This window comes from Morus notabilis, unplaced genomic scaffold, assembly GCF_000414095.1.
Source record: "Morus notabilis unplaced genomic scaffold, ASM41409v2 Scaffold137, whole genome shotgun sequence".
Taxonomy (NCBI): Eukaryota; Viridiplantae; Streptophyta; class Magnoliopsida; order Rosales; family Moraceae; genus Morus; species Morus notabilis.
This window is the reverse complement of record NW_010358172.1, coordinates 369,962-437,704: the sequence shown is the minus strand read 5'-3', so window position 1 is coordinate 437,704 and position 67,743 is coordinate 369,962. Positions and strand designations below refer to the sequence as shown.

Sequence of the window (67,743 nt, the reverse complement as noted above, 5' to 3'; positions counted from 1 at the left end):
AAAAAAAAAAAAAAAAAAAAAAGAGAGATTTCAAATGGGGAAAAACAACAACGACAATAAAACCTCATCGAAGTCATTAGACGTGTGTGAAAAGCTCTTCAGAGCTTTCAAAGTCTCCCCTCCTTTCCAAACCATTCGCCGAATCTCTTACCGTCCGAGCAGGGACCCCACACCGACCGACGGCCGTGGTCATCGCAGAACCATCGAGATCAAAAGCAATTCTGCTCCGTCTGATCACCATCATCAACAACAGAAAACTGGGAAAACAGCAGATCATGTTCAAACAGTTCCTATCAAGTTCGTCAGTACCGGTACTATTTCTACTACTACTTCTCAGAATAGTAATACTAATAACAATGCTGAGGCCGTTGAGAAGGATTTTTCCAAGAAAAACGACGTCGTTTCATTGCATGACGAAAGAAAGCCTGATGATCATGATCCGATCAACGCTACGTTCACGGATTATATCAACCGTGTGGGGTCCAAGATCAGGACGATGCCGAAATCAGACGGTGGGGATCAACAGAAGAAATCATCAGGCCCGGATCACGGTGGGATGATTAAGAAGAAAGGAAGCTTTAAAGACCATTTTTCTGATTATATTCACCGCACAAAGGTCAAGATCGCATCTCCGGCTAAGTCGGCTCCAAATAATAGTACGGGAAAGAGCGTCTCCTTTAAAAAGGAGTAGAAGATGAATCTTGATATATATATATATATATATATATATATATGTATGTATATATGTGTGTGCGGGATTACAATTAAAACTGCAGCTTGGTTTAATGGTTAATGTGATTTTTAATTTTGAATAAGTGTGGAAGTGTTGTGTTAACTTTGTTTAGTGCAAGTTTCTGGTTTTATTCTGGTCCCTGTGTTTGGCATTTATATATGATTAATGGGAAGATTTGTCTGAGATTATGATCTTGCTTTATCATCTTTAGTCTTTACCAATTAGTTAATCATTATACAATATTTTATATTATTTTATACTTTTATGTAATTCGGATTCTAGTGCTTCATTTAAAAGATGAATTTATGGTGTATGTTATCCAATTCGTAATACTATTTTAAATGCTATGTACATATAGCTTTTATTACAAAATTTTGAACTTTAAATTTCACAAGTGGAAAATTTTTAATTTTTAAAACTTCAGAAATGATTATTATAATTAATAAATAGAAACCAAAACATTATTATTAATCAATAAACGACTAAAATGTTGAGTTTGTCAATTGAAATATGCTATACTTTATGCAAAACTTAACAACTAATATAAAATGTGTCAAATTTAGCATCAAATATGACATTAGATTAACTAGAAATGGCAATATTCTCAACGGGACGGGCCCTGTCCTAAACGAAGCGGGAATGGAGGACAATTCTCGGGGATGGAGATGGAAACAAAATCTAGTCTCCGATTCATGGCGGGTGGAGACGGGAGAAGTACTCCCCACCCGCCTCCGCCCCCATATTAATGTGCAACTATGCAATAAAAATTGAAGCTATTAGTAATAAACAATAAAGGATAATTACGTGTATATTTTTATTTTTTTAACTTTTTCACTTATATGTTAGTTATTACTTTTGTATTCAGTTTGCAATATGTTAAGAATTTGGTTTTTATTATGAAATATTTGATTTTGATCTAAATTTATAATAAAATTCTACTTTATTTTTATTTTAAACTGCTATAATTTTAAAATTCATAATCCTATATGATTGGTAGGGCTGTAAGAAATCACCCCGAACCCAACAAACCCGGCCGAGCCGAGCCGACCCTACTCAAAAATCACGGGTTTCTAATTTTTTATTTAATTTTCAGTTTTAATTATGTCTAACCCGTACTGCGCGGGTAGGGGCGCGGGGTGGGTTACATGAACCCGAGGTAACCCTACCCGGCCGAACATGTTCAAAGTAGGTAAAACAATGTCCAACACTTCAAATTCTTACTTTGATAAGTTTATGGACTTTATGCTTTTAAGCTGTTAACTTATTTATGTTTTGGATTCATAATTTGTATTAAAAATGCTTGTATGTCATAGTTGTTGAATTAGGACATTCTTTATTTATTTGGAAGTGTTTGATTTCAAAGTGAGTGTTTTAATTGTTCACATTGCATTTAGACCCCCTCTTGAAGGAAAGATATGTTCTGTTTGATAATGATTTCTTCTGTAACAAGCACAGATTAATTGACTAAAAATTGATTAAAATTGATGAAGTCATAGATTAAAATTGATTTTCACCAACCCGAGTAACCCGACCCTACCCGAAGTCACCCGAAAGGTTGCGAGTTTGTAGACTTAAGAGAATGTCACGGCCTAAAATTTTCTCAACCCGCACTGGTCGGGTAGGCTCAATTTTTTGGCTCAACCCTACCCTACCCGGCCAATTTACACCCCTAATGATTGGGAATGGGACGGGTATAAAGAAAGCTCCTCTAATGAGAAATCTCTGACACCGATCTTGTCCATCCTTAAACGAGAATGGGAACGGGGATGGAAATAGATTAGGATAACGGAGATGGGGATGGGAAATCGATCTTCTGCCCCATTGCCATCCCTAAGATTAACCAAAAATAAAATGTCATTGAATGATGCGCTTAAGTTCCCACCCCAATATACAATATCAATTTCTACATTGAGGTTGCAAAATCAAAGCTTTTTCCTAGTGCTTGATATGCCTTATAAAAATTACCTAAATTAACGAGAAGAAATCAATGAGTTTATCAATATTTGTTTGATCCGCTAAGTATCTTCGAGAAAATTAATCATCTTGCAATACATTCAAAGAAGAAACGAGAAGAAAAAAGAGTACAATGTGGAAATAATAATAGGTATATTTTATGAGCTATTCGTAAATGTATCTAATGCACAAGCGCTTGTTCCTTGTTGGGCCCATATTAAACCAAACCCAAGACTATATAGGTATGATTCAGCAGGCCCATTTGGGTCAGATATGGGCTAACTATAGCCCATAGGAAATCGAAGGCCCACTAGTTGATCATATTCCTAGAAACGGTGAATTAGTGGAAATGGTTTTGTCGTCTTTTTGAAGTGTCATTATCAAAACGACTTCTCGAAACTTCAAAGCCTCCATTTATCTGACCCATTTATTGCATTCAACCGCGATCACTTCAAATATCTATATTGTCGTTTCTTATTTTCATTCATAGTACATTTCTGACCAACGTGATCTATCTAATTTTTCAAACTCTACGATTCTTATTTCAAAAAAAAAAATAAAATAAAAATTCTACGATTCTAGATTATAGATTTGAGCCGTTTTTCATTTTGATTCTCTTTTTGCTAACGGTTTGAGTTCAACTTTGCTTCTTCATTTAGCTGCTCATTTATGAAGTTTCTCTGAAACTTCTTTTGCCTCAGCATGCACACGTATTATTGGATTAGAAACTATAAAGACGAGGTACAATTTTGGACTGTAGACGTACCAACATAAATTTACATTCCAAACTAAAATATAGTTAAATAAAGAAAACTTGATGGTGGTTAGTACATATTGGCCGTGTTTAGAATTGATCCCGTTTTTATTTTTTACGTTTTTCGAGAAAAAAAAATAAAAACGTTTTTAAAACGGCGTTTGGCGTAATAAAGATAAAAAAATGAAAATGAAAATAATTTTTTAGTTTAGTGTAAAATGAGAGAGAAATGAAAAACGACTTTTAGTCGTTTTTTATTTTTTATTTTCGTTTTCTCCTCTCTCGAGTAGAGAGAAAGAGAGAGAGATATTAATGATTTTTTTTATACTGAAAATAATCTCTTGATAAAATTACCAAACGCATTTTCAAAAATGATTTCTGTGTGAGATTAAAAACGTTTTCATTTTCATTTCATACAAAAAATAAAATCATGTTGGAACGAATTCTAAACGCACCTATTATATCTAATTTAATAGAAAATGTTGTTGTAGGGTATGAAAAATGCCCATAGTTTTTCACATTTTGAACCGATAGATTGTACTATAATCATGTCAAATTTTTTTAAAAAAATATATATATATATATAATATTTTAACGAATTTTAAGTAAAATCTGATAATTTAGACGTACCTATACGCGGGATATTTTTCATAGCATGCAACCAAATTCTCCTTTTATATAATACTCATACCTAACTAATAACGTTTTTTTTTTTTTTTTTGTCATAATTGACTTCTAAAAGGGGGAATAAAATAACACATGAAATTTTTTCTAAAAGGACAGGAGCTTCTAAAAGGGAAATAAAATAACACATGAAAAATTTTCAAAAAGGAAAAGATAAAAAACTTTGTTAAAAAAATAAAATGTAACCCATTTTTCTCCTGGAGTTTGGACAATATTTTACTGGTCCAATCCCAATACATGATTATTAGGGAAAAAGTAGTGCAGGGCCAAAACGAAGAAAAGGACATTATTTTATTGCTGAATATATAAACATGACCTACAACTTTACATAGCTCGTGAAAAATATAATTTCTGATATTTCGCTACAACTAATTGCCAAGAGATATTGCACGCCTCAAATAAAAAACATATTAAACTAAATTATGAGAGAAGGAGGGAAATAGGCCAATATAAGGGGAATTAAAATTAATAGGTTAAAGTTTCAGAAAAGTTAGTAAACAGGTCAATTTGTGGTAAATCTGGATTTACAACCACATGAATTTTAAAAAATACCCTTAGATGAGAATGGCTCAGTCAAAATCCCACTCTCTGTCATACTCGTCTCTCTCTCTTCGATGATCTCTTTATGTGGCAAACTCATAATTTACACGGTAAATTCAAGAATTACCAACATAACTTCACTTAAAGCCTTATAATGAAAATGTTGTAAATTGTGATGCTCAGGATTTACGTAGTAAATTTAAGATTTCCCAAGATAACTTCACGTGTAACCTTATAAGGAAATGTTTTCAACTTTGATGGTAAATCTAGGATTTTACGTGGTAAATTTACACTACAAGAAAAAGGGGTTTTTGCGACGACAAAAAGTCGTCGCAAAAACCCGAATGTCGTCGCAAATAAACTTTTTTACGACGACAAGTCGTCACAAATTTGTAGGCGCAAAAAATTGGTCGCAAAAACGTTTTTTACGACGACATAGTGTCGTCGCAAATACATTTGCGACGACACTCTGTATTTGCGACGACAGGCGTCGCTAATACGTCGTTGCAAAATTCTCGTCATATGATCATTTTTTGCGATGACATTTCAAATTGTCGTCGCAAATACTCTTATTTTTTAGCGACGACAAGTCTAAAAAAGTCGTCGCAAAAAACCGAAATTAATTTTTTTTTTAATTTTTAAAAATGCGCATGCGCCCCTGCCCACCCGCACGCGCCAGTGCCCCCCGCGCGCACGTCAATGAGCCCCTGCGTGCGCACCCGTGGCCCCAAGCGCGCGCACCAAAGTTTCAGAAAAGTTAGTAAACAGGTCAATTTGTGGTAAATCTGGATTTACAACCACATGAATTTTAAAAAATACCCTTAGATGAGAATGGCTCAGTCAAAATCCCACTCTCTGTCATACTCGTCTCTCTCTCTTCGCTGATCTCTTTATGTGGCAAACTCATAATTTACGCGGTAAATTCAGGAATTACCAACATAACTTCACTTAAAGCCTTATAATGAAAATGCTGTAAATTGTGATGCTCAGGATTTACGTGGTAAATTTAGGATTTACCAAGATAACTTCACGTGTAACCTTATAAGGAAATGGTTATCAATTTTGATGGTAAATCTAGGATTTTATGTGGTAAATTTACACTACAAGAAAAAGGGGTTTTTGCGACGACAAAAAGTCGTCGCAAAAATCCGAATGTCGTCGCAAATAAACTTTTTTGCGACGACTTGTTGTAGGTGCAAAAAATTGGTCGCAAAAACATTTTTTGCAACGACATAGTGTCGTCGCAAATACATTTGTGACGACACTCTGTATTTGCAACGACATGCGTCGCTAATACGTCGTTGCAAAATTCTCGTCATATGATCATTTTTTGCGACGATATTTCAAATTGTCGTCGCAAATACTCTTATTTTTTAGCGACGACAAGTCTAAAAAAGTCGTCGCAAAAAACTGAAATTTTTTTTTTTTTATAATTTTTAAAAAATGCCTGCCGCGCCGCGCGCGCCAATGCCCCCCCCACGCGCACCAGTGCCACCCTACGATGCCCCAGCTCCTGCACAAATTTTCCATAATTTTTAGAAACAACAAAGAAATTATATTTAAAATCGATAGGAATAAAAACAAACCAGAGAGATACCTCACTAAAGGAAGAGAGAGAGAGAATAGGAGAGAGGAGTGGCGGGGGCAGGGCGGCGGCGGCGGTCGGAGAGGGGAAGAAAAGAGAGAGAAGGGGGCCGGTGGCGACGGGCAGCGGCGGCGGCGAGGGGAAGAAGAGGCAGAGAGAGAGACTTAGCAGGAGAGAGATAGAAAGCGGCGAGAGAAAATGAAGAGGAAGAAGATATGGTATATTAGATCAGACTTATTTGCGACGACATTATCGTCGCAAATAAGTTTAAATGTCGTCGCAAATAATCATTAATTCCCGCGCTTGGTTTTTGGTGAAATCTTGAAAAGATTATTTGTGACGACAAAGAGAAAAAGTCGTCGCAAATAAGATAAAATTATTTGCGACGACTTTGTCATTACAAATAAATGGAAAATGTCGTCGCAAATAATCATTTTTCCCGCGTTTAGTTTTTTGGTGAAATCTTGAAAAGATTATTTGCGACGACAAAGAGAAAAAGTCGTCGTAAATAAGATAAAATTATTTGCGACGACAAAGTAGTCGCAAATAAATAGAAAATGTCATCGCAAATAATCATTAATTCCCGCGTTTAGTTTTTTGGTGAAATCTTAAAAAGATTATTTGCGACGACAAAGAGAAAAAGTCATCGCAAATAAGATAAAATTATTTGCGACGACTTTGTCGTCGCAAATAAATGGAAAATGTCGTCGCAAATAATCATTAATTCCCGCACTTGGTTTTTGGTGAAATCTTGAAAAGATTATTTGCGATGACAAAGAGAAAAAGTCGTCGCAAATAAGATAAAATTATTTATCGTCGCAAATAATGAATTACCTTGGCGGTAAAAATCCGCGCCATTAAAATTTACGCTCTAAAATTATTTGCGACGACATTTAGGTTATTAGCGACGACATGGTTATTTTTTTAAATGGGGAGTAATTGCGACGACATGTCATCGCAAATATTTTATTATTTGCGACGAAAAATGTCGTCGCAAAAAATGTCGTCGTAAATGGCCTTTTTTGTTGTAGTGTTAGGATTTACCAAGATAAATTCACTTGAAACCTTATAATGAAAAGGTTGTTAGCTTTAATGGTAAACCCAAAATTTACGTGGTAAATCTAGGATTTACCAAGGTAACTTCACTTGGAACTTTATAAGGAAAAGGTTATCAACTTTAATGGTAAACTCATGATATACGTGGTAAATTCATGATTTACCAAAATAACTTCACTTGGAACCTTACAAGGAAAATGTTATCAACTTTAATAGTAAACCCAGTATTTACATGGTAAATTCAGAATTTACCAAGATAACTTCACTTAGAACCTTAAAAGAAAAAGATTATCAACTTTAATGATAAACTGTGGTAAATCTAGGATTCACTAAGATAACTTTAATTGGAACCTTATAAGGAAAAGGTTATCAACTTTAATGGTAAACTCATGATTTACCAATATAACTTTACTTGGAACCTTATAAGAAAAAGGTTATCAACTTTAATGGTAAACTCATGATTTACATGGTAAATCTAGGATTTATCAAGATAACTTCACTTAGAACCTTATAATGAAAAGGCTGTAAATTGTGATGGTAAACCCAAGATTTACAAAATTAAAAGTAGAAGAAAAGGATACATTAAAAAAATGATAAATTAAAAACATAAAATGGCCTATTAATTTCTATAAGCTGGTAAATTGACTATTTAGTTCCATAACTTTTAAATCTTGCCCTATTTCCTATAATTTTCCGTATATTATTTATCTATATGGTTAGAAAAAGGAAAAATAATAACAAAATAATAAATGTCGCTAAGGAAAAGACAATAATAAACCTTTGGGGCTTTCAAGGAGCAAAAAAAAAAAAATGTTAAATGTATTATGTCCTAATATTACTAATGATCTTGTGATATAAACATCATTGTTAAATTGAAATATTGAATTAGTAAATTAAAAATCATCAGAGCTTCAGTCTCAAGCACACCTGAAATATTAAAATGTATAGGGACAAAAAAAAAAAAAAAGTAAACGGGATGATGCTGGGGAGCATGCCAACAAAGATTTTAAAATTAAACGGTTCCGTGTGGAAGTTCTAGAAAAAAAAATATATATTACTGAAAAGAATAGAAAATTGTCCCTTTCACGAAAAAATAAAATAGATTAAAGCAGTTCCATACTTCCATTGTCTAATCCAATACTTGTCTCGGGATATAAAAAAAAAAAAAATGCAACAAATTTCTTCTTACATAAATATGATACACATCCATGTCAAGCACCGGTTTCTTATGTCATAGTTCTCTTTTTGATTCCCCATATTCTTTCCCGTGATGTGATGATGTGGTCACTACTAAACTGAAATTTATATATATATATATATACATATACATATAGGCCACTAGGATTTGCATGGTAACGGAAAGCGCATACAATATTTAATTACAAGTAAAATAAAAATCTCATGGTGGACTTTGGATTTACTCTGAAAATATATAGAGTTTAAAAATAGCTTTCTCTTGGATGGAATGTGTACATATAAATGTACAAGTTTAGACTATGATCTGTTACATATACCATCACTAATTAATATTATGGCTATAATTCAACAAGTAATATATTACATATTTAGAATTACATATTTAGAATAACGTAGGTCAAGCCGTCCAAAAAATAATATGAAATTAATGCGTGTTTGTTTCACGCATGCAGGCTCTGCTGTAAATGAAACGACAGTTTAAATTAGAAGGCTTTAATTATAAATCAATGTGGATGCCTAAAAACTATATATTTATATATATATATATATATATATATAGGGTTCACCTAAAGATATCGATCTTGCATTTATTAGGGAATTGACTTTGATAAATTCATCACAATAAGAAATAATAATTGAGATCGGGAGGTGGTTTAGTAAACGGCACCCTTTTTTAAGTGTGCAATCTACTGACAGATTTAGCACAAACAGTAACAGACAAAGTGTGATCATATAAAAAAGTAAATAAGTGTTCGGAGGCTGATAGTTTTTGATGTAACAAACTATTTTTTTGTTTTAAATTAATGGGCAAGCTTTGTCGTGTTAGAAACTAATATTTATTGCAAATCATGTTGCTTTCAGAGATCCCCCTATCCCATTTTCTAAAGAAAGGAAAAAATGAGCAATTACCTATTAAATGTGCCAATGGAAAGTCTATTTCTTGTGACGTTAATAGAGGAAACTTTAAGGCTATAATGCTTGAGAGAGAGAGAGAGAGAGAGAGAGAGAGAGAGAGAGAGTATTAATTGAAGAGTTTGAATTTCTCTATTAAGAGTGGTCCGACGTAGAAAAAAAACATTGGTCCGACGTAGAAAAAAACGTAGAAAAAAACATTCACAAGTGCTAACTTTGATTTGCAATCCAACAGCCCATAACATGCTCTCTTCTTGTCCACTAAAGGCCGGTATAGAACGCATTTCTACTCTAATAAGAGTATGTTTGGTAGGAAAGAAAAGTAGAAGGAAGAAAGAAGGTGGAGAGATTTTGGGAGGAAAAATGAAAATGTAGGTTGTTTGGTAGGAGAGAAAAGAGAAATGAAGAGAAAATAGAGTGGAAAATAATATATATGGGCCCTACTATTTTTTTTCTTTCCACAAGTGGGCAGAAAATGGAATGAAAAATTGAGACAACTCATTAAAGTGAGCAAAGTTACTAAACTACCATTTTTTCCATCAACATCTACGCAAAAAATTTAAGGGTATAAAAGTAATTTACGAGTAAGATTTTTTTTTTCCTCCCAATTTAACTTCCAATATCAAACAAGTGAATGTAAGCTCATTTTCTTTCAATCTTCTCATACCAAATAACATAAAAGAAAATCAATTTTCTTTTTTATCATTGTTATTTTTCATCACTTCTATATTTTCTTTCTATCTTATTTTCTTTCTTTCTTACCAAACATAGCATAAAAGTCACACACCAAAAAAAGAAAAAAAGGACCATAACTTTTTTTAACTAAAAAAAAAAAAAGAAAGAAAGAAAAACCAAAGAAAACCAACATCCTCGTAGTCTGAATATCGAATCAAAACATGGATTGTTACATTACCAATTCAAGAACCTCACTATTAATCAGTTTACATCTAACCTGACCAAATACCAAAAAGAATCTATTTTTTCCATCATTGTTTCTTTCTTCTTTTCCCCTACTCAACGGCCGGCTGTGATGAATCCACGTGGCACGTTTAAGGCGGGAAAATTTAATGCTCTGCCATGAATGGGGCCAAGGGAACAACTAACTTGCTATTTTTGGATGGTCCATACTCCATAGTGTTCGGTGTCTGAGTTGTCTCGTGGTTATCTACCGTCCAAAATTCACATAAAGTTGGCCAAGGAGAGAGAGAGAGAGAGAGAGAGAGAGAGAGAGAGAGAGAGAGAGAGAGAGAGAGAGAGAGAGAGAGAGAGAGAGAGAGAGAGAGAGAGAGAGAGGAACAAAGAAAAGAGTTTTCTTTTCCTTTGGATGAAAAGAGATGAGCATCTTATCGGTTCGGTTTCTAATATTTTTAAAGTACCTTCCTAATTAGATGTACATTTTTTTTGGCGAAATAACAATATTCGTATTTTGGGATAATTTTTCCTTTTATGCTTTCATATCCGTATCATCTTGAAGATGGAACTTGAAAGGCATAATAAAAGAGTGGATTGGTCCAAATTTCTCAGCATTTACAATAATTGAAGGAGATCATTAGCACAAATAATGCACCCCAAAATTCTCATCCTTCAAGGGCATCAAAAATGGATTCCTAATAAGAATATGCCAATTTCATTTTTTGTGGTCATCTTTGATGCGGATTGGTGTACAAACACGTAAAGTTTTAATTGGTGGCTTAACACGGGAAATTTAGCTTTGAAATGGAATTTGACTCTCTACGAGGCTGTTTTTTATGGGTGTTGTTGCGTTGGTGGGTACAAGTCATGGACGGTCTCCATCCAATTGGCACACTTTTTGGGGCTTTGGAGACTCATCTTTTAACACGGACCTCTCATTTGCCACCTTGACTTTGAGCTAAAAAAAAGGGCAATGGAATCGGACCCCTTTTTTTATGGGTCCTTTTTTTTTTATTTTGTATTTTTTTAAAATTTTTAATCTCAGCTTGGCTTGCTCTCAAATTAAGCCACATATTGGTTGTTTTTTGCTTTCTTGTGATTTTCCTTGTCTCTAAGAGAACCTTAGAAAAAAAAACTCCTTTTTTTTTTTGAAAGCTTGGGAAAAGTTAATGCAAGGAAGGGTCACGTATTTAGGAAAAAGAAAAGGACAGGTTACGTAGCCCACTAAAAAAGGTTGATTCTTTTACGTACCTCTTCTCTTATTCGAGTTTAAAATTTGAGTTTTGTTACAGTAAAAAGTTCTCATAAATAGTCATGTATAATTTGTTTGCTACAGTAAAAAATTTTCACACAATATCACATATCAACTCGAATTAGCGAATCGAATGGGAAGCAAATTTTACACTCTGTGATTGAAGGGGCGGGGAGTAGTAAGAACGGAGAGACGAAGAGTAGAAAATGGCGGAGAAAATTATAGGTTGTGTTTAGAATTGATTTCGTTTTTATTTTTTATATTTTTTGAGAAAGAAAAAATAAAAACGTTTTTTAAACGGCGTTTGACGTAATAAATATAAAAAACAGAAATGAAAACGATTTTTTAGTTTAGTGTAAAATGAAAGAGAAATAAATACTGACTTTTAGTCATTTTTTATTTTTTATTTTTCGTTTTTTCTTCTCTCGAGTATAAAGAGAGAGAGAGAGACATTAATGAGTTTTTTATACTGAAAACAATCTCTTGATAAAACTATAAATTACATTTTTAAAAATAATTTATGTCTAAAATTGAAAACGTTTTCATTTTCATTTTCATACAAAAAATAAAATCATTTTAGAACGAGTTCCAAACGCGCCCATAATAATTCTTCATGATGTTTAGTATGATAGAACGAGATTTAAAAAAATAAATGATAATTTTTATTAAATTATTATTGTTCTATTTAAATTATTTGTTAATAATTTATTTAAACGGTAAAATAGTCTTTTTAAAACTTAAAAATGATAGATTGTTTGAATTCTTCTCTTGATAGAAAGATCTAATTTTGTAGGCTATGAATGAGACCACATCTTTCCACTTCTCTCTTCAACCTTCTTCTTTCATTCATCTCTCCCGCCTACCAAACAAAACGTTACTGATTTCTTATTTTCCATTTTTTTTTAAAAGAAGTGTTTTTTTTTTTTTTGCATCATAAAAGTGTATTTTACAATTAAAACGCTATTAAAATCAGAAATATCATCCCTATGTATTTCACTTTCATGTTCCAATTTAAAATTAATTAAAAGAATCCAAAACAGCCTTATCATGATAAAATATTTTAAAGTAAATCGTTGGTTTCAATTGAATAGGAAAGAACATAAATGCCAGGGGTCACTTTGGATACGAATAATGAATCAAAAGTACACTACACACACACATATATATATATATATATATCATTTTACGTTAATTCACGAAAAATAATCATATATCTTAAAGTTTAAGCTTCCAATACTAAAACATAGTTATCACACCCAAGGAGTATCTGTACTTTTGTTTTTGGCTATTGAGGAAGCTTCTTCAACTTTTGCGCCAAAAACAAAAGGAATCGAACATTTTTAAATAGATTGCCTACTAGATTGACAGCAAAGCCCTTTTACACTTCCTCTTTAATGGGAAGGTTAAAAAAGTTTTTTTTTTTTTTTCTTTTAAAGGAAAAAAAAAAGGTTCTCTAATTATTTATCAAAAAAGAAAAAAAGGCAAAAATGAGCCGAGTCGAGCCGAGCCGAGCCGAAAAGGAAAGTAGCCGGCTAGGAGTAGGCGTTGAGAATGGTAGTGGTAGTGAACTAAAGAGGGTATGGTGTGGTATCTTCCGCATGTGTGCAGTGCACATCGGTGGTGCTTAGTGCAAGACAACCCAATCAACGTCTGCCATATGGCCTTTCAGTTTGTAGGACCCACACACGCTTCGCTTCCTCGTCTGCAAGGCAACAATAGCACGCTGCCAGGTGGACCCACACACGTTTCGCTTCCTCGTCTACAAGCCAACAATAGTGCGCTGCCAAGTGGCTTCCTCGTCTGCAAGCCAAAGAAGTCACTTATTTTTTTAAGCCTACATTTCAACATTTGAATTTAAAATTTATTATAATAAAAAATTTTATAAATAATTACCTCTAATTTTTTTATAATAAAAAATTTTCAAATAAAATTATATTTTAATTTAAATTAAAGTTTTAAATTAAAAAATTAGACGGACACTTAGGAGTTGTTTAGTTGGGGGATTCGTACCCCGATTCGAATTATAGTTCATGATTCGCTATAATATTTTTTCTCACAAAAAATACACATAAATTAAAAATAATTCTAATTTTATAATTCTAATCCATAAACTAAACGTCTCTTTAATATTTTTTTTATTATAGCATATTATTCTATTGGTTACCCCACACCACATGGCGTCATCTGGGTATCCCATGTCACTAATATTTGCCTGCGTATCTGGTCTTGTCAAAATTGCGAATATACCTTTCTTTTTACCTAATTTCCCTTTTCTTCGTATTCTAAAGGGATTTTTTCGCACTACTTCCTTGGGAAAAAAAAAAAAAACCCTTTCAATAACTTCTCAAATACACAAATATGTCATAAAAAATATTTTATTGCTCAATTGTTCTTTAATGGAAAATTATATATATCTTCAATCATGTAAGTAATATTCTATTACATAATTGTTCAATAAGATATTTTCCATCATACGACAGTGTATACTTTATTATGTTTTTTTTGTCTTTTTCTTTATATCTCTCAACAATTTTAAAATGCAGAAAAAAACAATTTTGAAATATCACTAACACAAAGTGAATCCTACTCAAAATTAAGCATCAAAATGATATTTTAAAAAAGGGTTTTCAAGTCATGTTTCCAACACTATGGTCTCGTTTATTTCACCAATTCGAGTTTAGAATTCGAGTTTTGTTACAGTAAAAAGCTCACAGAAACAGTCACATTTAACTTTTTTACTACAGTAATAAGCTTTCACATAAAGTCACATCTCAATTCAAATTTAAAACTCGAATCTGCGAACTAAACGGGCCCTATATATGCATATATACAATACTCAATAATGGATTAAGGAAATAGGAAAGTCATTTACATTTTAATTAACGTAAACTGTCCAATAATACAGTAGATGTTTATATTTGTAGCATATATACATGTTTTAGACGAATACAACATAATCCATAAGGTGATCTCCAATTCACAACTCCTTTTGAACTATAAATTAATAACTTATATGGTTTCAATACTCGAGTCCCAATGAATTTTGATGCATTGTTCTTTAAAGACATGACAGTGAAACATGTACCTTTATAAATTCGACATATGTATACATTAATTGAAAAAACTCTCCCCTAGAGTTGAAGTAAAACTCGTAACACCATACATAATAATATAATAATATGAAAAAAAAGGTTTTTCAAAAAAAAAATGAAAAAATTAGTAAAACTACCAATTATCATAATATTGACCTAAACATTTTGAATCACTCTCCAGATCACGGGACACGGGGTAGTACCAACTCAAGAAAATAACCGCAATATATATATATATATATATATATATATCACTAAAAAAAGATTTTTCTTAACTTTTTTTTTTTTTTTGTCTCATTTTGCATGAAAAAGCCCGCCAGGAGAATTCTCCACGTGCCAGATAAAACAATCATTTATTATAATACACTGGACCAAACTCCTAAGTTTGACGACAAGACTATTTCGGTCATTTCCGCCGACCATCCCCCTTCAGCCTTCGCCACCTTCTCCTCCGCTTCTTCCAAGTCTAACCAACCACCTTCTACTCCTACTATGAACTAACTTGAGATTTAAAAAAAAAAAAAAAAAACAGAGAAAAAAAAAAAGAAAAAAAGAGAAAAGAAAAGGCCTTCACTTTCTTGTTGCCACGTAGACCTCCTCCTCAGATTGCCACGTCACCACAGTGCACCCCATAAAATGTACGGACGTGCCGCTGAATATATAAGCCCCGCCTCAAGAAAGCCCCTCCCATGTGAAAACCCAAAGCCTTCATTCATTTCTCTCTCTTTCTCTTCTATTTGCCGAAAGAACTTTCAGCCGAAAAAAAAATCAATATTTCCCGATACAATCTGATACATGGTGATGGCCGCAGCAACCGATCGAGCTACTCATGCTGCTTTGGTGGGGCCATCGCCGGCGACAATGGTGTCGGTGCCGATGACGATGCCGACTCCGGTGACGGTGATGCCGGATGCTTTCGCCAAGGAGGCGATGCTCGCTTGGTATCGCGGAGAGTTCGCGGCTTCCAACGCGATCATTGACGCTCTCTGCGGCCACCTGAGGCAATTCCCCGGCGGCAATGAAATCTACAAGGGCGTCTTCGAGGCGATACACCGGCGTAGGGTGAACTGGATTCCGGTCCTCCAGATGCAGAAATACCACACCATTGCTGACGTCACTATGGAGCTTTGTCGTGTTGCGCCGGCGAGGGTGTCGGAAGAGGAGCGTGTAGAACAGAAGTGTGGTGGTTATAAGGTCGCCGGTGAAGCAGAGAAAAAGAGCAACAAGGGAGTGAATCTGTGTTTGGAGGAAGAGAAAGTTGTGGAAAGTGATGAAAATGGATATCCAGATAACGAGGAGGCTGTGGAAGAAAACGATTCGCTGAACAGTGAGATCACTGATACAGGTAAGTATGGATTTTATTTCTTTTTTTTTTTCAAGATATTCTGAAATTTGATTGAAAAAGGCCTGATCTTGATATGGTGAAATTTAATTGTGGGAATAGGATCGTTGACTGTAATTAGTTTGGAAGTTTCCGATTTTCTTTTTTCTTTTCTCTTCTGGTTTGATTGAATGTTTCTCTGCAGTTTGTAAATTTCCGACTATGATCAATGTGAACTGTGAAGTGATGTGATTATAGCAGAAAAATTACTTAAATTTTTATTTATCAGTTCTGATTCAGAAACATTGAAAGGAAAGCAAAGGTCTTTAGACTCTGGTTTGGTTTAAAAGCTTTTTTCTGTTTGGTTCCCGAGAATTTTCAGTTAGAAATTAATTTTGTTTTAGTTCTCCCAAACAATAAACAGTAAATGAAGATATCTTTTCAAATACCAGATCCAAGATTCAACTCCCCATTTTCCAATCTTCTTCCACTTTGAATTCAACATTAGATCATAACCTGTATTTTTTCCTTAATTAAAAAAATCTTAACCATGAGTTTTCAGTTGATATTATATATTTTCCCGAGATTCAAAAAGTGATATGAGAGGAGGCTTTGAAAAGTTCGATGCAAGCGGAGGAAAGGCTTCGCTGCAGCCGGCATTACAGTTAGTTTCGGGAGAAGCAAATACCCCAATTGCCATCAGCATGATGCAATGCTTTGCTAAGTCGTCAAGTCGCTTTCCTTATAGGCGGCGCTCAATCAGAGCCGTCCATCAACAACCCACGTCACATGGGGCTCGATCAGGCGTGGGGCGTTTTGTAGGCCGTAGGGTGCTAATAACAATGCTTTTAGCTTTATATTTATTTTTTATTATATAATAATATTTGTGACCGGAGGAGAAACGGGCTCGTCTGACCCGGTGACCGAGTTACCGGGTCAACTCCCTAGTCCTTTGGTGGATGGGGGATCCAATGAAGATGGACAAAAAAAAAAAGGTTTATTATTATTATTTTGATATTTCTACAATACATCTGAAAAATACAGCAAATAGTCTTAGAAGACGTTTGATTCATGTATTAGAATTATATAATTAAAATTATTTTTAATTTATGTGTATTTTTTGTGAGAGAAAACACTGTAACGAACTATGAATCATGATTCAAATTCTAATTTGAATCCTCCAACTAAACATCTCATAATTATGTTTTCTAATTGTCTATTATAAATTATTTGTTCTTTAAATTTTTACTTTGAATAGGATGTATGATTTGATTTAACAATTAGACATGTGGTATGAGATACTTATTTATTTTTTTATTTTTTTGTATTTTAAATAAATTATTTTAATGAACATTTAATTTATAAATTTAAAATTATATTTAAAATTATTTTAAATTTACGTATATTTTTTATACTAAACACAGATGATGAGATTGTACGCAGTTGGGTAGAGAAATGGGCTTTTGTTTGTTTTTTCGGTTTTGGCGTCGTTCCTTTTCGGTCGGGCAGTTTGGGTTTTTTCCCGTGTGGTGGTGGTCAGTGGGCAGTGACAGCTTTGCTTTGTTGAAGATGGACACCACACATGCTTCCTGCTTGTCCCCACACTAGTGGACTTACATTTCGAAACAAGAAGTTAAAAAAATATATATAAAATAGGAATTCCCAATGCTTGAATTTCAATGTTGTGAATTTGACACATCAAAATTAATCAAATGCATAATTAAATTAATCAATTGACAGTTATTTTTGTTTTGTTTTGTTTTTTGTTTTTTTTTGGTTTGTTTGGTGGGCAGGTTCTCAGGAAGTGCAGGCTAAATCGGAAAATGATGAGATATGCTCCAATCATAAAGAGTGCGAGGCACGTCCGGACCTGATCAAACTGACGAAAGGCTTCTCAACAAAAGAGAACGTCAAAGGGCATATGGCGAGTTTTTTATTTTATTTTTTATTTTTTTTTGTCATTTAAATTAATTTTATATGGCGCGTGGAAGAAATGAGGTTCTGTTCACTTCACCAATTCGAATTTTGCTACAGTAAAAAATTTTCAGAAACAATCACATTTAACTTTTTTACTATAGTAAAAAACTATCACGTAAAATCTAATCTTAACTCGAATTAGCGAACTAAACGGGCTCACGCTACTTGAGTACTTGTTATTGACACTTCGTTTTTTTTTTTTTTTTCAGGTGAATGTTGTGAAAGGAATGAAGTTGTTTGAGAATATCTTCACGGAGTCGGAGCTTTGCAAATTGATTGACTTCGTTAATGAATTCAGAACTGCTGGCCAGAATGGAGAATTGTCAGGTGAATTTGTTGGCTACATGTAAATTTTTTTCTTCTTTTTTGTTTTTGTTTTGTTTATCAAAGTACAGCTTCCATATGCTGCATTGCATAATGTAACATCATGAAATCTTAAATTGTTTTACCAATTTTATGCCTTGTAAGTGCAAGTTGCTAGTTTTTTTTTTTTTTTTTAATCACTATCTAATCAAACATAATTGAACAAATACAGGGGATACGTTTATATTATTCAATCAGCAGATGAAGGGAAACAAGAGAGAGCTGCTTCAGTTTGGGATTCCAATTTTTGGACAGATTAAAGAGGAAGGTGACAATCAAACAAGTAAGACTCATTTTCTAATATCTAGAGATAAGATCAAGAGGACTTTTTCATATTGGAAATTCTTTTGTTTTAGCAATGTAGTAGCCACTTTTTTATTTGACTTGTGTATTTGTAGGCAACATAGAACCAATTCCAGCCCTTCTTGAAAATGTCATTAACCACCTTATATTGTGGAAACTCATTCCGGAGTACAAAAGGCCGAATGGTTGCATCATCAACTTTTTCGATGAGGTATTCTACATTTTTGGTTTGTGTCAATGTTCACTGATCTGATCTTTTAGCTTTTTCATTAATTTGTACTGTTGTACAGAAATGAAAGTGAAATTACTTTTGTTGTTTTCATTTTTTTTTTTAAGGATGAACATTCGCATCCATTCCAAAAACCACCCCATTTGGAGCAACCCATCTCTACTTTGCTCCTCTCTGAATCAACTATGGCTATTGGGCGTAGCCTTGTGAGTGATAATGATGGAAACTACAAGGGCCCTCTTATGCTCTCACTTAAGGGGGGGTATGCTCTCCAATTTTTTTAAAGTTCTAACAACATTTGTCTTTTCCAAAATCTGATTCTTATTTCAGAAATTCTTTGTTGCATAACCAACTTCTCATGATTTTTTACAGGTCCCTTTTAGTCATGAGGGGTCACAGCTGTGACATTGCTAGGCATGTCATGTGTGCGTCTCCTAACAAAAGGGTCAGCATTTCGTTCTTCAAAGTTCGACTAGAATCAAACCAATGCCAAGCACCAACGAGTCCTACCTCGGCTAGTGCCATGACGGTATGGCAACCAAGCGCATATGGAATGCCAAATGGTGTTGGCTTCGAGTCCTCCATGGATCTGATGCCCGAGTGGGGAGTCCTCCGTGCTCCGGTTGTCATGCTGGCCCCGGTGCGCCCAATGGTGTTGAGTCCTCACAAAAATCCTTGCAATGGAAATGGAACTGGAGTTTTCTTACCTTGGAATATGGGTTCACGGAAACCACAAAAACATCTTCCACCACGGGCACAGAGAGGACGACTTCTTTCATTGCCATCCTCGCCCGAGGCTCACGGGGATGATAAGTCGACTACTTCCGAAAAAATCAATAATGTCGATGGAAAGTCGGTGTGAAGAAACGGTTGGTGGCGGCCCTGGGTCCAATACAATTATGTGATCAGCAGAGGCATCATTTAGTACTTATTCTCGAAGAGTTAGTGTTGTACAAACAAAGAGAGCCCAGGTGCTATTTAAGAGTCCTTTTGTTTATTTTTTTTGCTTGTTTGTTTGTTTTTTTCTCCTTAAGCAAGTTTAGTTCTAGTGATGGTCATTACACCTTTTGTTGGATGTCTATCACTGTAGGGCTTCGAAAGTTGTCGACTCTTGAGCTTCAAGTTTGGGAAATGTAAATTATATAGCTCAATTGTAGTAGGGAAGAATTTTGTCTTTGGTTTCATATTAATCTTTTTCCATAAGACAGTTTTTTTTTCTTTTTTCTTTTTTCCTGGACATGATAATTTTCCTAGTTTTGCCCAGCGTATCTGAATATTCATTAGTAAATCGGCCACACCCTCAACTGATTTGAATTCTAGATGTACTTTTCTGTATCGTAAGAGCAAAACACATCAACGAAAAGGAAATCAGGCTTGTTGTGAGAATCTAATCTTTTTCATATTGTATTTACATTGTAGTGAGAGAAAATGTTAAGTGGGTAGAAAGTGCTTGCTGTAAATTGATTGCAGACATTCATGAATGTGATCTACAAATCAGAAAACACTCGAATCAATGGACAACGGCGGTATCAATGACGAAAGGCAGGTCTAGGATATTTTGTTCTCTTCGCATTTAATATGCATCAGAGTTATCTGTTACATGCCTATCTTGATTTTGAAATAATGCACCCAAAAAAAAAAAAAAAAAAACAAAGGACAATTAATCTGCATGACAATGCTATGCTCTACATTTGGATGTATTTACATTTTTACAAGAAGACTATGAAACAGAGACAAAAACATTGATTATTGAATAAAATTCTGAATGCTGTAGTAAAGAATGGTATTATGGTATTGAGTTGTTCAGGTTTTATTCTAAACAAAATGATGAAATAATTGGACAACAATCTAAGAAAACCAAGACTATCACATACTGAAACTTGCAAGTAATGAATTATTAATATGCATAGAAGGACAGGGATAATTTATCCTCTTTGAGAATTTTCTTCTACACTTGGATACATCTATATTCCTTGAAGAAGGCCATCAAACGGAAATATATCTTTGAATAATTACGAAACCTTTGACAAACATTGGAATCATGCTTTTGGGTAGTTGAAGTTTTAATTCAACTGAAATGATCTCAATTCCAAGCATGAAAACTTACCCCACCACAGGTTGAAACTTGCAAGTACTGAATTATCAACGGTTGCAAATAATATAATCCTAGTCAAAAGAAAAAAATTGACACGAAACTTTGGTAACCCTTTGACTGTTCTTCGTCTTGTGTGTCCAAAAAAAAAATGAAGAAGATGAAGAACAGCCTCAGAAAACTCTAAAGTACAGACATTCATATGTGGAGAAATTTGACTGATATTACAAACAATACCACCTGTCCAAATAACTAGCACACTGAAGTCTATCAAGTTTTTTCTTGAAACAGAATAACAACCTTCTTTCCTTGAAAACTGAATAACAACTAGATCAAATGTCACGTTTCTTAGAGTTCCCTGTCTTCCAAGCAACTTTTCTTCTCTAAGTTTGTAGTCCTTGCTTCACTTTAGTCATGTCATATAATTGGTGTTTTCAAGACCACTAGAAAAGCAATCAAAAGTGGGGTCTATCTCCTGGGATACGTATTCATTCAGGCTTTTGTTTCTTCGGGAGCTAGCTGCATGGATTTTCGCAACGAAGATTTGATGTCAAAAGTTGGTTCTTGGATTCTCTCATCTGTCAATCATCATAAGATGTTTCTGAACGTTTTTGTTTATCCTTGAATCTATAGTATAAATATCAATATCTTCTGAAGTAATTCCTTTAAACGAATTACACGGGCGCATTACTGACCATATATGATTAGGATTCTTTGGGGTTACTTCACGATCTTTCCAAAATATGTTAAAAGCAGACATTTTCTGCTTATATGGGCCTATGTAGATATTCTCTCTGTCCTTTATGATTTTTCTGAATAGGAACTGTGATTACCCTTTGAATTTAGTCCGGAGGATATGAAGTTGACCATCATGTTCACTATCTATTAGAGAAGCACTCTCAAAAAGCTGACAAATAATGTCTTCAACTATAATTTGATCGCCCTACTCTATTACCAGCTTAAAAGATAAAAGGGCCAGAAACAGTTAGAAAGAGTGAGGCTTTAGTGAAATTATTGGACATTAAAGTATAAAAATCAAGAACATCTCAGGTTGAAACTTGCAAGCGATGAATTATTGATGCATAAAAGAACAAGGATAGTTGATGATAATTGATCTAAATGAGAATGTTCTGTATTTGGATACAAGTCTTAAAAGAAAACCAAAAAAACGGAAATCTATTATTGAATAATTACGAAACCTTTGGTAAAGAATGTAATTATGCTTTTTGGTCATTGAAGTTTTAGTCCAAATGAAATGATTCGATATTGAAGCATGAAAACTTAAAGACTACCTCGTGTTGAAACTTGAAAGTAATGAATTCTTAATGGTGTTGCAAATAATAAAATCACATGCCGGAAACAAATCAATGCAAAAATCTGCACATGAATAGTGAGCAATAACAACAAAGAAAAACAGAGAAACGTCATCAATGACAGAGTTTCTTTTAACTTCACAAATTGACATTACATGATCACAGAAACATATTTGCATTTGAATCAACTGATGCAAGAAAAAGAAAAGAAAAGAAGAAGACCCTCCAACCGTATTATACTCCATTACATAAAAACAACTGTGGAGGGAAGTTTAACTGAGACCAGTACACTTAAAAATAAAAACTTAACCGTTCAATAAAGTTTCAACCTTTAGTTGGTTTATCGTCATCATCATCTTCAATATCCCAACTCAAATCCGCCTCTTCTTCCACAGCACTAAGCCGCTTCCTTAGCTCTGCTCTGTTCGGACTTCCACTATGAGTCACCTTCTTTTCATCAATACTACTAAGATCCTCAATCTCATCCCATCCAAGGTCTTCCTCTTCAGGGACAGGCACTGAATCTGTGACATCACTATCCTTAGAAGATTCACCAGGCTCTACCTTCCCCTCTGAAGCCACTTTCTCGTCAGATTTCAATACCGATTTTTTCTCAGAATCTCCTTCCAAATTCCTCTCCTGTTTAGAATTTTCCCCATCATTCCCTTTGTTGTTCTCATTATCATCCATATTAGAATTCTTCTTCCCCTTCTCATCAACACCTAGAGAACTTTCACCTCGCAATTCCTCCGCGGAATTCACTTCCTTCACAATCTTCTTCTCGGAGTCATTGCTCTGCAATTCCTCTTTTGTAACTTTACCACCTTCACTTCCCAATTCCGCATTCTTCGCGGGAATCGGTTTCGACTTCGTATTGCCCTCCTCCTCCTCTTCTTCTTCATCATCTTCTTCTTCATCATCGACGTCCCAACTCAACTCCTCCTCTTCCTCCCTCGAAATCGCCCTCTTCACAAGATTGGCTCTCAAGTCCTCAGCTTGCCTAAGCTTATGAATCTTATAGAAATATCTAGACCAGAAAGTTTGGTGATCAACACTATCGGGAACAACCTTCTTGTAGATACTCTCAATTGCCCCATTTTCCTCAATTAATCCCTCAATTTCTTCCATCTTTTCCTCCAAAACAAACCCTAATATCCACATATTATAATCATCCAAATCTTCAGGTTCTTCGCAATAAGTACTCGCATCAGCCTGAATTGCGCGAACCTGAGCGTCAAATCTACAATACCGTTTCGAGTTCAAGCTCTGTTTTTGACTATTGTTGTTGCTATCAGAAGAATCAGATTCAAGATCGTCAGCAAGAATTGCATCCTTACCTTGAGATATGATCTGAGCCGTACCTTTCACGACGGTGTTCCCAAACTCATCAATGGCGTGCCCTACCGTCCCCAACGACCCCTGAACCACCTCGATCTCCTTCTTCAGCCCCGAACTGAACTCCTGAAGATCGCGCCGGTAGGTCTCGATAACCGACTCGGATTTCGTCGCTAGGGTTTTAACCAGGCCGCCGAAGCTCCACGCACCGCCGGCGCCGGAATCGGGATCTAGGGCTTCGCGCTCATCCTTGTTCGGCGGATAGTCGGGAGATTCGGAGTTCGGAGGATCTGGATCTTCGGAGAAAACGGACTTGAAGAAATTCATGGAAGATCTAGAATTGATCGGAAACTGTGGAATCTAACTGACGAATGGATTGAAAGGATAGAGAGATTTTAGAAAGAAGTTTTCGTGTAGATTTACACAGTAAATTGGTGGTGCACTTGGGGCGCAGTGCGCATCAGTCGGGTGAATCGTCAAAATCCGGTCTTATTAAGGTGAACGGGTTGGGCGAATTAAGCTGAACCGGGTTTTATTGGGTCCCCAAACTTTGAATATCGTTTTACTTTACTCCCCGAGCTGCATTTTTTTTTAATATAAATTACACCATAAATTTTGATTATTTTAGCAGTTTTAGTTCCAGCTATTAAAATTGATGAAGAATTTTTAAATTTGGATAGAAACAATCGTATTTGGTAGGGTTGTTCGTCGAGTAAAAACCGGCAATTTTTTGTCGGTTTGGTGACCAAACTGACGATTTCAATTTTTTAAAACTGCGCACTGAAACCAAACCGCACAAAGAATAATCGGTTCGGTTAACTGAACTTCGATTTCCAATCGGTTTTCTGTCTGTTTTCAATTTTAGTAATTAAGAAGATAGCTATCAGTTAATCATCAGGTTACGAATTTTTAAATTTGGATAGAAACAATCGTATTTGGTAGGGTTGTTCGTCAGGTAAAAACCGGCAATTTTTTGTCGGTTTGGTGACTAAACTGACGATTTCAGTTTTTTAAAACCGCGCACCGAAACCAAACCGCACAAAGAATAATCGGTTCGGTTAACTGAACTTCGATTTCCAATCGGTTTTCTGTCTGTTTTCAATTTTGGTAATTAAGAAGATAGCCATCAGTTAATCATCAGGTTATCAACATTAAAGAAAGAGAAAAAGGAGCATAATTTTAGGTTTCAAGTTTCAACCTTAAAGTACAGGTATCTACCATGTCAAATACACAAAAGAAAAGCACGTAAAACCGAATTGGAAGGAATTAGAGTAAGAGATGTGAGAGAAAATCCTATGTTGTCTAAGAGAGAGTTTTGATGCTTCTGTAAAGAGTGGTAGTGGCTGGTTAGAGCGAAAATCCTACCTTGTCCAAGAGAGTTTTTTTTAGCAGCTGCTTCTAAAAAAAAATGTCACAACTACAAACCTAAAACTCAACACATACAAAAGTCAGAAAAAAACTAAATCTGAAAAAAAAAAACTAACCTAGTGGGCTGGTGGCTTATGGAGACTCGGCGCGACAGGGAGGTGGCAGTCCTGCGGAGTTCACTTGGAGGGTGATGGCGGAGGGAGATGACGGAGGATTGAGGTGAGGGAGGGGAGATGGTGGCGGTGGCCTAGGGTTTTTTGGTTGAGGAAATTTGAGAAACTGAGAACGAAAGTTTAACTAAGTACTGAGAAAGTTTCTCTTTCTCTGATAGCATAGAAGGGGCAGGGGAAAAAATAAAAACTTCAGTCGTTCTACTTCTCGTCTAGTCCACCAAAAAAATAATAAAATAATAAAAATAATTTCGGCTTGGTTCGGTTTAAAATTGAACCTTAAGATCATAACCAAAACCGAACCGCCATTAAGGCAGTTTGATTTGGTTAACCAAACCGAAATTCTTCGATTTCACGTGGTGCCGCCTTTTCAATTTTTACGTGGTCGTTTTTTGTCATTTTTAGTTTTACGATTTTTCTGTACAATCCTAGTATTGAAAGTTGAAAAACAATTATTTTACATACAAAATTTTCTAGTTTGTAAGTGTGTTTTAACAAATAACAACAATGAATAGAATATTTTGCGTTTAGTATAATTATTTTTTTATAAAACTTTCAATAATTATATGATAAAAATGCAATTATCTCTTAAATTTCATTAATGTTTCATTGATGTTAGCCTCAATTCAATAACTAAAACTGCCAAAAACTTAAAGTTTAAAGAGTAATCTGTCAAGAAAAAAAAAAAGGTTTTGTAAATTTCCTGCCAACTTTCGCGTTTGTGTTTAAAGAAAAGAAACATAATATATTCGTAAATAAAAAAAATTCTACTACATTCTTTAGTTTGAATCGTTAAATATGTAATAGTTTCAGTTAAATGACATTCTATATTAGATTATGTTGATTTTATACATTTTTTTGTACTTTGATAAGATTTTAAATAAAATAAGTGCTACTTTTAAGAAATATACTATTTACATAGAAAATTCAAACCTAATTTTGATATAAAACTAGTAAGGATATATAACTAGACTTCAAAAATGATAACTGCCACCAAAATTCATTGGGAAGCAATTGAGTTTGTTTAGGGTCCGTTTGAAAGGTATTATCAAATCATGATTATTAATTTTAAAGTTTGAAATTCAAATTTTTTGTGAGAGAAAAACACAGTAGTTAAATTAATGATTTGAGTTTGAGTATACGAAACAAATTGTGCCTTAAAAGTAGGGGTGACAATTCGTGTCACGTGTCGTGTTTTGATCATTTTTTTTAAAATTTACAGTCAATCCGAACACGACCCGTGACACGAAATTTTTTAAAAACCGCAACACGAACACGACACGACCACTTTACGAGTTGACACGACACGACCTGAAAATGACCCGTGACACGAAATTGACCCGTGAATCCGAAATTGACACGAAAATTGTATACTTTTATTTAGTTTTTTACATATTATAAATAACTTAAAATTCATAACACTCTAAATTATAATAACATCCATTGAAATTAAGCAAATAATAGTATAAGATTTTGAGTATAACTATCATGATATCACAAGTTCATAATAAAATTTAAAATATTAATGAGAAATATATGTATTTTTTTGTTTTTTACGAGTTTCGTGTCATGTTCGGGTTAGGCGGATCCAACCCGAAATTGACACGTATTTTTCGTGTCAATTTCAGGTCGACCCAATTCTGACCCGAACCTCTTTTTTCTCAACCCTAACCCACAGAATTCGTATCGCTTTCGAGTCGTATTATCGTGTCGTGACTCATATTGTCAACCCTACTTAAAAGTCTAGTAATAGAGATCATGCGGAAGGTTTCTGTTTTAAAGAAAACATATAGCATCTTGCTTAGCCTTTGATCGGCAGAATGGGGAAGTTTGCGTAGTATATTGCTACGTGTGCAACAGAGAAAAGCTGCTAATTTCCATGGCATCAAAGCTCTTTTTGTCGATTTATTATTTATGCAATCTGCATCGGTTACCTGCATAGGCAAGTTATAGTTCTTATTTATTTATTTATTTATTTGGTAGCTTCTTAAGTTGGTCCAAAGAATATTAGGTGCCTAATTAATTATTGCTTTTAGATGTCATGCCTAATGTAGCCTAAAGATCCACAGTCCACTGGCCCAAATCTATAGAAAGACGGCTTCATGGCTTGTTTCCTTGTGGTGTCATTAGTTATAATCTTCCCCGCTGATGAACTGTTTAGGAATCTAATTACTTGAAGCAAATTCAAATTCTAGTTCTCTCACCGAAGCCGTCGTATCAAATACATTACTACTTGGAAAATATAATTCAGATTTTTTTTAGGGGACAATAATATTCTGATCTTAAAGACCCACTTTTGCTTTTCTCACATAATCTATCTTGGAGATTACAATAGAAAAAGAATTTTTTCCATCAAAGTCACATTAATTCTCCTTCCCCCTTTTTATTACCCTACATCACAAGTATGGAATAATACAAATGCAACAATACCCTGTTTAAAAGAACGCCACATAAATCCAAATGTTTGGTTTTGGACAATCAAAAGCCATAATATTTCTCTTGTTGTTCTTATTATCACTCCAAAATAGTTAACAAAAATGCAAGAGAATAAGAGCAAACTTTTGTTGCCACTTAAGATTTGCCAAAGGCTCCTTAGCTTCATTGTCAACAACCTCATCCCAAGAGGGCTCAAGCGAGTGACCACTTACCATTCCCTGCATCAGGCCTCAACGACAGTTCCCATGGTCGCAGCCAAGCTAAACGACAACGAATGCAATTCGGGTTTCAAAGTTCAAGTCCACTACATCAAAAACGACAACTTTTCATCAAACGACAAACTTCAGGAACATGAAGAGGAAAACTCAGTTCAGGCCCAGACAAAAGAGGAGAAGCCCATTTTGACGATCACGGCCCCAGAGAGCGTCCCAACAAAAGTGCTTAGTGTTAGAGACGTAGAAGAGGAAGAGAGAATTAGAAAGATGAAAGGGAAGAGCATAATTAGCACCGAAGAGATGACATTACCAAGTCCTTCTTTGAGGAAGAGACAGGTGAGGCCACTTTTTGATGTTGCGGTTAATATTAATGAGAAATCTGATGCGTTTATCCGTACTAGGAAGGAAGCCATGAGAAGGAACTACATGTTCGAGACCAAAACATTTTAGTATTTGCACTACTAAACCATGTTTTAAGATTTCTAATGTTTCATCAATAAGTGAAGTAGTTGGAATGTATAAAAAGTTCAAAGTTAAAGCAGTTTGATGGAAACAAGATTAATACAATAAAGTTCAGAACCCTTTTTTTTCTCATGTGATTCTTAGAATTCATCATAATGACTTCTTAGCTTGATTTCGCTTGTCATTGCATCTAGATCTTGTTTTTCACTTTTTATGTTTTAATGCATAATTATGTTATTGTATATGTGCGACGATGCAATAAGCCAAGACCTAAAAGAATGAACTTCTATGTAAAGAATGAATGATTATGTATTCTGAGGGGCAATAGTATGTCATTCTTTCAGGTTACGAGCACATTTGATGTTCTAATTCAGAATTCACAAGTTAATTATGGACGCACACTATTTAGGAACAATTATGTAACAAATTATTTAGAATATAAATAGTTGTTTTAGCTAAAGGAACGTGAAAACTCAGGTAAGAGGATCTTCTGGTGGTCAGTAACTACTATATTCTACACAAGGGGCACCATCTATCCTCTAGCGGTTGATGTTCATATCAATTAGTCAACAAAACAACTCTTACAAATTAATCTTCCCTCCATTGTTTAAACTCCCCCATTTTTCATAACCATCATCTCTCCAATTAATTAATCCTCCACATTCCTTTCCTCTTTTGAAGCTCATTTTTAATCCATCTTTTTTTTTTAAAATTTATTAAATGGTATAAAATGTGGAAAGCAACCATTTAATCCAACCAACCTCCATTTCTCATTCTTCAAAAGAAACGGGTGAAGAAACACGATACAAAATCATAGGGGGCCCACAAATGATCAACAGAGCAGGGCCTCCTAGAGTCCAGCCTCAACCAGGGCTTCCCTTTCCTACTCCAGTGGAGCAGGCTTATTGGGCCTGGATGCAAACTCCTACACAGGCCCTCCAGATTGTCACCTCCAAGCCCATGTTGGTTCCAGCTGTGATCCACTCCCTTTTATCTTCCCAGCCAATACAAGCAAAAATGGCGGCAAAGACCCCAAATCGTAGAAGCAAAAATGGCGGCAACCACTACTCCATCCTCTGCGTAAACTCTCCTTCCCTCCATTTCTCCACGTCCACCACCATAACTCCCGTGTTGAGGTAGCAAGGTTTTCTTCCCCCGAAAGTCCTCGCCGTCGCCGGATCCGACCAGAACTGGTCGGAGAAGTACTTCGTGAAGTTCGCATGGCAGTACTCCGGCGCCGCCAGGACCTTTCCTTCCAGATCGACGGTCCAGAGCTTCGCGACGTCGTTGACGACCACGAGATCGGAGTGCAGGTAGATTACGCGGTTCACCTCCGCCGGGATCATCTCCGGGAGATAGATCCTTGCGTACTTGAGCGGTTGATCTAGGGCTTTTGCAGACGGACCTCGAGATCTTGCTGCGGACGCGGCTCGAGTCGAAGCGCTAGAGGTCGAATTTGAGGCCGGGGAAGGTGGATCTGACGCCGGAGAAGACTGCGGGCTCGAATTTCGACCAGAGGAAGTGGAACTCGACGTTCTCCTGGCAGGCGGAGTGTTGGAGGACGGGGGACACGGCGGCGACGGTGTCTCGGAGGTAGTTGGAGTCGAGAGTCATGGCGATGTGGATCCGCCCGCGGTCGCAGGAGTCGCCGTTTCGGAATGCCGGGGCTTCTCGGAAGACGGGAGCGTCGGTGGAGGGTTTGTGGTAAACGACGCCGTGTCGGACGGCCACGACGGCGGCGGCGGAGGGGAGGAGGAGAGACAGGAGGCCGAGGAAGAGGGAGATAGGAGGAGCTGGAGGGCAGCTCCGAATGGCCATCCTGCGGAGATTGGTGTGGAGGAGGAAGAGAGGGAAGCCATTGCTAGAATGATTAAGAGAAGGTTTAGGAAGAGGTTAGAAACTAATGATGGAAGAAAGGAGGTTGGTGGGATTGTGAGGAAGGGATAATTATTCGGAAGTTTTTGTATAATTGTTTGTTTTTTTCCCCTCCCATATTCATTTTTGTTGAGCTAATGATAATACTTATTAAAGCAATTTTTTTTTTTGAAATTATCTAAGCAATATTTGTTCGTTTGATTTTTCCTTATTTTTTTGGTCGTCTTGGAAGGGAATAATTCAGTTTTTTTTTTAATGGAAATAATTGAGCTTTTTGGCTCATATAAAAAGATTTTTACCAATTATTTAAAACAAAGGATTTTTACCAATTAGTGAGTGTTTTTTTAAATATGGAAATGATCAAGGGTTTGAACTATACTGTAATTTTGTGTCTAAACTTGCGCATAGCAAAGAAAACATGCGTTGCCTTTTGTTTTTTTATTCATATTGTCTCATCTGCTTAATTTCTTATGGAGTGTTTGGTATGAGAATTCGTACTATAGTTTGAATCATAATTTGTGATTTATTATAGTATTTTCTTTCAAAAAATACACGTAAATTAAAAATAATTTTAAATTATTATTTTAAATTTATGAACCAAACGTCCTCTTAAAATAGTGACGGAAAGTTATAAGAAAGTAATATTTCTCTTCCTTTATTGCCAAAAACAAACTTTTTCTTCGTTTATTTTTAGAATCATAATGTTATTGTTAAAAACAGTAGATCAATAACTAGGATATAGAATTTGTTCCGTAAATAAATGAGTTTTAACGTAAAAGTAACATAAAAATAATTATTATCTTTTATATATTTTTAATTTTTTTTACTGTCTCTCGCTCTCTCTTTTTTTTTTTTTTTTTTTTTTTTTTTAAATACATGATGGGACTTCCCGTCCCACAAGAGTCCAACAAAGTGCAGGCTTACTAACCACCATGTGGGCTTTGTGCTATTTCGGAAGTCCATAAATAACAATTTTCAAAAAAAGAAAAAAAAAAAAAAGAAAAAGAGTTCCAAGAGGCGAGAACTCAAAGGCTGGGGTTTAGGGCTTTTCTTTCCTTCTCTCATCCCTCTACACAGAAGAGTGAAATGGAGAGAGGGATGAGAGGGACACAGCTTTCCTTGAACCAGACCCAGAAGGTTCGGTTACAGAGAGCTCTCGAACAGCTCGAATCTCTGTCTTCCAAAGTCAATTCCAATGCCTCCGTAACAGTCGCTGATTCCATCCCCGTCAACTACGAAGATGGCGTCCTCAAGTACATTTTTCCCCTCTCTCTCTCTCTCTCTCTCAAATTCTTGAAATTTCGAATCTTGAATTGGATTTTCTCCGTTTCGTTTCTTGTTTGATCATGTTTTTGTTTTCAGTAAAATCACTTTTGTTTTGCCTGCAAAAATCATCTCTGAGTAACTATGTTGTGGCTGAACTCAGAGGACACGGAACCTCAGAGCTCAACGGCGAAGTTGTCGCGACGGTTTGCGGCGTCGTCGAGCGAGTGAACAAGCTGGTCTACGTCCGTGCTTTGCGCGCCAGGTACAAGCCAGAGGTCGGAGATATCATAGTTGGGCGTGTCGTTGTGGTAAACTCAAAAGCCCCATCTTTCCATCTAATTCTCTCTCTCATTGTGCATTCTTTATTTAGGATGTTTTAGTAACTGAATATTTCATTATTTCATTTTCATTTGGGAATCTTATTATTATTATTATTGTTATTATTTTTCATGTTATTGTATCTAATAAGAATTTGCAAAGATCGTATCAATCTCTGCATAGCAAGACATATATCTTTATTTATTTATTTATTTTTCTAATTTGGTTAGTTTCTATTCAGGTTGCTCCCAAGCGTTGGAGAATAGAGATAAATTATAGCCAGGATGCAGTTTTGATGCTTTCTTCAATGAACTTACCTGATGGTATCCAGGTATTATGTGTTAGCTTAAACTCATGGCAGGCAAAGTAACGGGCTTTCTGTTATAAAACATTGAGAATCTTTTCCATTGTGGTGGTTTTGATCAGATATGGTAGTTATTATTATCTTTCTGATTTATTGTTTATACTAAAGCTTTTAAGGTGTGTGCCCACATGGGTTCTTACTTCTTACTGGACACTAATTTTGAATGTAATTGAAATTTATAAGATTTATAGCAAAACGAAAAAAAAAAAGATTGAAATTTGTAAATTCATTTTTTTACCCAATATCTCACTCCAGGAATCAAAGGATAAAACATGTTACTGATATTGTCAATTGGACATCAGTTTTTTCATTGTGATCATTTACGCAAATGAACCCATTTGGATGAAGTGAGAGAAAGTTATTTCTTCTTAACTGTGTAGTTTGATGAGCTACACTTGTTGCCCTAGTCTTAATGCAATAAACTGAGTCCTTATTTAAACTCCATGTTTAATTGCTAGAGGCGCCGAACTGCTCTAGATGAACTCAACATGCGCAGCATTTTTGAAGAGAATGATGTTATTTGCGTAAGTTTGTTTTGCTATCATCCATTTCGGGCTTAATTGAAAACCTTTACTTCTTAATTACTAATTAGTAGGGGGACTAAAGGTAGAAAAAGATCGAGTTTATTGAGAATTCGTTTTAACATCTAGGCTTTGTTTTTTTTTTGTTTTTTTTTTTGGTCTCAGGCTGAAGTTCGCGGCTTTCAACATGATGGTTTACATCTCCAAGCAAGAAGCCAAAAGTATGGAAAGGTCTGTCTCATTCATTTTCTCATCCATTTTTCTAATTACCATTTAAAAACTGAAAAGAAAGGAAATGTTTAGCTAGCCTTAAATAAAAAAGTTTAAGAACACTAGAACGGCCAAAATGTAAAATTTGGCGTGTTATTCTCACTTCTGTTAACTTCCCTAATTGTTTTTGGAGCGCCTGACCATACTAGTGCATTTTCTTGTGGTTGACTTCCTTTTATCGTCTTGGTTAGAATTTGAATTCTGCTTCATTTATCTTACACGAGTCTGCTCTTCTCTAGCTTAAGTTCCATAGTACGACTTAGGCCTTACATATTGTCACTATTATGGTGTTAAATATGACATTGCAACCTACATTTTTGTTCCTATCGTTGTTGTTCTTATTGGTATCATACGTGCATCTACGGAAGTTTTACTATGTATATCCCGCATTACAGCTTAAAAGGGGTCAAATGCTCACAATCCCTCCTTATCTAGTGAAGAGACGGAAGCAACATTTCCATCATTTAGAACAGTTTGGGATCGATTTGATACTTGGCTGTAATGGATTCATCTGGGTTGGTGAACATGTCGAAGCCACAGATGATATGTTGGAAGAACAAGTGAACAAGACTGAACAACAAATCACCAAATCTGATAGAAATTCGGCTAGTCTGGAAGAACAAGAACAGAGTTCCATCCCATTAGAAACAAGACAGAGCCTATGCAGAACGGCAAATGCAGTTCGCGTGTTGTCTACTTTGGGCTTCATTGTTACTATAGAAGTGATACTAGAGACGGTAAACTTGAGTAGTTCTTTGAATCTTGACGTTCATGAAATGCTTGGTTCAGAGTTTTGTGTTTTGGTTGCTGAGAAAGAGGCTGAACGGAGAACCTTGAACAAAAAGAAGAGATGATGAGATGGGAACGTTTTGGCATCCCGATTGCAAACCAAGTTTTTGTTTTTGTTTTTTGTTTTTTGTTTTTTGTTTTTTGGGTTTAGCTAACTAACTTTATTATATTAGAAAGGTGTTTTTTGTTTTTTGTTTTTTTGTTTTGTTTTTTTTTTAACTTACCTCTATGACAGCTAAATTGCAAATGAAATCGCATTATTTGGTTTGTAGTTTATTTGCTAAATTGTAGACATGCGTTGCACGGTCTGTAAAACAGTAATTAAGAATAAATCATGAAACTAGCAAACAATGCACGAAATGGAGGGGAAAAGAGTGAAAACGTTTTCTTAAAGTTTTCTTTGCCAAGTTAATACGTGCATTAACATGCTCCCAGTTCTGCTGTCTTACTTTCTGGTTCTGGGTATGCTTGCAAGGAGTCTTAACCACTTCCGCTCAAATCCTACTAAATCATTTAGAATATTTTGAAATGCTTTTTAGTTGATTTTTTCATACTCTAATGCTTGCACCTATATGTGATTAGTTAGATACCAATTGAGACATCGGAAATTAGATAGATGGTGTTAATCTGTTTTGGAATTGTATGTGATATGTGTGTTTTGTTTTGGGAAAGAATATAAAACATCTACTCCCATTTAATAACTGTCACAACCAAACCAAATTATGCAGTAGAAGAATAGTTGCTCCAATTGCCCAATAGAAAAAGAAAAAGAAAAAGAACTCTCACATTTTATTATTTGGCATGGAAATAGGTTTAGTTGAAGAAAATTCCAGAATAAATGCAATCCAAGGTTTTCTTTGAAATTGTACAATTTCTGTCAAGGTATAACTGTGAAATCAATATTTTCCAGTGTTTTGGAGTCCCTCACAAGAGGCGTCTCAATGTTATAGTTCATCCTTTTGGGGTGGTGGTTGGAGGCATTGTTCATCCCAATAATATGGAAACTTCAGTTTTGACGCAGTGTGAGGCATAAACCAGTCAGCATATATAAACCTGAAAGCGAGTGCAAGTAGACAATTTACATATCCCTCAGTAATCATAAATTAAAATAAAAATAGAAACAGAAATGAAGCATGGAAGTAAAGCATTGCAAAAGCTATTGAATTTCTCAAACATGGTCATAGGGGAGAAAAATAATCAGTTAATCCACCTCTACGGGACTCCCCACCCCGATATCCTCGCAGAAATATCCGGAGATTGAGGCACACTATCATAACTGCCCAAGAAATCACACTTTCTGGGGATGTCTTTCTTGATCGATGATAACCAAAATCTTTTCTATATCAGTAAATTTGGGGCTCCAAGTAACATTCTAAATGCATTAAAGATGTTTGATGGTGGTGGAACACTCGAATCATGATCTCCAACCAACAAGGAATACGGATACAGTTTAAATATTAATGCATAAGATGGAGGAGAATGAAAGAAGTTGAATAACTTACACTTTGACTGGAGGGCGAGAAATCATAACAAGTACTTGCAAATCCTCGCGTTCATCAGTATTTGCGATCTGAAACAGCCATTCAAAAGTCATGAACTAAGAATAAGAATTGTCGACTTCAATACAGAAAAAAGACCTAATTTTGCAGAATTAAACAAGTCTGTTCTGTGTAACCTGTATTGATTAACTACGCATTTCCACCTTCCTTTTATACCATTTGTTTTTTATGCTTTAAGACATAAAAAGATTATGCGTCTCTTTACCTGGTGAGCATCATTAACAGGTACGTTAAATGTGCTATTCGGAAAAATAGAGAACTCTTGTGGGTTTCCAGGGTACTTCATGTGTGAACTTGGCGCAAGATAGAGAGTGCCACTTCCCTTCAGGACAACAAACACTTCTTCGCAGGAATGCCTATGGATTGGCGTTCGGGATCCTGGAGCATATGTTTGAAGCCACACTTCAACCTGTGAAACACCCCAATGTTCTACATTACAATGCTGGAATTGTCTGTTGTACAACTTTCAAAGAATGGAAAAATTGTCCATTGGGGAAAATTCCAAGCAAATGGCAAGCCTAAGAGAAAAAGAATAAACTGGATGAAAAATACCCTTTAAAGTAGTGAATTGCAAATCACATTCACATAATATCACAATCGACTTTCAGTATAAAAACTTAGAACCATAAGTTTATTATCCACATAATTGGGTTATCCCAGAAACTCTTGGCTCCATGCATTTAGCACTTGTTATAGTCAAAAGATCAAAATAGAAGAATAAATTCTTGTCCAGTATACCTCTTTCATCCCATGCAAGACTGAACCTGCTACAGTACTATGGGACAAACCTCCTCTTCCATAGTTATCCTGTGGAATCTCACTGATATTCCTGACCAGTGGTAATCCTGTACTAATTAATGTAAATTAGAGGTCAAAATTTGTATAAACAGCTTGGAAAACTCAAGAAGCACCTGGAAAAGATGGATTAATTTGTGAAAGAATTTTTGGGCCTATAAAAAGTAAGTTCAATTTCCATAAGACTAAACCAGAATCACGAATGAATGAAAACAAAAAAACCGAACAAAGTGAGAATATTATAAATCAAATAAACAAGAATCCGAAACAAAAAAAAAAAAGTATTCCAAAATGTACTGCCTGTGGTTCTAGGCTTCTAGTTCTAGAGAAAGCAGTGTTTCATAGAGAAATCCAGTTAAAGCAAAAATTCACGAGAAACAAATAGCACAAGAGAGCTCAATTGGTGAAGAACCAAACAACTGCATCCCTTTAAATTACGAAGAAATTAAAGAGATGAAAAATTAGAGCAAGAAATCTTGCGTAAAACAAGAAAATCTTACCATTAATGGAACACTGGGAAGCTTCAGAGATTATTATTGCAGAGAATGAGAGAGAGCCAAGGATAAACAAGTGGAACAGCAAACGGTCAGCCATCTTCTCACTTACTCCTCTCTAATGGTGTTTTCTTCTTTCGCGGTTTTCTTGTGTTACCTTGCTTGAGAAATACACATTTTCTGGAGATTCCAGAAACTACTAGTCGTCTGCTCGGATTTATGACTTTTATGTGATACCAATAAAGTCCTCATCGAATTCTTAGAATTCCCCGCCTACTCTTCTTTGGGGCTCGTTTAGTTCGCTGATTTTTGAACTCATTTATTTCGCTGATTCGAGTTGATATGTGACTTTATGTGAGAACTTTTTATTATAATAAAAAAGTTAGATGTGACTGTTTCTAAGAATTTTTTACTACAATAAAACTTGAATCAGTGAAATGAACGGGACATGGTTACTCCTTAAACCTTAAACGTTATGACTTATGACAATTTGACACTAAAACTTTTAAAATTATTATCAGCCTCATAAATTTTAAGTCATTCTCAATTTATCCTTTGAACTTTAAAAATTTCATCCCTTAAATTTTAAATTGTTTTCACTTAATCTTTTTTATTGTAATTTTTATTAAAAACATATAAAAAAAAAGAATAACACGGGTCTTTTTGTTTAAATTTATGTTAAAAAATAGATATAAACTACATGACCACACATAACCTCCTTTTTTTTCCGTTTGATTTTACTATTAAAATTCATTGAGACTTATAATATTTTGCATTTGATCTAACATTGTAGATAAAATTTTCAATTATTATGCAATATAAATATGTCTATTTTTGTGAAATTTCAAAAATTCTTTGTTAATTTGAATGCCAATAATCTTTCTAATTTTCCACTTCTGAATTTTTTTAATTGCAGTTTCCTTTATGTGGATTGTTTTAAATGAATGTTGGTGCAAACTTAAATATGGTTGAACTTTGTTATTATCACTATTGTCAACTTTATACTTTGGTTTCTTATTTTTTTAATGCAAAAGACATTTCATTAATCAATAAACTATGAAGTTCACAGAAAACTCAATATAAAAAACTTGATACAATAAATCAGGCCTCGTTCACTTTACTGATTCAAGTTTAAAATTCGAGTTTTGCTACAGTAAAAAGTTCTCAGAAACAGCCACATCTAACTTTTTTGCTACAGTAAAAAGCTCTCACATAAAATCACATCTCAACTCGAATTACAAACTCAAATCAGTGAAGTGAACGGGGCCAAAATTGATAGATCCGTTGGTATCTTAATATAAGGATCCAAGGTCTGATAATAGACACAAATTGATGCACTTCTCTTAACTAGTTACTTCGTAATAAATATAATAATAGAAAAAGCAGTAGTTTTTCTTTTTCTTGAAAATTAAGAAAGGAATGTTGACTTTGCGTTGTTGCCTTCAAAATAAATTAAAAACTTGAGCAATAAAGATAAAAAATATTATTAAAGAGATATGAAAAGAAACATAAAGGGACACAAAAGTCGGTTCCTTTGGAAACAAGGTGTATTAACCCCTAATTTTGCAATCAACTGGATTTCCTAGGAATTTACGATTGATACACATCACCCGTCATGCAGCCACTCCTCTGGAATTTGAATGCAGCCATTCATCTTCATGAACTAGGATATATCTTTATCTTGTGTATAAGGCAAGCAATGCTTCATTGCTAAAACAAATTCAAAACTTGCTTCACCTTGGCAGTAAGGCCAGTGTGTAGGAAAGTTATGGGTTTCTTGATCTTAATGTTGGATTCCTAGTCTTCTCTTTGTAGCCAACCGAGCTGTGAAACATCATATTCTTCATCAGAACGAGCACACACAATTAAGACAGAAAATCTATAATCCAATTTCGCATGAGTCAAGCAATATTACTTAGCTTTCAACCGAAAAAAGAAAAAAAAGGTAATATTACTTGGCATACCTTCCACGCATACATTCCAAAGAAGGCTACAGTATCTGCGGACCAAACCACGGCAAAGGACTTCACAAAGAATGGGATTATTATGTTGAGCAGTGGAATGATAAGGAAGAGATAGTTAAGAGCCTCCTTCTCATTTTTCGAGCAATCTCGCGCTCGTAATGACGGAATCGCTGCAAACAAGAAAGATTAAATAGTTGGTAAGATCCAGTTCTACACTGTAAGCAACCATAGAGCTTGTGCAAATGAGTAGTACTAGGAACCTCATATTTTATACCAACTTATGTGATAGTGAGTTGTCATTGTTTTATCCGTAGATACAATCTCCTATCACTAATAGACGTAGTAATCTGTAAAACATCTACTAATAAAAGAATGACAACAACACAAAAAAGTTGAGAGTCATCAATGCAATCCATTATGCATTTTCCACTTCATCATCTAAATTTTCAACCATAGAGCTTGTGCAAATGAGTAGTACTAGGAACCTCATATTTTATACCAACTTATGTGATAGTGAGTTATCATTGTTTTATCCGTAGATACAATCTCCTATCACTAATAGACGTAGCAATCTGTAAAACATTTACTAATAAAAGAATGACAACAACACAAAAAAGTTGAGAGTCATCAATGCAATCCATTATGCATTTTCCACTTCATCATCATTTTCCACTTCATCATCTAAATTTTCAAGTCGGTTGTTACTTCAATTGGTACAAAAATTTATACCCTCTTTACAAATTAAAACATGGCGTCCTCAAGTGCTAATAGACTGACCATGCTCTTCAGTTTCATGAAAAACTTGTCCTTGAATAAGTCAGATAACTTACTGAACATCCAGATGGACCACATGCCCATTAGTCTCCAGATGTCTGGTTCGTTTGATGGGAATAAGAGATTAAAAGACAAAACACCACCTAACACCAGGGAAGCATAGCCTTGAACTTCAAAAACAGTGTATAAAGTAGTTCCAGGTACAGCAGGATTCTTGGTAGCTGTGGAAGCCCTTGGTGCAAACGTTGCAGCAGTTTTTTGAACAACCTGTGTTTGAAATACAATTATGCACATATTTATTTATGGTTCGGTGTGAGATCAGCTAAATTAAGCTACGCTCATCATTTATAATCCACGGCTCTCTCAATTAGAGCACTAACTACTTCAAAGGCCAAAGACGCTTTTAATCGCTCCGCTGGGACGATATGGTCGAGAGCTTGTCCAGTACCTTTATTTAATGCATAAAGAGTGATTAGGCGGGGACGGGATTCGAACCTGCTTGAAGATCCCAACTATCCAATTTTCTACATCTTTTTGACTTAGTCGTGCAATTAGTCATTCCAAGAGGAAGTCTCCCTTAGCTAGGGATCTACCATATCTAGTTAAAATTTAAGCTGGTGAAATGCTACCTTCATACAACTGACCAGGGCAATCCCGACTCATCGAATGCTTATTGGGATACCATTATCAGACATAATTATATAACAATAAAAAACACTACTAGTCTCATATTCACAGGAAACCCAAGTAACTTTACCATCTATTCTTATAACAGAAAATGTCTGAAACTCCTAAAAAAAAAAGCACAAAATTGAAATTTCAGGATTAACCCAGTAGAGGAATACAAATAAGAGAACCAACCTTTTTAAGGTCTTTGTCAAGTGGAGCGGCAGAAGCTGATGAAGTACTGGAGAGCTTGCTCGCTTCTTTGGGTTGTTCTTGTTTTAGTTCCTCTGTGCTTGGTTCTTCCAGAGCTTGTGTGTCTACTTCGTTGGAATTGGCATATACTCTGAGTCTGAGACTTCTTCTGCTCTGAAAGGGAAGAGTTTGGGATGAGAAGTTTCTGAGTCTTGAAGTGGTGGTGGTGGCGAAACGAAATCTTGGAATCTGGTGGTTGCAGAAAGACGTAGAGGGCAAGGTGTTCATGTTGTGAGATTTTTAATTTTCTGGTTGGATTTAGTTTTTCCAACGGCAGTTCAAGAAAAGAGAGACGATGAGAGTTGGATAAGAAACTTGAGGCAGCCAAGTGGGCACAGGGCACTGCTCAGACATGAGACAACATTTGCGAGCAGAGAGAGAGAGAGAATAAAATTAAAAGCATACGTTCTGCCCCATTAAAAACAATGGGAATAGTCATTTTTTTTGCCGTTATGCCACCATAATGGATTAACCGTAAAATATTGTGAATGTTAATTAGTTGGAACAATACTAGGATCACAAACTCTATCAACTTTTGTACCAATTTCTAAATTGTCATTTTTTTATAAGTACAATTATTAATGTGACGATATTTTAAACACATATTAAATAAAAAATGACATTTTTAAAATGTGTACAAACACTGAGATTAAAAGAGTCTAAATTTGTTTTTCTAATTTTTTTATTTTAGTGACTATCTTTCTATTAATTATTTATGCTGTATCATTTCTATTTAAGAATCTGACCACGTAAATAAGAACAAAATATTAAAGATACTTAAATAAATCACAATATATTAAAATTTAATTAAAAAGACAACCATTAAAATAAAAAAATAAGATAATAGATCAAGATGTTAGTGACGTGGAGAACCCAAGTGATCACTGTCTAACGGTTCCGCAAGTTGTCGTTTACCCTTCATTGCCGTTGACGTCGTTTCCATCCGATGACGTTTTTCTTTTCTTCTGTTTTTGTCGTCTTGTTTTCCCAATTCGTTGTCGTCTTCCTTTTTGTATTACTTTTGTAATTTTTTATAATTTGTATTTCTTCCCTCCCTGTCATTTCCATTGTGAATATATCTATATCTTTAATATATATCCTTTTTATTGTCCTTTCCCATCTTCCTTCTTGTTTTCTATGAGGTCGTTTCTACTTATAATTGTCGATTTCACCTTGGTTGATAGTTGTCACTTTTCTTTCATGTACTTATTAGTACTTTCATGGCAAGTCATTAGTTGTTTACTTCTTTTCTAACCAATTTATTATTTAATAGTTTATGAGAATTTTTTGGTGTTTTTTTAAGAACATCAGTGTTTTTTATTTAACAATGGTGAATTTATATTATTTTTTTAATTTAAGTTGATTTTTCATCAGATTTAATACAAATTAAGAAAAGAAAGTCGATTAATTTATTGTAAGTATTATTTTCGTAATTTTTCTTTTTCGGTAATTAAATGGAAACGACAAAATAATAATAAAACAACAAACAGCGTAGAAATAACGTCCGCCAGCCAAACTCTGTAGATTAGAAGGCAAGGCTATTGTCGTTTTTTAATGAAGAGTATGAGAAGAAGAAAACGGAGGAAAAATGTTAAAGCCGGGTATATCTCCGTTCACTTTATCAATTCAAGTTTAGAATTTAAGTTTTGCTGCAGTAAAAAGTTCTTAAAAATAATCACATCTAACTTTTTTATTACAATAAAAAATTTTCACATAAAATTATATCTCAACTCAAATTACAAACTCAAATTAACGAAGTGAACAATGCTTTATTATCGAGGTAACATCTGAGATTAAATCCAGGTGTCACATTTTGACTAAAATAAACCTAACTAATTGTACCTAACGTGCTGTATGGTTTTTGCCGTCCTGCTGGAAACTGTAAAACGGTAACGTCCGTCATAAGCCTTAATGAAGAAGCCCAAATTTTCCCATTGGCCAAACAAAAAATTTAAAGTTTTACTCGTTCATCATTTAATTCAAAGAAAGCTTTTCGCTTTTCTTTTCCCGTGTCATTTTCATTTTGATGATCTTTTCTAACACCTCCATTTTTTTTTCCTACGATTTGATGCAAATTCTTTTTCTAATCAAATCGTAGAGTTTTATTATTCAAAAAAAAAAAAAAAAATCGTAGAGTTTTACGTTTTATTCGTTCCAACCGTTTTATTTTGATTTTTGAAATTGGGAAGAGTTGGGGAAATTCTGGAGTTTTCGGAAAATGGGTTTTCGTAGTTTTAGAGAAAATCGGATCCCCATTATTGTATTTGACGTGATGATGGTGAATTTCAAGTGGTGCTGATAATAAGAGCTGCTCATGGGGAATTTTCTCGGTGGCTTTGTATTGCCGCTGCTTCTTTTAGCAGGTATTGTTCTTGAAACTATTACATATTTTAGTTTTATTTTCTATTAGATAGAGGTATTATAATTTGGATGGTAGTTTAACAAGATGTTGCAACATAAGAAGTTTAAACACAGTGCATTATTATTATTATTATTTTGAAAGTAACACAGTCCAGTATTGATTAGCCCCTGTTAATCAAATCTCTGTGTAATTGAGTTGCTATTTTTCGTCCTCTAGAAGTTTGAATTAGTTCATTTTGATTTGTTCATCACACTTTAGCTTAGTTAGAATTTGTTTATTTTATATGCACGTAATGGAATATTATAGTTTCCTTTTATCTCCTTTAGATTCAACTTTTTCATGGTCATTTTAAGGTTTCTTGTGAGAGTGAGAGGAACCATTGTAATTTATTAATTTGACAAGCGCCATATTTTTAAAAGTATCATTCAAATTTATACACCTTTCGTCTGATTGGTTCATTTATATTTTATTTGTCTGTAGACTAGTTATATTTTCTGTCCTTTTGGTTAGTTACTTTCTTAAGCTTTGGCATGTTAGAAATACGTTTACCTTTGACTGCTTTATTTAATTTTGAATTATTGGCAATAATTAAAACAGTTATCAATTGATTTTCTTCTGAATTTATTGAAATAACTAATGAATTCTACACTTTTTTCCTCATTTCTATTGCCTTGCAGCTGCTTTTATCAACTGGAGCTTGATGTCTCTTGTTGATTTGATAGCTTTCCTTCTAATTCAATACAATGCTCCGAAATTAGGTAAGCTGATTCCTGCAGACTTTCCGGTCTTAAATTTGGTCGTATCAAGTTTTGTCTGTAGCTGCAGGCAGTGCCAAGTTAAGTATATTTTTGTCTGTGGCCACACTAATATTCAAACTCTTACTTTTGTGCTGTTTCTTTGAATGTTTTCGTGCCCTTTTTCTTCTTGAACTGGAGTTTGGGGAAGAGGGTCAAAGTGCTTGATTAACCTAGGAAATGGAAAACCTTAGGAAATATGGGGCGGATGTTTTTATACTTTGCTGCTGTTTTGTGAATGGGAAGGTCTATGAAATCTTGTCTCAGATAATTTTCCTCATTTTACTTTTCGTAAGACTGCAGAAATTTTCTTCTAGCGTAGCTGTGTTGCTGGTGCCACTTCTAGCTTTATTACATGCGTCAATTTTTTCTTTTGGTTACTTGTTGACCCTATGTTGGTTTTGGTACAGGATATCACTTTCAAAGGAGGTCATTATTATTATGGCCTGTTATCATTTTCTCTTTACTTGTTCTTCTTTCTGAAGTGATACATCTTGTTATATGGGCCATTACGAGAAATAAATGGAGTATCGCAGATGCTTGGTGGGCGAAGCTGGTTGGATTGATGATGTGAGGATTGATTTTTTATTGAATTTTTTTTATTTTCACGTTTCTCAGTATTTTATTCTTGTATTTATTCTGTCTTTTATGTTTGCATCTGCAGAATCCAATCATGGAAATCTCCAATGATTTATTTCTTGGCTGTGCAACTTTCAGCTGCCGCTGTTGCTTTAGTTGATTTGCATGGAAATAAATTTGGTTTGGTATCATGGCGTGATTCATGTTGGGGTCATTTCTTATCAGCAGTTAAACATTTAGGTCTGTGAGTAGTTCGTTTCCACTATAATTCTCGCATGAGTAATTGATTCTTCCTCTGTTATTTCTTTGTCAAATGCTTTCTGTCAATCTATTTGGGTTGATGTGTGAAGTGGGTTAATTTTTAGGCTTGGTTCAGTCTGTGGGTCTTATTATGTCATTGACTAATTATGCAAAAATGTCATTTGTGTGTTTGCATGCGGCGTCTCCATAACACACACCCTTGCTGAAATTCTGGTGGCCATAAGGCCCATAACTTCTATTTTAGTATAATGTGTTAGAAATGTAAATTTTGACTTCGAATTGTCTTTGTTTTGCCATATAAAAGGTTCTCATCTTAGGGTTGCTTCCTGCTTGCTGTTGCCTTTAATTCAGCTGATTGTGGGAATTAGCCATCCCACATGGGTTTCCCTACCATTTTTTATTGGAAGCTGTGTTGGTCTTGTAGATTGGTCTTTGACGAGCAATTTTCTAGGACTTTTCAGGTGATTTTTTTGTGAATCTTTATCGTGCTTCCAATATTTTTGTCCTCTCTCTTCATTTTCTCTTTTTAAATCATTTGATTCATTCATGGCTACTTTTGAAGGTGGTGGAGGCCTTTGCAACTGTATGCAGGGTTCAACATTGTCCTGCTTTATGTGTATCAGCTACCTATCAAGTTTCCAAACATGTTAAAATGGGTAGCTGAGTTCATTGGTTTATTCAAAATTACGGCAAATTCCGATTGGACTGAAATTTGCTCAAGTATCTCTCTTGTAATTTTCTACATCATGGTATGTCTTTCGTTAAATAGCTCTAGTTGTCATCTTACCTATTGTTCATCTGGCTTTGTAGTTATTTATTTGCAACTTTTAACTATTAGTTTGTTGGCTGGTTCTTAGTCCTCATTATAGAGTCAAGAGATCACGATGTAAGATATGCCTACAAGTTATAGATGCATGTAAAATAAAAGTGGGTTTTCAATAAAAGAATTCTCATGCAGGAAGCATGGTTCCTAGTTCCCCTTTGGCGGGAAGTTGATGTTGCGTTGAACATGTTCCTGTTCCTTTTGGGTGCCTAGAAGCAATGTCAAACATAATAAGTGTGGTTTCTGGTTACCTTAGTCTTTCTAAGGAAGGGATAAATAATTTGCAATTCACAGTTCAGTACTTGGGAAAGTGGGCATCATGATAAATGCATGTGATATTAAATGGATTCTTGGCTATATGTGTTTGTGTACTTGTTGGTTGTGTGTATTTTCTCCAAGGTAATTTATCATGTGAGTTATTTGCTGGCTGCTTTTTTCCTTCTTTGCTTCCAATGTTGACGCTTTTTTCTCCTACTGCAGCTCTCCTATGTCAAATGTGATTTGGAAGAAATGGATTTTATTCTGTCAATGAGAGAAAGTAACTTGACAGAGCAGCTTCTTCCTTCGAAGCATTCATTTTTTATTCGTCAATATAGGTAATATATTCGAAGTTAAAATATCTATTTTTCTTGGGTTATCATCATGCTCATCTCTTTCCAGTGATCTTTGTTAGGGCATTCTTTTCTTTTTTCCCTTTCTTACACACTCAAAATAAGAAGTAAAGGATACCCTCAGAACTCTTCCTTCTGTGATCTTCCCTCTATATCTGTTATCTGTAATATTATGTGTGAGAGCAACAGACAATATGAAGATTTTAGATGTTTTAAACTATGTTTTTTTTTTCTTTTTTTTTCCTCATGAAATATTTTAACGTTCTCCCTAAATTCATGCTACAGGTCTCTAGTACAGTGCTTCTCCACCTCGGAATACAGTTTCTCATAAGTGAACTATATATGCTTACCTCTGATATTTCTTATCTAGCCTTATTTCTGAGGCTTTTATGTAACGAAAAGAGTTTTGTTAACAAGAACTCTAAGCAAAAGTCAGTGGCTTACTAGTGTCAAGTCCTTTTATTCTCCTCGATGTTTTCAAATTTTATCACATGAAGCTAATTGAAGGTGTTTAAAGAGTTTCCTTTTCCTTTTGTTTTCTCTAGATCGTGCCTAGTATGTATGCTTAGATTTCATCTGATCTCTTACCTGCATAAGTTTTATTTTCTAAACAAGATTCTTTACTTTTTTTCCTTTCTCAGTGTGATTATCATGTCTTCTGAATTGATGTTGTTCGTTTAATGTGGATCTGCTTGCTCTCTCCCTCTTTTGGGGGCTGGGAAGGGTTTTGCTTGCCCTTTGACTCACTCAGTTTGAGAATACTCCATTGATAAATCTTTTGTTGTTGACAAGTTTACTAATTGTTTAATAATCTGCAGATCTGGTGGGAGGCATACCAATGTTTTATTGAGAGGAGCAGTTTTTCGGACATTTAGCATCAACTTTTTCACGTATGGTTTCCCGGTATATATCTCTAAGCAACATTATGTTTCTTGTCAAAAAAATGTCTTGCTGTTTGCTTTCTGAAGTCATCTCTATTACTTTTGAGCAAAGACCTTTCATAGTGATCGTGAAATTTGAGCCTCAAAGTGGCCTTTGCATGTCTCTTTTGAAATTTGATGATATATAAATATTCTCCTTGTCTAATTTTGATGATATATTTTAATTTCTGTAACTTGTAAGAGAATGAACTATTATTTGCTTTTAATTATTATGTAGCTTATGTTGATGCAAGTTTTATTTGCTTTTTGATCTATTAGTTAAATGAAACTTCTTGGTGGTGAATTTGTCAGGTGTCCTTATTTGCCCTTTCCTTTTGGAGTTTCCATTTCGCAAGTGTGTGCGCTTTTGGGTTACTTGCATACGTTGGCTACATCTTATACACCTTCCCTTCGTTGTTCCGTTTGCATCGGTTGAACGGCTTGCTTCTAGTCTTCATTCTCCTATGGGCTGTCAGCACATATATTTTCAATGTAGCATTCACTTTTTTGAATTTGAAACTTGGGAAGGTAGCCTCTCTTCTGGGATGAAGTTCCGGTTTGTTTATTGTTAATAATTAAATGCTCAAAACTGAGCCTGTCTAATATATGTGCAGGACATGGAGATATGGGAAATGGTCGGGTTGTGGCACTATTCCATTCCTGGATTCTTCTTGCTTGCACAATTTTGTCTTGGAATATTAGTTGCCCTGGGTAATCTTGTGAACAACTCAGTTTTTCTCTACTTGTCTGATGAGGACAGACAATCTTCAAATGACAACGATGGCGTAAGAGGTAATGGAAATTGGAACTCGGAAGCAAATCAATTGGTTAAATAATTTACAGCTATATGTTGCGCTATATTTGTGCTTGGGGAAAAGTATGTCTTGCATGGACTTAATAATTGTTATTGTTATTTTATGGGTACTTTGAATATCAAATTTTTTTCACCATCTATCATTTATGTTATGGTCAAAGTCATGGCTAGGCATTCAAGTCTTCAACACCTTTATTAACCCTGGTATAGCTTCAATTTCATTATTTCAAATTTATTACTGTATTCCTATCCACAACATTATACTAAAAGGGGAACAATGGTGTGCACTTATGGATTTATGTTTTAGATATTGGGTGATTAGTGTCTACTTCTCTTGTACCAATGTAACATTTTTTGTGTGTGCCACGAAATAACAGGGCAGGAAGAGACCAAGGTATTGATTGTGGCCACAATCGCATGGGGACTTCGAAAAAGCTCTCGGGCTATTATGCTGGCACTAATATTCCTCATTTCCATGAAACCTGGTTTTATCCATGCTGTATATTGTACGTTTCTGCCAAACTGTTATTACCTTAACTTTGCTGTTACTATATCTAGGGACAGTCCTCTCTGCTCTTCCTTTATTTTTATATTATAAAAGTCATTTTGAAACTTATAGTATGTTTCAGGTTTATGGCAGTTTGCTAATTACTTCTATGTTCTGACCTGCGTTTCAGTGATATTCTTCTTGATATATCTTTTGAGCCACAACATCAACAGAAAGATTCGCCAATCATTGATTCTTCTATGTGAGGCTCACTTTGCGCTGTTATACATTCTTCAGATTAATTTGATCTCCAATAATTTGGAGCGAAAAGGCTCTTTGAGTATGGAGGTCCTCTCACAGTTAGGTACGAACTTCCTATAGAAAGTTGTGTTAAATTTTCTTACGATAGCTTTTTTTGAACCAATGTTCAGACTTTTTCTAATTGAATTGCTGCAGGTCTTCTCAAACCTGAAAGCTCCTGGGATTTCTTGGAAGTGGCGTTACTTGGTTGCTTTTGTGCAATTTACAATCATGGTTTCGATATGCTCTTTTCTTTCTCAGCAATTGTGCAGCATACCCCTAGCCCTCCTATTGGATTCAGTATTTTGAAAGCTGGCTTGAACAAATCTGTATTGTTGTCAGTATATTCCTCATCATCCACCACGTACAGTCGTGATAATCGTTCTTATGGTATAGTTTCATTAATGGTTTAATGTGCCTTTTAGAATGAAATTTTATAGGTTGCTTCAATTTTTCAATTAAACTTGTGTGAAAATTTGTATGTAAAATGTAGGAAATTTGTGGAATTCGAGAGAGCTTAATTCCAGCTGATCCATTTCACATACTCTCTTTATATAACTATTTGAATACATAAAATCGTACGAGTATGAATGAGAATTCTGTTAAAGACACTCAATGTATGACTGCAAGCCTAGCCACATTATATGAAGCTTTTGCCTTGTGGATTCTTGGAGGATAATTCTTATTATCAGTGAAATAGGATGTATTTTTGGGCCATCTGTCAGACTAATGCAATCTTCTGTATATGTTGTGACCGGACTTATTCCTTGAGGATGAGGGAATTGTAATTTCCAGCATTTAATACCTAGGTTTTTTTTTTTTCAGCTGCATCTAAACTTGTCACATTTAGAGCTAAAAAACTGTTTAGTTTTCCAAACTGTTCTTCGTAGCACTATCAATTTTTTCCCTGATGGATGCTTTATTTGTTTCCTAAATAGTCTATGTTTTTCTTTTTTGTTGGTACAATCATTTTTTTATAACTAACATTAAAATTTTTTTCCTTACAGAAAGAAGAATAGCATCATTCCTCAGTGCAATTGGGCAGAAGTTTTTGTCTGTGTACCGATCATTTGGGACCTACATTGCCTTTCTGACTATCCTTTTTACAGTATACCTGGTTAGGCCTAATTATGTATCATTTGGCTATGTATTCCTCCTTCTTGTTTGGATCATTGGAAGACAACTTGTTGAGAGAACAAAAAGACGCCTTTGGTTCCCATTAAAAGCATATGCAATCATGGTGTTTATCTTCATTTATAGCTTGAGCAGCTTCCCCAGCTTTGAGTTGTGGTTGTCCGGGTTTATAGACCTTTATTTCTATCTAGGCTATAACCCAGAAGTTTCATCTTTGGAAAATATTTGGGAGTCTCTTGCAGTCTTGATTGTCATGCAACTTTACAGCTATGAAAGGAGACAGAGCAAGTATAACAGGTCTGACAATCCTGACATGTCAGAATTTGGAATACTCGGTTTTATAAGAAGGTTCCTAATTTGGCACAGCCACAAGATCTTGTTTGTTGCAGTATTCTATGCATCTTTATCTCCAATTAGTGCGTTTGGCTTTCTATATCTGCTTGGCCTTGTCATTTGTTTAACTTTGCCTAAAACTTCACACGTTCCATCCAAATCATTCTTGGTTTACACAGGATTTCTAGTAACAGCTGAATATCTTTTTCAGATGTGGGGTAAGCAGGCTGGGATGTTCCCTGGACAAAAGCACTCTAATTTGTCTCTTTTTTTGGGTTTCCGTGTATTTAATCATGGTTTTTGGGGGATAGAATCAGGCTTGAGAGGTAAAGTGCTGGTTGTTGCAGCATGTACCCTTCATTATAATGTTTTTCGTTGGTTGGATCACATGCCTAGTATTCTTGTAAATAAAGGGAAGTGGGGAGACCCTTGTCCATTGTTTGTATCAACAGAGGATGATGTCAATGTTGTTTCTACTTCTGGCGAGGAAAATATACCGTCATCAAATTCTGGAGGATACTCCGCAAAACGAGTTCAAATGACAAGCAATTCGTCATTTTTGTCCCCTGGTCGGTCTCAATCAGATAATAATTTGTCTGCTAAAGCAAGAGACTCTGAAGGTAGCGGCAGTAGAAGATATTCATTTGGATATATTTGGGGAAGCACAAAGGAAAGTCACAAGTGGAACAAGAAGCGAATAGTTGCCTTGAGAAAGGAAAGATTTGAAACACAGAAGACTCTCTTGAAAATCTATTTGAAATTCTGGATGGAGAACATGTTTAACCTCTTTGGTCTTGAGATAAACATGATTGCATTGCTTCTTGCGAGCTTTGCTTTGTTGAATGCCTTTTCTATGCTGTACATTGCATTGCTTGTGGCGTGTGTGCTTTTGGATAGGAGGGTTATACATAAATTATGGCCTGTAGTTGTCTTTTTGCTTGCTTCAATTCTTATCCTTGAATACTTTGCCATTTGGAAGACTATGTGGCCTTCAAATCAACCAACTGGGAGTGATGTACAGTGCCATGACTGCTGGAGAATTTCACACCAACACTTCAGCTACTGCAAGAACTGTTGGCTAGGTAATATTCAATTACTGATGTTACTTTGGCAATCTAACTCGCTCATGTATTCTTATACTTTCAATTGATAAAAATTCTGTTGGAGTTGTGAAATTTTGAGACAGCCCTTAAAAGGCCCATTTGCTTTTATTAGGTGCTTGATTTACAGGTTGCTTTGAATTAATTTTGTCAGAGGAATGCGCATCTGTTGTTGATTATGAAGAATGTTGGGGCCCTGTTATTTTTGCGGGTTTGAGTAGAAAACTTGAACTAAAATTCAAATTTTATGAGAGAAAACACTATAACAAAAAAGTTGAATTCTGATTCAAACTGTGAAAAGAACAAGGCATGAATGGATCTTCTATCATCAACTCAGAGCCATTATCTTTTTTCATACTTAATTTGATCTTATATTGTTTGATACAGATTTATTAGCCTTTTTCATGTTCATGCCACCGAGCTTAACACTGTACCACCCTTTTTTGCAGGACTTATCATTGATGATCCCCGAATCTTGATCAGCTATTTCATCATTTTCATGCTTGCTTGTTTCAAATTCCATGCTGATCATGTATCCAGCCTCTCAGGATCATCAACTTATCGGCAGATGTTGTCTCAGCGCAAAAATACATTTGTCTGGAGAGATCTATCTTTCGAAACTAAGAGCATGTGGACCTTCCTTGACTACCTCAGGCTTTACTTGTATTGTCATTTGTTAGACCTTGTTCTTATTTTGATCTTAATTACTGGAACGCTCGAGTATGATATTCTGCACCTTGGTTATCTTGCTTTTGCTCTGATTTTCTTTCGACTGAGGCTTGAAATATTAAAGAAGAGGAACAAGATATTCAGGTTCTTGCGCATATACAACTTTACTGTAATTGTTCTCTCTCTTGCATATCAGTCTCCATTTGTGGGGGAATTCAGTTCTGGAAAGTGTGAGACTCTAGATTATATATATGAGATGATTGGATTTTACAAGTATGATTATGGGTTTCGAATTACTGCAAGATCAGCTCTTGTTGAAATTGTTATATTTATGCTGGTATCACTTCAGTCATATATGTTCTCTTCTCAAGAGTTTGATTATGTGTCTCGTTATCTTGAAGCAGAGCAAATTGGTGCCATTGTGCATGAGCAAGAAAAGAAAGCAGCTTGGAAAACTGCACAATTGCAACTTATCCGTGAATCTGAGGAGAAGAAACGCCAGCGTAACCTGCAAGTGGAAAAGATGAAATCAGAGATGTGGAACCTGCAAGTCCAACTTGACAACATTAACTCAGTCCCAGCTGCGAATTATGGTTGCACCTCTCCTCGTAGTGAAGGCCTAAGGAGGAGGAGTACTTCTCTTGCTTCTAACACTGATGCAGAAACCCCTCAGAGAGAAGGAATTATATTGAACCAGAAGCGGACAATTGAAGTAGATTTAGTATTTCCTTTTGAATTTCATGAATCTCCTGCTGCAGTGAACACCGAAATTTCGACAGAAACAGAGTCCACGAAGCGAATGGAGTCTCTTCATTGTGAGATCACTGAAGTTGAAGCAGATCTTGCTGATAAGCCACTTTTGGACTTAGAGCACAAAAACAAAGGTAAAGGCCAAGTAAAAGAAAACCCATTGAAATCTGCAGTGCAACTTTTGGGTGATGGTGTTTCACAGGTACAATCAATTGGAAATCAGGCAGTTAATAACCTTGCAAGTTTCTTGAATATTGCTCCGGAAGAATCTGATTTGAATGACCATTCATCTTCTGAGGATAAAATATATGATGAGATGGAGAGCCAAAAAACAAAATACACGTCTTTGGGCCGTTCATCTTCCCTGCAATCTGATACAAGTTCTGATGCCACAAGTCTTCAATTAGGAAGGATCTTTCGTCACATTTGGTCCCAAATGCAATCAAATAATGACATTGTGTGTTATTGTTGCTTTGTACTTGTCTTCCTCTGGAACTTCAGTTTACTTTCTATGGTTTATCTTGGAGCTCTCTTCTTGTATGCACTATGTGTGAATACTGGTCCCAATTATATCTTCTGGATAATCATGCTAATATACACAGAAGTTTATATTTGGCTTCTGTACTTGTACCAGATTATCATCCAGCACTGTGGGTTTAGGCTTGATCCGCAACTTCTTCGTGAGTGGGGATTTCCTACGCATAAAACCATGTCATCCTTTGTTATCAGTTCATTGCCCCTCTTCCTTGTCTACTTGTTTACTCTGATACAGAGTTCTATCACTGTGAAAGATGGAGAATGGATGTCTTCTACGGACTTCAAGTTCCGTAAGCGGAGTGCTTTTATTGGAAAAGAGGTTCTTGTTACTTATGATTGGAGTGACAGAGTACTGGAGTTCATGAACTTCATAAGAAATACGGCAAAATTGATAATCAGGAGCTTGTTTAGGTACTGGGAATCACTGACGCGCGGTGCAGAAACCCCTCCTTACTTTATTCAGGTGTCTATGGATGTGCACTCATGGCCAGAGGATGGAATTCAGCCTGAAAGGATTGAATCCGGAATTAATCAAGCACTTAGAACTGTCCATGACGAGAGATGCAAGGAAGTGAACCCTCATCTTTGCCCTTTCGCTAGTAGGGTCCATGTTCAAAGCATTGAAAGAAGTCAAGAAAATTCAAACTTGGCGTTGGTTGTTTTTGAAGTGGTATATGCCTCGCCTTTGACAAACTGTTCGTCAGCAGAATGGTACAAGTCACTTACTCCAGCAGCTGATGTAGCGAAAGAGATTCTTGAAGCACAGAGAACTGAGCTTTTCAAAGAAATGGGGTTTCCATATTCTGTAGTCTCTGTAATTGGGGGAGGCAGAAGAGAAATCGATCTGTATGCCTATATATTTGGTGCAGATTTGGCTGTATTCTTTTTAGTCGCCATTTTCTACCAATCTGTTATTAAAAATAAGAGTGAATTTCTTGATGTGTATCAGCTTGAAGATCAGTTTCCTAAAGAGTTTGTGTTTATCCTAATGGTTAGTTTTACTCCTTTTCTTTCTTTGATGACGTTCTTTACCAATAAATACATAAGGAATGCGATACATGCTTGTTGCTTTGCAACACTATATCTCTTTGGCTCTTTGGCTCACTTACACTGTAACATTGTAGTGATAAACGTCACTACCATACAATAGTCCGTGCGATGTGGCTTCAGCACCTCTCACACCAAATGGAATTGTTGTATGCAAATTGTCTAATTTTCATCGAATTCTTTTTCCATGCAGGTTATCTTTTTCTTGATTGTGCTCGATCGGATAATCTACCTCTGTTCATTTGCCACTGGAAAAGTTATTTTCTACCTTTTCAACCTTATCCTTTTCACATATGCAGTTACAGAGTATGCTTGGCACATGGAGCCTTCACAACAACATGTTGGAGTACTAGCACTCCGTGTTATATTTCTTGCAAAAGCTGTTTCTCTTGCATTACAGGCTATACAAATCCGATATGGAATTCCTCATAAAACCACCTTGTACCGGCAGTTTTTGACAAGTGAAACTTCACGTGTCAATTACTTATGTTATCGGCTATATCGTGCTCTGCCATTCCTCTATGAACTGCGGTGTGTACTTGACTGGTCCTGCACAACAACTTCCTTGATTATGTATGATTGGCTAAAGGTAAGTACTTAGGAATTTTTTTTATTATTTTTGCATTCTTGTGATGGTTAATTGTACAGTGTTGATTTGAGATTGATAATAGAAAATTAAGTGTTGCCTCTTATAGCGTACTAAACCAACATAATAATTCTTTTTGTTGGATAACTTTGTTATAACATTACATGATTGCTGAAACTGGACACCTTCCTGGTATAAGGGTATTCTGGTTCTGTTTTACGTATTGGCTGATATAATCATAATTCTTTTTCCTTCCAGAGTTAATTATAAGTTGGCTACAAGAACCATCTATGGTCGTGTTTTCCTTTGTTTCTCTCTTTTTTCTTTTTTTTTTTTTCTTTTTGCTTCTCTTCTTGGCTACACACTTGCAAGTTTATCAAATTCTTTGAAATCTAACAAAATGAATATGAGATCTGATATTAGATCTAGTTCATCTTGATATTTTCCTCAACTTGCTGGGAAAAAAAATCATGTTATGAATGCAAATGGTGTCTTCATATGAAGAAGTGCATTAGTTTTTGCTGTGCTTGGCATTTGTAACGTGGTACTTGTATTCTGATTGACTTGTATGTTGTTCTGCAGCCAGTAGAATCGTAATATTTAATTTTATTAGGCAGCAGTTATGTACTATGGCTTATTTTGTGAGGCCATTCATGGATTTTAATAACCCGTTCATTGTTTATGCACCTTCCTTATGATTTCCTGTGGGTACTTTCTATTTAGCTATTGGTAATAGGTATTACAGTTCTTTAGGACCATTATGTGCTTACTGTATGTATGTTGCTTTCGTAGCTGGAGGACATATATGCAAGCTTGTACCTGGTCAAATGCGATACAGTCTTGAATAAAGCGCAGCACAAACAAGGAGAAAAACAAACTAAAATGACCAAGTGTTGCAATGGCATATGTTTGTTTTTCATCTTAATCTGTGTTATCTGGGCTCCCATGCTGGTTAGTAATTCCTAAATATGTACTACTGACTGCAAAATGTTACTTGTCTTGTTGATGTCCTTGTCAAATTTATGACATTAGGATGCAGCTAATTTCTTATGTAGCAATTGACCTAGTGTGGTTAATTTCTTGCGTGTCAGAAATTTTTGTTTAGCCTCCAGCATAATATTTTCTATGTGAAGAAACTCGGGCTTGACCGTTATGTGTACACTGAACCTTTGATTTCTCGCCACGCAGATGTATAGCAGTGGTAACCCAACAAACATTGCAAATCCCATCAAAGATGCTACTGTTCAGGTTGATATTAAGACTGTGATTGGAAAGTTGACGCTGTACCAAACCACCCTCTGTGAAAAGCTTTCGTGGGATGATCTTGGTTCTGATATTAATCTTGCTCCCATTGTCTCTTTGGATACATATAACAAGAATGATGTCCAGTTAATATGCTGCCAAGCTGAATCTAATACTCTATGGCTCGTCCCTGATCCGGTTCAGACCAGATTCATTCAGTCCCTTGACTCGGATGTAACAATGGACATTTCTTTCACTTGGGTACTCTTTAGGGACAGACCAAAAGGCAAGGAAGTGGTGAAAAATGTCTGGAATGTCGATCCTCAGGATCTTCCAGAACGAGCAGATGTTCAAAAGGTTCTTAATGGCTCTACGAAGAGCTTTAAGATAAAAAATGCTTATCCAAGATGCTTTCGTGTCACCGGTTCTGGTGAGATCAGACAATTAGAAGTATGTGATGCATTACCTGATTTCTTTATTCATTTGCTCCCTCTGTTGTTGTGTTTAGACCTTTTTTTAGGGGTATCCTCAAAGACCCCACCTTATGTCATTACTCCTTCCATGGTCTTTCTCAACTTTTTGTATGGGTTCTATATCTCAATCGTTTGCTGTCGTGTAAGTTTGCTTAAATGGTTGGTAATGGTTACAAGTATGAATGGTGTTAATGCTCTTAGATAAAAACTGCAAGGATTTTTTTCTTTTCTTTCTTTTTTGTGCCGAAAACTGTTAGTTTTGGGAAAATCATTTATACAAATTTCCTTGATAATGTTGGATATTGTAACCTCATTAGTGTGGAACTGCAACAACATTAATGACTTTAACTATCCAACTCTGAAGAACTAATACAACAGTACTTTGTAGGATCCTTCCGTTACTGGCAACCTTGTTATGAATCAAGCAAACAATCAGTGGTGGTCTTTCCATGATATTGATGCATCAAATTTTAAAGGTTGTGAAGCTTTGACAGGACCAATAGCGGTGATAGTATCTGAGGAAACACCACCAAGTAAGCATACATAAAACATCTCATATTGTTTGCAAACATTGGTTGTACTTATTTTTCTTAAATGCTTTTTGTTCCTTTTTAACACGTTGTCTATATTATTTCAGCTGGTATTCTTGGCGATACTCTTAGCAAGTTCAGCATCTGGGGTCTCTACATAACCTTTGTTCTTGCAGTAGGCCGCTTCATCAGGCTTCAATGCTCAGACTTACGGATGAGAATTCCCTTTGAGAACCTTCCTTCTTGTGATAGGTGATGCATCATTTATCTCGGTCCATGTTCTCAATACTCTATGAAACTCGAGTTCACAAGTCACCTAGCCTTTAGCCAAAAACTTAAATGCTGGACTTTTGTGATGAATATTTTACCCTCAAAAGAAAACCCTGGTAACGGTGGTCTTTTACAAATGTCAACACGATAATAAGTGGCGATCTTGGGGCTCTTTTGCAACAAGAGAGCTCGTTGTTTTTCCATCATCAACAAAAAAAAAAAAAAGCCTAGTAGTGTGTCATCACTTGCGTATCTTTTTTGTATCAACAAAATATCGAAAAGTGGATATGAGAGTACTCATCTTCTTCATGTTTTGTGGTAAACTCATATTAACTTAGGAGTGAAAAAGTAACATTACCTTTATCACTTCTCTGTGGCAGGTTGATTGCTATCTGTGAGGACATATACGCGGCAAGAGCAGAGGGTGAACTTGGAGTTGAAGAGGTCCTTTACTGGACTTTGGTGAAGATATACAGGTCCCCACACATGCTGCTCGAGTACACTCAAATTGACTAGAATCCTAACCCCATGTGCCATCAGCACTGCCAACTTTTCTTTCTACGGGCTCCGGTATTCTAATGCTAGGTTCGACCAAGCGACGAGTATTGATTTTTAGTGACCCGAAGCAACTAACACCAAGATACAATTGGAGAAAAATATACCGCATCTCCATTTTACATCCACGGAATACTATTTGGCAGTGATAGATTAGATTCTATCCCTGGACGATATCTGGTTTCCATGTTGCAGGCTTGTTCTAAAATGTTCATAAGATTGCTGATTTTATCTAGAGTTGGTAGCCATAGAAAATGTAAACCTTCTCCTTTACTTTTTTTTTGCCAATGTTTTGTGTATAGTTACTTCAGCTTACATAGTACATTTGTATTGATCTTCTGAGCATCAATAGGAAAAAGTTGTGACGGTATAAAGTTCTGGCTGCAAATCTCCGCACAAAGTTCTTTAATTTTAAGGCTGTATTGATGAAACTAACTTTTAAGGCTGAATTGATGAAACTAACTACTAATTAGGTCTCATTCGCCTTGCTAACATATTCAAAAGCTTTTTTTTTTCACTTTCATTTTTTACTACTTGAGTAACTGTTTGGAGAACATTTATAATCAAGAGTTTTATGGGTATGGCGTCTGTGCACGGATACAAAATTGTGAGAAGAGAAGAAATAATAAACAGTGTAAAGAAATTCTGGTATTCCAATAGAATGTCGCTAATTCAAACATCTGACACAAACTGGTTAGTACTGAGAAAAGCAAACTAAGCAAAGTAGAAATAAATGCTTTTAAGAACATTACAAGGAGGAAAAACGTCATCCGCCCCCATGGCTGTCTTGGATACCAAAATTGATCCTCCAAACAAAGTAAAAACCTGCCCTTAAATACAGTTCTTCATTCTGCATTCAACAGCTTGGGCTCAGGAGTCACCCCGAGTACCAGTCACTTTCTCATCCAGCTCCGGCAATTTCTTTATCTTCTTTTTGCTACTACTAGCAGTAGAGTTGCACCTCTTGGCGACAAGAACATTTGGAGGAATTGTCTCTTCCACGATCTTTGGGGTCGTGAATCTGAAGTCGTCAGGACTAAAATTTGTGTATTGTGGGTATTTCTTCAGAAACTCGGCTATTTCATTGGGAGTTCTCACTTTCTTCCCCAAAGGAGTGATGTAATAAACATCCATTTTGGAGTAATCTTTTCTAAGCACTAAAGTTCTCTTGAAGCCTTCCGGGGTCTTCGGGAGGTCAGGCCTGTCGATGACCCATGTTCTTGTAGAGTCAAAGTTGAGGTCGGCAGGATCTTCACAAGAAACACCCGGTTTTCGGTCGCAGTAAAATGGCTCCTTGCTTATTTTACTTCTGATATCCTCAAACTCTTCTTGTGTGCTAATAACCCTCCATTTCTGGCATTTATCACACTGCGCAGCAAATACATCTACGGAACTCTCCAAAGTCTGCTGCCGTCCTCTCAGCTGCGAGAATTAATGAAAAGCATGAATGGAGTCAGTATACAACTCCATGAATCACAAACATTTGACAACTTTGTACGTGTATATATATATATATATATATATATATATATATATATATTTGTTTCTTTGCCTAGAAAAGTGAATGCCATATTTGAAGGATAACAGTTATGCAATATCATATATAGTTTTGGATCAAGGGAGAGGAAGCTTGAGCCACCTCTTTACTTTTTCGTTGAACATGTTTTTACCTTCTGATCAGTCAAAAAGCAAAATGCAATAGGAACAAAAAATCAAACGACCAAGAAGAGAAAACCGTAGACTTTGAGAAGCCATCAGAACCCAAAAATTTTTTGCAACAAGTCACGCAAATTAATCGAGTAATCATCTTTAATAGTTATAGAATTATCAGTGGTTAGCTCAAATCATACACATGATAACATTGAACAAAGACAAACTATTCTTATATCAACAGAATCTGTCAGATCTAGTTTTTGTCATCAACATTAACAAGAACAAGAACAGATTAACAGACTCGGTTTCATATAGAACTAGAAACAAATACTTTTTTAACATTCAGAATGTAAATTCAATGCTATCACAGTCTCATGCAAAGTAATATAATCCAATTTAAAAAAAAAACATTTATTTATTAACAAGTGTTTATAAATTTAAAGCATCTTTCAGCTCTAATCAACACAAACGACCCAAGTGAGAGAAATAACCAAGACCCACAATCCAAGTGAGACAAAGAAAAAACAAATCCCTTTCTTTTATCTAGAAACTTATGTATTATTGTTTTCCGGTTCCAAACTTAAAACCACTAAATACGCTTCCTCTTTTTTTGCTATAAATTTTATGTAAAAGTAATTTTTTCCAGGTTCAGAATCAAAACTACTAAATACCCAGAAAACCCAAAACGAATAGAAGATTAGGAAAAAAGAAAAACAGATCCGAGCTCTGGTTCATACCCTGCGCGGAGTTTTAGGGGAATCTCCGCTGTCAATTATGCGTTCCTCTTTTTTCGGGGGGTCTGAATCCATTACTTTTCGAAACAAAATCTTTTCTTCTTCGATTTGGCAGAGAATGAGAGCCGTCAGAGCCGAAAAGAGCAGAGAAGAACAAGAGAATAACATCGTTACGCTTGTAAAGGTGTATTTATAGCGTAGAGCCGATGCTTCAAGCTTGAGTAACACACGTGTGTAAATATCTTTTTTCTGGGTGAATTCACGTGTATAAATGGTAGATATTCTGAGGTATTCTCATCTTATGTTCACTTATACACAGTAGAGGCGGTCTTTCACTTTAATAGGGCACGGGCTGTTAAATTTTTTTAATAAATTATCTTATATAATAAAATATATTTATTTTAGTAAGAATATATATTATTTCAGTGAGTTTAAGTATAAAATTTTAAAATTTTTAAAGATAATATTTTTAAAAAAAAATTTGAGTGGGGGCAACTGCTCCCGCTCATCTTTAAGTGGCTCTGCCACTGTTTATACGTATTGTATTATAGAGTTATTGTCGTATAACTTATTGACGTATGATTCATGAATTTAGAATCATAATTCAGAACCATTATCGGTTTACATGTATTTTTTATGAGAAAAAATATTATAGCGAGCTACGAATCATGATGTAAACCATAGCATGAATCTTCACTCCAAACGCACCTCTACGTTGAATTTTTTTGAAATTTAGTGGTTTGATATTTTATATTTTATTTTTATTATTGTAAGGCATTATTAAGGTTTTTTTTAGCCTTAGAGTTGAATTTTTGTGGTTTGATATTTATTTCTTATTTTTTCTATTTTTATAATTTAGACCTCAACCTTATAAAATATGGAAAATTTACAATAGTAGGACAAATTTTTTACCACGATATCGTATTCTATTCTTTATTATAAGTTGTTTATCGCGATATCATATTCTACTTCACCATAAATATGTATCTTTTAAAACGTGGTAAGTATTTGTTAATCCATATAAAACTTTGCTTAAGTTTTGACTATTAGTGCGCACATGTTTATATAGAAGGCCTAAACATTATAAATATACTTAAAGGTCTTATTCATTTCACCGATTCGAGTTTTCAGTTTTAAGTTTCTATAGTAAAAAGTTCTCAGAAAATGTCACATCTAAATTTTTCTGTTACAATGAAAAGCTCTCATAAAATATCACGTTTCAGCTCGAATTGAAAACTTAAATCCGCGAAGTGAACGAGGCTTAAAGGAGAGCTCGGGGGTACTGTTCATGCAGATCCATTTCACTGTTCATTCTACAGTGGAGTGACGAATTTGTCCTTCATTTACTGTTCTCTTATTCGTCTGGTGCATAGGCAATTTGGTCTTTTAGCGCGTCTCTGATGGGTTGCTTTTCCCGTTTTGCCACCCACCCCCATTTTGCAGCTGCTGGAGGAGAATTTGGCTAAAATAACCAAGTGAAAAAGTAAAATTAGGTAAATGACTTTTTAATTTTAATTTTATTTATTTCCAGAGAAGATCCACCTCCGCCATGGCCGCCGCCTCCGCCAAACCTTTGGCCGCTCCTAATTTCTCGCCGGATTCCCCACCGCGATTGGCGCTCACGCCGGATCAGCTTAAGCACTGCTCCGAAGCACTCGGATTCTTCAAGGAAAAGCTCCAAAGCCCTCACCAGATTAACCAGGAGTTCGGTTTTCTTCAAGTTTTTGCTAACGCCGTCGGAGATGAGGAGAAACTGCACGGAAGTGGGTGGCGCGATTGGCTGGGGTTCTCGAAGTGGGCGGCGCAATGGGTCTTGGCTGGGTTTGCTTAGGTGCAATGGGTCGCGGGTGGGGATAGGGATGGTCGGCGGGATCTCCGGTGGGGATGGGCGGCGGGCTCACATGTTTGGCCATGAAAACATGAAAATTGATTAGGGAGTTTTGAGTTTTTTTTTTTTCGTTTTTCTTTTTTCTTAGAAATTCATTTTGCAAATAAAAATTTTTGAATTGTTATTTTATGAATAAAACTTTTCTATTAGGTTATTTTTACAAAGGCCTCCCGGTGGAGCCCTAATTTTTCTTTCCTCCTCCATCTTCCCATTTTCTCCGCCCCCTTCATTTGCTTTCTTCCTTGGTTTTGGTAACTTTGCAACCGGTGCAACCCTAATTTTTCTTCCTTATTCGATTCCCTACTGTTGCTTTCTTTCTCAGTTTCTGCGTCCTTCATTATTTTGGTGTTTTTTTCCCCTTCCTGTTTAGCTGTTGATCTGCTTCTTCTCTTTCTGTGGCCTCAATATCTTCGTTCCTTTAGTGGGGTTTGGGGGCAGATTTGGGGTTTTTTTGGGGCTCTTTTCCTGTTTTGATTTGAGTTTTATGTTTGATTTTTTCTCTGTTCTTCGTTCGTGCGTCTCTGATTTTTTTTCTTGCTTTTTCATTTGTTTCATTTACGTTTTTTTGTTCTGGTTTTTGATTTTTTTTAGTAATGCGTGTTATTTTATTGAAATTTGTTTCGGATACTTGACCTTTTTCTTTGATGAATTTGTTTGTGCAGGGATTTTATTTGCATGAGTGGATTTTTCGTTGGTTCGTTTGATGCCGTATATCGGTGATTCTTACAGGACATTTGGTTAGAGGATTTAGACCATGATTTGAATCATGGTTCATGATTCACTACAGTATTTTCTCTCATAAAAAATAAAAGTAAATCGAAAATGGTTCTAATCACGTGATTTTAATCCATGAACCACACGTCTCTTCTTTTTTTGTTTAATTTATTGCCTTCATGAGTTGGGTTGTTTCTATTGGTCATCTAAATTCCTATGTTGATGATTTGTTCTGCTTTTGTTATAGATATATTAAATGCGCTGTTGATTTTTCTCTCTTTCTATTATCTGGAATTTTTGACAGCTTTTATATTATCTGGAATTTCCAATAAATTTAGAGAAAAAAATTTTCTTTAGATTTTCCTATCTCTAGCACCATTAGTATTTAATTATTATGTGTCTGAAATTGTATTTATTTTATTATATAATTAGAAAATTTTGGTCTTTTTATCTCGGTTAACTGACTATGTGGTGCTATGTGTCTGATTAATAGAGGCTATTTAGTGTTCATCCTTATCTTTTTACTCCTTATTTATGACTATTACTATTCTGCATAGATTTGTGATATGTGTTTCTACCTCTCTTCCTTGCATCTATTGCTCCGCTGCCCTATTTTATCTTTCATCACTTACTGCCTCATTTCATTGCCTATATTTATTGCTTTGTTCTTTTATCTTTGTACCTTTGACTACTTCTGTTGGATGTTGTTTTACTTGTGACTACTCACTCTTTTGTTGGTCCCTCTATCAAAGATCGAAGATACTTCAATTTTAATGATTCGTTAGTTAAAGGTTTTTCCCTTTTTTTCTTACTCTAAATTCTTTTTCATTGAAAAAAAAATCATTTTTTGATGTCGAATTCATTGGACAATTCAAGATTTTAGATGTTCTTAGACATTATGTGAACTAAATTTAGTCAAAATTTAGAAAGTTTTTTTAGGCAATTTCGGGTTTGAATGGAAATCCCTAACCCTAATTCCTAATTGGCTTTCCTACCTATTGCGAAGAATTTCACTTTGTCAGGTTATTTTGCTTTAGAAGGTACCAATCTCTACCATCTCTTTTCATGTTCTCTGTTCCTTTCCCTTGCATTCCACGTTTTTACTCTTTTATCTCATTCTCAGTCATTTACTGCTCTTTCTCACTCTCCATTATTTACTACTCCATCAATTTATTCTTCTGACATATAAGGCAATAATTATTGCAATCCAGGTATTGTTAATATTCTTTATTCATAGCTCTTTAATTTTTACTGCCCATATTGGATGTATTGGTTCCTTGTAGCGATATTAATGTTTGTTCCTTATGTTTTATTATTTGTATTTATTTCTCATTTTATTTGTTCAGTCAATAATGATCATGCATTGACCTCCTATTTATTTGTTTCTGAGCCATGCATATATACATACATATATATATATATATATCTACCTAAGTTAGTTTTGGTAAGTTTTTCTATGTGACAATGATGGTCATGATTGATTTTGATGTATTGAGTTTTATATAATTTGTCCAAAGACTACCGTGAATACATTTTTCTTATTTGTTTTGTTCTTATTTGTATTTATTCTGGGTTTTTTACATTTGTTCTTTACCTTATTTGTATTCATTATTTTTTACCTTATTATTTACTCTTTTGATTGTCCGATATCTTCTCCCTCATTTTATTTTTATTGTCCACTCCTTTTACTTTCTTTCGTAATGGACTTTATTGTTGTTTTAGTATTTTTATTTCTGTTTTTGGTCTTTTCGTGCCCCAAGTGTTCACTTTCCATTGGGAATTATGTCTTGATTTTATAGTTTTCCCCTTGCTGTTTTATTATTTCATTTGTCCTTCTCTTGAAGGTTGCTGGTCATTTTTCCATCATTGGGACATTAGACTTCCTTTGTTTTTCAATCGTCTCATTCTTTCTTTCCTTTACTATTTCTCAGCAAAGTCCTAAAATCTTTTGCCTTTTTCATTTTTTCTTTTTCTTTTCTTTCTTTACCTCTCTATGCCAACCATTGTCTATATAGTGTATGTTATTGTCTATTATCCATTTGTTGTATTATTTTCATCATGCATCTTTTTTTTTCTTCCCCTCTCTTCTCCTCTTCCTTGTAATTCACCTGGTAGTTTTTGGACAACTTCATGTATTGATCCACTTAATCAATCTTTGTCATAAATGTTCTATAATGTGTGTGATAGATATAATATGCTTTGCTTTGTGCAGTTGTCCTTAGTAGGCAGCCACAAATATTTATCACACATTGTTGAGAATATCTTATATCTGAGCCACGATTATTTTATCTATCTTAGTTTTGGTAAGTTTTTCTACGTGGCAATGATGGTCATGATTGATTTTGATGTATTGAGCTTCATATAATTTGTCCAAAGATTGCTATGAATACATTTTTCTTATTTGGATTCTGATTTTATCCACTGTTTTTTCAGTAAAAACAGTTAGGTACTTTTTTCTTTATTATTTTTGCTTACTCTAGGTTTTTTACCTTATTCGTATTTATTATTTTGTTCTTTCCATAATTCCTTTCTTGCTCACTTTCTTTTTATTGTCCATTTCTTTTACAATTTTTCGTGGTAGGCTTTTTTTTTTTTTTAGTATTGTTGTTTCTGTTTTTGGTCTTTTCATACCCAAGTGTTCACGTTATTTTGGAAATCATGTCTTGATTTTATAGGGCATGTTCTTTTGTCCAAAAAACTCAAAAAAAGAAAACTCAAGTTTTAACTTTATTCAAGTTCACGTTCTTTTAAGTTTTAACTTTATTTAATTTTACTCAACTTTATTCAAGTTCTAACTTCAACTCAAGTTATAACTCAAATTCAACTCAAAAACTACACTCAAATTACACTTCAAAGAACAACCCCATAGTTTTTCCCCTCATTTTCTTGAAGACTGTTCGTTATTTTTCCATCATTGGGACATTATATTTCCTTTGTTTTTCAATCTTGTCACTTTCTATTTCCCTTATTGTTTTGTAGCAAAGCCCGAAAGTCTTTTGCCTCTTTCATTTTTTCTTTCTCATTCTTTTTTTGGTTCCTTTCTGTCAAGCATTGTCCATGGAGTGCATTCTACTGTTGTTTAATCTATTTCTATCATCTATTTGGTCCATTTTTTCCATCATGCAGTTTACTGTTTCTTTAATATTGAGTTTTTCTTTTTCCTTTTCCTCTTAATTCACCTGGTAGTTTTTAGACAATTTTATATATTGCTCCACTTAATCAGTCTCTACCACATATAATGTATAATGTATGTGATATATATAATGTGCTTTTCTTTGTGCAATTGCCTTTAGTAGGCAGCCACAAATTTATATCACGATTATTGTATAAAAATATTGTTATATCTACATGTATCAGCTTTTTGATCTATTTTTTACTTATTTATTTATTGATTTACTTACTTAATTATTTACATTTTTTCAAAGTTTCCTACATCATTTACTCCTGTTCGTGTTTAGGCAGTTCATAGTTGGTTCCTCAAGCATGATTTATAGCATTGGAGGTATTATTAATGATTTTTACCTACAATTTTTTAATTTTTGTTGTTGCTACTACCTTGATTTTATTGCTATGGTTAGTGTTAAACATTTTCTTTCTGGCCTTATTAATAAATATTGTCGATACATTTTTATCAATGGTAATAGCCTATATCTCTTTTGTTTTGTGTTTTATTTGTATTTTAGTTATTAATGCCCTTAGTTGTTTTCTCCATCTTATTTATTTTCCCTAGATTTAGGTAACGTAACTATTTTTAAATCGTATTATTTCTAATTTTCTCAATTATTAATATTAATATTTTTTAAAATTTATATTTTATAGTTGAAAAAAATAAAAAGACCACAGTAATAAAGAAGAACAGAGAGTTATATATATTGTAAATAACTCCATATGACAACAGTATCTTATATATATATGGTAAATAACTTCATATAACAATATCTTATATATTCATGTATATATACACACAAATAATTTACTTCTATTTTATAAAAATTATCAACTTTTTCTAAAGCATAAAATTACCTCTTGCTGCAATGCGTGCAATGCGCGCAAACGCGAGCGCACATTGCTAGTACAATCTAAAAGATACCTTTAAAAGCGTCCTAAACGCTTAATTGCATGGGTGAAGTCTAATGGTGAACATTAGAGCATACACTTGTTACAAACAATTATTTTACTGTTGCACATTTGTTCATATAAGGTAGGGCCGGCAACATAGCCAAGGATCAAAACACGACACGTAACACGGGTTGACTGTAAATTTCGTGTCACAAGTCGTGTTCGGATTGACTGTAAATTTTAAAAAAACGATCAAAACACGACACGTGACACAAATTATCACCCTTAATATAAGGCACTTATTTTTCCCTTTAGATTTATAATATTAAACATTTAACTTTTCAACTTCTCATAAATATTACAATCTCTCAACATTTTTTTTTTTTGGGCAGATATCCTCCCAACATTTTTTTTTTTTTTTTTTGAAATCAGGTGAGATACAATTCCAGTAATAGTAATACCAGTATACCACCATATTTACCACCTGTAATTCAATACTAATTTGGTGGTAGCAAGCTCCATAAGTAACCATCCAAGCCAAAAAAATAAAAAATAAAATAAAATCCATAAGTAACTTCGGGTTATACACCAATACATACAAACTCAGATACACCACCTCTATTATGCAATGTCTCCATTAATTAAGTCCCTGAATTTATATATACCCAGCAACAGAATCCAACTCCGTGTCACCTTTTCTTTTTTTTTTTTTTTTGGGTTTAAGAACATTGCACGTATTTTTTTATGTACAATCACACTAATTATTGCTATTTCATTATATAGCAATAACTAGTGTGTGACAAATATTTACATAAAGAATACATGCAATGTTCTTAGATACTTTCCGCTTACTAATAAAAATATTGCTAGCAGTGGGGGGTGAACATTTTCAGTGAAAACTCAAATTTCTTTAGGCATTACAGTCATAGATGTTAGTTTACCAATTTATCTTAAAAGCTTAAGTTGTTAGGAGGTGAGCCAACAATAATTTTATACTTTAACACTCTCCCTCACATGTGGGCTGGACAATGGGCAATCGTGTGAGTAAATTAATTGGAAAGTCCAACACATTAATATTTAAGCCCGAGATATATTAAAAACCCAACATATGATGACAATTTTAAATGTGGATAAATAATAAAATTACGGGAGTTTGAACTCAGGATCTCCCGCTCTGATTGGTAAACTAACAATAGACACGTCAAGAAAATATCAGCAATGTGGAAACCAGTCCAGAAGTTACCAGCCATTTATTCTGGAGCAAATAATTGCTTAGCGTAGATTACATAATTAGAGCCTAATTAAGGCCACCTCTAAACCTCAAAAAAAAAAAAAAAAAAAAAAAAAAAAAAAACAA

At 35.0% G+C, this 67,743-nt stretch overlaps 7 protein-coding genes and 1 pseudogene across 7 annotated transcripts; 3 read left to right on the top strand and 5 right to left on the bottom strand.

Annotated features, from left to right (window-relative positions):
• Positions 1–15,084: 15,084 nt before the first annotated feature.
• On the top strand, positions 15,085–20,155 carry LOC21407731. The gene is made up of 7 exons (XM_024161597.1): positions 15,085–16,015; positions 17,785–17,915; positions 18,178–18,295; positions 18,504–18,614; positions 18,730–18,845; positions 18,971–19,125; positions 19,236–20,155. Exons 1-7 carry the CDS (start codon positions 15,466–15,468, stop codon positions 19,723–19,725), a joined length of 1,671 nt encoding a protein of 556 aa, XP_024017365.1. The 5' UTR covers positions 15,085–15,465; the 3' UTR covers positions 19,726–20,155.
• Positions 20,156–22,382: 2,227 nt separating this feature from the next.
• LOC21407730 (BSD domain-containing protein 1) lies at positions 22,383–24,075 on the bottom strand. The gene has a single exon (XM_010092045.2). It carries the CDS (start codon positions 23,928–23,930, stop codon positions 22,593–22,595), a length of 1,338 nt encoding a protein of 445 aa, XP_010090347.1. The 5' UTR covers positions 23,931–24,075; the 3' UTR covers positions 22,383–22,592.
• Positions 24,076–29,031: 4,956 nt separating this feature from the next.
• Positions 29,032–30,280, bottom strand: LOC112090401 (annotated as a pseudogene).
• An 842-nt stretch (positions 30,281–31,122) lies between these two features.
• On the top strand, positions 31,123–34,019 carry LOC21407727 (exosome complex component RRP4 homolog). Its single transcript, XM_010092042.2, has 6 exons — positions 31,123–31,382; positions 31,556–31,703; positions 31,955–32,044; positions 32,536–32,601; positions 32,764–32,829; positions 33,264–34,019. The coding sequence occupies exons 1-6, from the start codon at positions 31,216–31,218 to the stop codon at positions 33,720–33,722; spliced, it is 996 nt and encodes a 331-aa protein (XP_010090344.1). The 5' UTR covers positions 31,123–31,215; the 3' UTR covers positions 33,723–34,019.
• Positions 34,020–34,280: 261 nt separating this feature from the next.
• Positions 34,281–36,682, bottom strand: LOC21407726 (auxin-binding protein T85). Its single transcript, XM_010092041.2, has 5 exons — positions 36,512–36,682; positions 35,955–36,061; positions 35,422–35,625; positions 35,160–35,227; positions 34,281–34,710 (listed from the first exon to the last, which is right to left on the bottom strand). The coding sequence occupies exons 1-5, from the start codon at positions 36,603–36,605 to the stop codon at positions 34,602–34,604; spliced, it is 582 nt and encodes a 193-aa protein (XP_010090343.1). The 5' UTR covers positions 36,606–36,682; the 3' UTR covers positions 34,281–34,601.
• Positions 36,683–37,965: 1,283 nt separating this feature from the next.
• On the bottom strand, positions 37,966–40,529 carry LOC21407725. The gene is made up of 4 exons (XM_010092040.2): positions 40,105–40,529; positions 39,300–39,510; positions 38,470–38,639; positions 37,966–38,329 (listed from the first exon to the last, which is right to left on the bottom strand). The coding sequence occupies exons 1-4, from the start codon at positions 40,387–40,389 to the stop codon at positions 38,303–38,305; spliced, it is 693 nt and encodes a 230-aa protein (XP_010090342.1). The 5' UTR covers positions 40,390–40,529; the 3' UTR covers positions 37,966–38,302.
• Positions 40,530–42,420: 1,891 nt separating this feature from the next.
• On the top strand, positions 42,421–57,727 carry LOC21407724 (piezo-type mechanosensitive ion channel homolog). Its single transcript, XM_024161576.1, has 22 exons — positions 42,421–42,524; positions 43,201–43,281; positions 43,728–43,887; positions 43,982–44,136; positions 44,273–44,275; positions 44,462–44,618; positions 44,720–44,906; positions 45,461–45,576; positions 46,410–46,494; positions 46,824–47,039; positions 47,126–47,303; positions 47,703–47,831; positions 48,003–48,176; positions 48,269–48,502; positions 49,120–50,661; positions 51,129–53,626; positions 53,876–54,271; positions 55,061–55,219; positions 55,457–55,960; positions 56,372–56,516; positions 56,621–56,765; positions 57,164–57,727. Exons 1-22 carry the CDS (start codon positions 42,476–42,478, stop codon positions 57,297–57,299), a joined length of 7,449 nt encoding a protein of 2,482 aa, XP_024017344.1. The 5' UTR covers positions 42,421–42,475; the 3' UTR covers positions 57,300–57,727.
• Positions 57,728–57,989: 262 nt separating this feature from the next.
• LOC21407723 (methyl-CpG-binding domain-containing protein 4) lies at positions 57,990–59,961 on the bottom strand. The gene is made up of 2 exons (XM_010092038.2): positions 59,729–59,961; positions 57,990–58,760 (listed from the first exon to the last, which is right to left on the bottom strand). Exons 1-2 carry the CDS (start codon positions 59,891–59,893, stop codon positions 58,209–58,211), a joined length of 717 nt encoding a protein of 238 aa, XP_010090340.2. The 5' UTR covers positions 59,894–59,961; the 3' UTR covers positions 57,990–58,208.
• Positions 59,962–67,743: the final 7,782 nt, after the last annotated feature.

What these genes read in the sequence shown, in the direction of transcription:
- LOC21407725 (XM_010092040.2), bottom strand. Translation starts at nt 40,389, where the DNA reads ATGAACACCTTGCCCTCTACGTCTTTCTGCAACCACCAGATTCCAAGA. An exon ending in TTGACAAAGACCTTAAAAAG is followed by an intron (nt 39,511 to 40,104) that starts GTTGGTTCTCTT and finishes TTTCAAACACAG; the next exon opens with GTTGTTCAAAAAACTGCTGC. An exon ending in GTGGTCCATCTGGATGTTCA is followed by an intron (nt 38,640 to 39,299) that starts GTAAGTTATCTG and finishes TCTTGTTTGCAG; the next exon opens with CGATTCCGTCATTACGAGCG.
- LOC21407731 (XM_024161597.1), top strand. Translation starts at nt 15,466, where the DNA reads ATGGTGATGGCCGCAGCAACCGATCGAGCTACTCATGCTGCTTTGGTG. An exon ending in CAGTGAGATCACTGATACAG is followed by an intron (nt 16,016 to 17,784) that starts GTAAGTATGGAT and finishes TTTGGTGGGCAG; the next exon opens with GTTCTCAGGAAGTGCAGGCT. An exon ending in GGAAGGTGACAATCAAACAA is followed by an intron (nt 18,615 to 18,729) that starts GTAAGACTCATT and finishes GTGTATTTGTAG; the next exon opens with GCAACATAGAACCAATTCCA.
- LOC21407724 (XM_024161576.1), top strand. Translation starts at nt 42,476, where the DNA reads ATGGGGAATTTTCTCGGTGGCTTTGTATTGCCGCTGCTTCTTTTAGCA. An exon ending in ATACAATGCTCCGAAATTAG is followed by an intron (nt 43,282 to 43,727) that starts GTAAGCTGATTC and finishes GTTTTGGTACAG; the next exon opens with GATATCACTTTCAAAGGAGG. An exon ending in TTGTAATTTTCTACATCATG is followed by an intron (nt 44,907 to 45,460) that starts GTATGTCTTTCG and finishes CTCCTACTGCAG; the next exon opens with CTCTCCTATGTCAAATGTGA.
- LOC21407730 (XM_010092045.2), bottom strand. Translation starts at nt 23,930, where the DNA reads ATGAATTTCTTCAAGTCCGTTTTCTCCGAAGATCCAGATCCTCCGAAC.
- LOC21407723 (XM_010092038.2), bottom strand. Translation starts at nt 59,893, where the DNA reads ATGTTATTCTCTTGTTCTTCTCTGCTCTTTTCGGCTCTGACGGCTCTC. An exon ending in CCCCTAAAACTCCGCGCAGG is followed by an intron (nt 58,761 to 59,728) that starts GTATGAACCAGA and finishes TAATTCTCGCAG; the next exon opens with CTGAGAGGACGGCAGCAGAC.
- LOC21407726 (XM_010092041.2), bottom strand. Translation starts at nt 36,605, where the DNA reads ATGGCTGACCGTTTGCTGTTCCACTTGTTTATCCTTGGCTCTCTCTCA. An exon ending in TCTTGCATGGGATGAAAGAG is followed by an intron (nt 35,626 to 35,954) that starts GTATACTGGACA and finishes GGTGTTTCACAG; the next exon opens with GTTGAAGTGTGGCTTCAAAC. An exon ending in TCTCGCCCTCCAGTCAAAGT is followed by an intron (nt 34,711 to 35,159) that starts GTAAGTTATTCA and finishes ACTCGCTTTCAG; the next exon opens with GTTTATATATGCTGACTGGT.
- LOC21407727 (XM_010092042.2), top strand. Translation starts at nt 31,216, where the DNA reads ATGGAGAGAGGGATGAGAGGGACACAGCTTTCCTTGAACCAGACCCAG. An exon ending in ACTTACCTGATGGTATCCAG is followed by an intron (nt 32,045 to 32,535) that starts GTATTATGTGTT and finishes TTTAATTGCTAG; the next exon opens with AGGCGCCGAACTGCTCTAGA. An exon ending in GAAGCCAAAAGTATGGAAAG is followed by an intron (nt 32,830 to 33,263) that starts GTCTGTCTCATT and finishes CCCGCATTACAG; the next exon opens with CTTAAAAGGGGTCAAATGCT.